The sequence below is a fragment of the Vipera ursinii genome, assembly GCF_947247035.1.
Source record: "Vipera ursinii genome assembly, chromosome: Z".
Lineage (NCBI taxonomy): Eukaryota > Metazoa > Chordata > Lepidosauria > Squamata > Viperidae > Vipera > Vipera ursinii.
The window spans coordinates 33,149,379-33,221,467 of NC_139517.1; the positions used below are offsets into that span (position 1 = coordinate 33,149,379).

At 39.3% G+C, this 72,089-nt stretch overlaps 1 protein-coding gene across 2 annotated transcripts; it reads right to left on the minus strand.

Moving 5' to 3' along the window:
* Nucleotides 1-20,424: 20,424 nt before the first annotated feature.
* Nucleotides 20,425-44,943, minus strand: SP2 (Sp2 transcription factor). Of its 2 annotated transcripts, none has more exons than XM_083378611.1 (7): nucleotides 44,896-44,943; nucleotides 40,054-40,129; nucleotides 28,751-29,719; nucleotides 28,074-28,398; nucleotides 26,807-26,981; nucleotides 24,962-25,155; nucleotides 20,425-22,714 (listed from the first exon to the last, which is right to left on the minus strand). In XM_083378611.1, exons 2-7 carry the CDS (start codon nucleotides 40,114-40,116, stop codon nucleotides 22,614-22,616), a joined length of 1,827 nt encoding a protein of 608 aa, XP_083234737.1. In that variant the 5' UTR covers nucleotides 40,117-40,129; nucleotides 44,896-44,943; the 3' UTR covers nucleotides 20,425-22,613. The 2 variants fall into 2 exon arrangements, with proteins under 2 accessions (XP_083234737.1, XP_083234738.1); XM_083378612.1 differs by lacking the exon at nucleotides 44,896-44,943 and adding an exon at nucleotides 43,392-44,129.
* Nucleotides 44,944-72,089: the final 27,146 nt, after the last annotated feature.

Sequence of the window (72,089 nt, forward strand, 5' to 3'; positions counted from 1 at the left end):
TGGGGTCTCCCATTCATCCCCATCTACTGGCTGCAGTACTCCCTGTTCTACAAGTTTATCTAACTCAGCGTCTATCTTGTGTTTAAGAGCAAATGGCACTCTATGGGGTTTAATCCTGACCGGCATTACAGTAGGATCTAGTTTAAATGTTATTGGTGGGCCCGTGTACGTCCCCAGAGCTGAGTCAAACACATCTGCAAATTTCTTGCATACTGCCACTAGACTCGCGACTTGCGTCCGGTTGATCCTGGTTACTTGGATGCCTAGTGCATCAAACCAGTCGAGCCCGATCAGGCTCGTTCGCTGACCCCCTACTACAACAATGTCCAGGTGCCCAGAAAACCCCTTAAATTTAACGGCTAGTGTGGCCTCGCCCTTGACTGCGACTCTGGCATTCTGAAAATCAGTTAGTATAATGTCAGATGGCTTCAGCTTGGCCCATCTCTTGCTGCGATTGCAGATGAAATTAAATGTTTCAAGTGAAATAATGGATACGGCTGAGCCCATGTCTAACTCCATCTTGCAGGGGACCCCTTGCAGCTCCACCTGAAGTCTAAACTTTGGCTTAATAGGGCAGTGAGCTCCCGTACGGCAAATGCTTCTGTGGCTGGAGCAAAACCCTATGCTATACTGTCCCGGGGCCCCGGTACCTCTCCTAGTCGGGATGTCCGACTGGCAATTTGATGGCCGGTCCCTCTGGCGACCTTTGTAGATGGACACGATGTGGCCAGTCTTTCTGCAGGCCTGGCACGTGGCTGTCCGGAACCTACAGTCCATGCGTTGGTGGATCTGCCTTGTAAGTCGCCCCTTGTTGCTTGTTGCTATGACGCTGTTGGTCATTGTGTCTTTGTAGCTTGTCAACTTCTGTGTTGTCTTCTGGGTCTTCTGTGTGTTCAGAGTCCTTGTGGTGGACTGCTTCCTCGTGCTGTGCTGTTTTGGCGGGCTGCATGGCTCATACGGCCCCGCTGGTGGCTTTGTCTGCCATGATCTCTTTCAACATGTCTGGAAACGACAGAGTCTCTTTGGCAAAGAGTTTTTGCTGTAACTCTCGATTCCGGAGACTGCAGACAAGCTGGTCTTGTAGCCTCTCCTCGACGTCAGAGAACTGGCAAACGCATGCGGCCTGCCTCAATGCTGCGATCAATTCAGACGCTGTTTCACCTGGTTGCTGAACTTTCTGTTCGAATACATGGCACCAAGCGATTACTGATAGCTTGGGCTGGAAGTGGTCTCCGAGCCTTTTCTTCAAGTCCGTGAACATTACGGACACCAACGGCATTGGCGCGACCAAGTTCTCCGCGATGTCGAACATCTGCACACACACAGGAGCGTAGCGGTCTTCAGGCCATCCTCGGCAACTTGATACACACGTAGATAGTTCTCGACCCTGGATAGATACAAAGACCATCTTTCTGGGTGAGCTATGTCAAATTCTTCCAGCTTTCCAACCTTTGCCATTTCTGCTGGTCTTCGTGACCATAGGGGGGAATTGCTTTTCCCTCCAGGCGAGTTCGGCCTCTCCCCTAGTGACTCTTCAGCTCAGTTGGAGGAGCAGGATCCCATCCTCGTCGCCAGTGTTAGATACTGGGTTCATTGCATTGATTGACGAGGTGAGGCAAGTGAGTTCAGCAAAGATCATTGTTTATTTGGTTGCAGGAACTGAACTGAGAAACAGGGCTGCGAATGCAGCAATTTATACCCTGGCCTCTAGGTGGCGGCCAATAGGTTTGAAGCAACCTATTGCCGCCCTAGAGGCAGCCAATGGCGGCGCTGGAGACGGGTTGTCTGAGGAGCTGGGAGCCGTTAGCCAGCTTCCTGCTTGAGCAACCTTCCAGCAATTAACCCCACGTGATATTCCAAAGCAAGACAAAACCCAATACATTACATTGAGCATTGCAAGACTCAGGTTGAAATGGAATTGTATACAATTGTGAAAATGTTATTGTTATTGCTAAAATGTTATTGAAATTTGAAACAGAACAAATGAAAAAATGGAGGAATGGTTGATGGAGATGATAAAACTTGCTGAGATGGCTAAACTGACTTCTTTGATTAGAGAAAAGGAACCTTTTATAGACATCTGTAAGATACAGGGAAAAATGAACTTATGATTTATGGTTTCAATGATTGTACAGGATAGATGATAGAAAAAATTGAGTTACCTTATAATTGTAACTGCTATAAAGAAAATCAGAAGCTGCTTTATATTTTCTTTCTTTCTTTGCCTTTGCACTTTTTTTTAATCTCCTTTCCCCCTCTCTTTTTCTTACTCTATATAGTTTTTAACTATTTCTTAAAAGCTTTAATAAATGTTTGCAACCAGGCAATGAACTTATTTAAAAAGAGAGGCAGCATAGCAATTGGCATTTGGAATAACAGACATTCTTTGCACGTGCTTAGAATGATGCTGAACAGATATACTTTAGTGTAAAAAGAGGTAATGTATCTTTGTATCACACATATGGACCGGGAGTGGAAGCAGAACTGCTAAATTTGAAAATACCTTTTTATCCAGGTACCAGTGAAGATATCAGCAGACTCTTTCTTGAAGAAAGGAAGAAAACAAATGAGAGCACGGGAAAGAAAGAAGCAAAATTACAAATTTGGGTGTGTACGCTGGATTTTATATTAGCATTTGAATTCTAGTTGTTTATGTACTCTGTGATAACTGAGAGCAGCCCACCCTTGAGCCAAACTACTCCAGTAATATTTAAAATTTTGCACTTGGATAGGGGAGATTCAGGTTTGTATTTTCCACTTAATAATGTTTTGGGTTTTGATGGGTTTGGGTTTTATTACTGTTTTACCGTATTTTAACTTATTGTTGTAATGCACTGGGCACTTTGTTTAATCTTTTCTTAATTTTTGTACTTTTATATTTTAGTATTTATTGCCCTGTTCACCGCCCTGAGTCCTTCGGGAGAAGGGCGGTATACAAATAAAATTATTAATTATTATTATTATTATTATTAATAATAATAATAATAATAATAATAATAATAATAATAATAATAATAATAAGTTTGTTCCATCTCAGCTCAGCCTACTTCAGAAGAAGTTGTGGGGATAAAATGGAATTGTAAATAATATAGCCAGAGGGCTACCGTATCATTTCTCCCCCTCATCACCACCTTTTTTTTTTTTGTTGTTTCAACAGCCTTCATCTCAAACCAATACTTTCTTTAAGTATAGAACCAGGCCCCTTTGCCCTGCAGTTGAGAAAGATTTTGGCTGTGTTTGTGTAATATTTATACAGTGTGTGTTAAATGAATCTCCTTTTGGGGGTTTGCATGACACTTTTAATTCTAAAGTAATCGTGCAGGCTAAGTCATTACATAACATTTTGAGCTAAAATATGGTTACCTAGTTTGTGGCTCAGTGTGTTGGATGAACAGAGCCTGAATCAGTATTTCTCAACTTCAATGTCTTTAAGATCTGTGGACTTCATGGTAGCAACTTAAAGGTAGCAAAATTGAGAAATACTGGTCTAAATAAAGCAGCTGTTTAGTTTAGGGACCCATGATATAGGCAGGAGACATTGATCTCTAAGAAAGCGATATATTCTTTGGATTTGGAGGAAGAACTGAGCTTTCCAGCACTTGCCTTCTCAAGCAACGTTTGCTTCATGGCTTAAGGGGAATGCACTGTCTAATGCTAGGAGGCATTAGCTGCCCTATTTCTCACTTTTCTATATTTTGTTCTAGGCTGGAAAAGCTGCAGATTCCCATTCAAAGTAAGAATGCCAAGGCTATCCAGAAGAAGTGTGAAGCAATAGTCTCCAGGAACCCTCCCCTGGGGTTGGGAGTTAGTGACTTTCCATAGACGACCATAGCTCCTCTATCAAAGGACCAAAGGGGTTCTTTTCTGCTCAGAAAATAAGGACTTATCTGTGAAGGACTAGGAACATATGGATATGTCCTGGACTTGCTGCAAAGATGAACTCTCAGAACCTCAACGTCCAAAAGTGGAAGAAAGAAGGCCACTTCCCAAAGAAAACCGTTTAGAAGTCCCAGGTACAAACATCATTTTCCTCCCTGCTCTTGAAGTAGAATGCTAGCTAAACCATGATATGTTTGAACATGGCTTATAGAACATGCCATAGTTAGCTACTTTAACTCCAGTGAATGGGTTCACACTGTACTCTAAGCCACAAGCAAGTAAACTACATTATATCTGGGCTTGTAATGTGAAGCCAGCCACTGTACTTATTGGATTTTCAGTTGAGTCACTTCCCTTCTTAAAATAATCCTGAAAGATTATTATTACTTGAACATTTTCATGGAATTCCTGATATCTGCTAGGGTATCTATTACTTAAGGGACACAGTGGCTCAGTGGGTTAGGATGCTGAGCTTGTCGATCAGAAGTTCGGCAGTTTGGCGGGTCGAATCCCAAGTGCCGTGTAGCAGGGTGAGCACCTGTTACTTGTCCCAGCTTCTGCCAACCTAGCAGTTCGAAAGCACGTAAAAATGCAAGTAGAAAAATAGGGACCACTACGGTGGGAAGGTAACAGTGTTCCGTGCGCCTTTGGCATCTAGTCATGCCGGCCACATAACCATGAAGATGTCCTCGGACAAGCGCTGGCTCTTCAGCTTTGAAACGGAGATGAGCACTGGCCCCTAGAGTCGGAAACGACTAGCACACGTGTGGGGAACCTTTACCTCTACCTTTATCTATTACTTGCTCAACTGTAGGATTTTTCTTTATTGACACCAAATGCTGTGATTACAAAGATGTATGGATTTTTTGCATTCTTGTACTATAATCCTGATATATCCCACCTGAAGGCATTTCATGAGCTTGAATTATGCCATAGGATTCCTCAGAGAATGGTTTGTAAATAAAATTATGTTGTTTCATAATTTTCATAAATTTCTTATAATTCATGTCCCCCCTCAAAATGGAATCCAAAAGATTGTTGTTTTTTTAATGGTGGGAAGAGATGATGAATAAACTTTCTGGCCTATCCAGTGGGAAAATGTCAGATGACCACCTGTCCAATTGAAGGGTTTATGGTTGAGGCCAAATCTAAATAAAAAGGAATCACATTGCAATTTTTGTTTTGCACCTATGTTTCTCCACATGATTCAGCTAGGAGAAAAACTGGGCAACATCAAATAAGTATAATGCAGTAGAAAAGTTGGATAGTACATTGCTTAGGAAGCTCACTATTTTTGCCTATATATACAATGTAAAACTTTAATTCACATATCTACTATTGTACTGATATATCACAGAGATCCACTATAGTCCACTGAAAGCACATGCCAGCTGTGGGTAGGACAAGAATAAAAGCTGGGTAGAATCAGTCCTATTTTCCAAATCCTTTTCTTTCCACTTTATGGTATGCAAGGAGAGGTCCCTTTTGCCAGAGGCCTGTTTCAGGCTACGTTTTATAGGTTGCCCATCACTTTTTTATAAGACTTATTTACTTATTTCACAAATGCTATCTCTGTGTGCACAATGGCTTGGTCATATATAGTTTGATATGGCCAGTAGAAAGTAGGACAGGTGAGCTATTCAACTATCCTTGCTATTTTGGACAGTTGCCTACATATTTCGACATGAGGAAGACGATGACCAAGAACAGCCAGGATCATCAGGTCAAGGTTTGTGCCCCAAATCAACAAAACAGTTACTGTTTAAAATTTTGTATATTAAAATATCCTACCTCTACCAACAAAATACCTATTCCAGCACCATTGATAATAATACAAGAATAAGAATTTCCCTTGGAACTATTCTGAAAGCAAAGGTCTATAGGCAGTGTTCCATTCTGCCATGCAACAAAGAAGCTCCAGTCAACTAGAATGGTGAAGACCAGACTGGTGGCAGCATTGCATGAAGATAGGCCTATGGTTGAATGAACACATACTTTTCATTGAATAAAACCAGGATGCAAACCCTGATATCTGCAGGTTGAAAAAGGATTAAATCAAAGGTAATGAAAAAAATTCTGGTTATTGGTTTATGCAGTTAATATATATGAGCCAAAATAAGGTGCTGTAATTTTCTCTTGAACTTTATGTTTCTCTTGAGCTTTTAATACACACTTTATTGTTGTTGTTATTTTGTAATAGTTCAAATATCAAAACTAGAACATAAATTGCAGGAAAGCAGATTTCAGGCAATTATTAGGGTAAAAAAACTATGTACAAGTTCTTTAGAAACAACAAATGGAGTGACTGAACTTTATGGGGAGTATTTAAGCGGATGGTGAATCATCCTTTGCTTTGGATATTATATAATACATTCAGAGAGGAGGTTTAACATGCTTTCTTCCTGTCCATGAGGTGATATAAAGTCTAAATTTATTTTTCTGCATAGCGAATCTATACTTGCCTTAGAAATGTGGCTGGGAATGGTACTATCCTAACATTTATTAAAAGATAAATTATGATGACAATGACAGTGATAATGATAATATATTTTTATTTATAATCAAAGACCAAATAATAAGAGTAATGTAAATTCAAAAATAAGACGAAAGATTGAACTAAAAATGGGAAAGATAAAGGAACATGCAAGAATATAAGTAGTTAGTAAAGGGAAATAGTTTAACTTTAAAAATTTAAATTGTTTAATATTACGATGGCATAAGATGGCATGTGGTAACAATGGCATGTGAATTAGACAGCATCATCACCAGATGGATTAGTAACTGGCTGACCGGCTGTACTCAGTGTGTAGTCCTCAATGGAACTGCATCTACATGGAGGGAAGTGTGTAGTGGAGTGTCCCAAGGCTCTGTTCTGGGCCCAGTGCTCTTCAACATCTTCATCAATGATCTGGATGAGGGTATAGATGGGGAACTCATCAAATTTGCAGATGATACCAAGCTGGCAGGAATAGCCAACACTCCAGAAGACAGGCTTAATATATAGAAGGATCTTGACAGACTTGAACATTGGGCGCTATCTAACAAAATGAAAATCAATGGTGAAAAAAGTGAGGTTCTATATTTAGGCAAGAAAAACCAAAAGCACAGATGCAACATAGGTGCTACATTGCTCAGTAGTAGTAGCAGCTGTGAGAGGGATCTCGGAGTCCTAGTGGACAATCACTTAAATATGAGCCAGTAGTTTGCTGAGCTGCCAAAAAAGGCAACACAGTGCTAGGCTGAATTAACAGAGGGATAGAATCAAGATCACATGAAGTACTAATACCACTTTATAACGCCTTGGTAAGGCCACACTTGGAATACTACATCCAGTTTTGGTCATCACGATGTAAAAAAGATGTTGAGACTAGAAAAAGTACAGAGAAGATCAACAAAGATGATTAAGAGACTGGAGGCTAAAACATATAAAGAACAGTTGCTGGAATTGGGTATGTGTAGTTTAATGAAGAGAAGGATGAGGGGGGACATGATAGCAGTGTTCCAATATCTCAGGGGCTGCCACAAAGAAGAGGGAATCAAGCTATTCTCCAAAGCACCTGAATGCAGGATAAGAAGCAATGGATGGAAACTAACCAAAGAGAGAAGCAACCTAAAACTAAGGAAAAATTTCCTGACAGTTAGAACAATTAATGAGTGGAACAACCTGCCTCCAGAAATTGTGAATGTTCCAACACTGGACATTTTAAAGAAGAGATTGGAGAACCATTTGTCTGAAATGGTATATGGTTTCCTGCTTGAGCAGGGGGTTGGACTAGAAGACCTCCAAGGTCCCTTCCAATGTTATTATTGTTGTTGTTGCTGTCATTGTCATTATCATTATAATAAAGATATGTAATGTATGATAGCAGAAAAAACTCTAAACTGTCAATCTGCTAATAACAAAGGCAATTGCACAAAATTTAGTTGCCTTTCTATATACTTTCCTAAATGTGTTGGCCAAGAGATGGCAAGTTTTGTCATCATTGGTTCAATCATAGCAGTTTGTCATTCAGATTTAATAATTCAATTGTCAAGCTAAGTAAAAAGGCCATTTCTGGGAATGTCATCTAAGGACTCAATATTCTGCCATATCTGATCATGCATTGGGTAGAAACATTCTTTCCAGGAAAAGTGTGTCATTCTCTTTCAGCCCTACTCTCACCAAGGGGCTGTTGTTGTAAGAAAATAGGAGAAAGGTGTGTTGGATAGGTTCACTGTCTTGAATTATTTGTAAAAATTCTGGAGATGTAATACAAATAAATAAGATATTGATTAGGTAGTTGCTGGCGGTAAATGGCCTTCTACCTGTCCATCCCCATAATACAGGAAAGCAGGGCATGATGAGATGCTGCATTTTCGTTGATATGCCAGCCATTAGAGAAAAACGTCAGTCAATTGCTCTTTTTAATGCTGCCTCAGGGAATGGTGAGGCAAGCTCTGGCCGTTCGTAGAGTGGCAGGTTCAACCTTGCTTGGAAATCATAAAGACTTGTTTTACAGAGGTGCTGCACTGCCAGTTTTCTCTGATATCAGTAGTCCAGATCAGTGCCTGTATGGTTAGGAAAAGTGATGAATGAGAATATCTACCACTTTCTCTAGCTTTTTGGTATTATTAGACAAAATAGGAGACTGGGACAACCCTAACCACTTTGAAAAATCCCAGTCTAACAATAGTAGTACCAAAGAAGTGCTTGAAAAGGTCCTTCTCTGTGGCTTTTTAAATGTTATTGTTGGTGCTGCTTTTATCACAATGTTATGTCAGTCCAGTCCATTCAGTCTAACAATGAATGCCATGCAGGCCCCCATAGCAGCTGATTATCAGTCAACAGGGGTTGGGTAGATCTGGCTCTACCACGGCATCTTGTCAGCCACTGCTGTAATGTCCCATGTTGTGGGAATAGGAACATTTATATTGGGGAAAGATGGAAAACACTTACTTCCACTTTAGATTTAAAACACATCTGGGGATGGCGTATTATGCAGTTGTGCCCTTAAGGAATGGTTAACAAAACTGAAGTTAAGAGCATGTAGATGTCTCCATAGATGCTAGATTCCAGCACTGAGCAAGAAATTGAATCCCCACTTGATTTCTGTGCCAATATACCTAGAGGTTTCCTATGGGATCTTTACAATATGCATTGCTCTACAATCAGCATTTCATTTTTGTTGTTGTTATGAATTAGGAATATTATGCTTCAGAAACACTGAATTCAGCACTGAATTCAGGCAGCAACAAAATGTAGCCAACTAATTCATTGTAGCTGAATTCATACAATATATTTACCTATAAGCCATGATGTACAAGCCCAATGCCTAGATTTACATATCAGTTTAAGCCAACAACCCCCCCCAATTACATTGTATTGTAATAGATGAACTAAGCCAGCGAATGTGAATCGAGCTTAGGTCTCTTAAAAATTCTTTGAAGGGTTCTCTTGCAACACAAGAAAACATATACGAAGTATCTCTTCCTAACCTTAGTAGCTCTCCTGTTCTCTCCATTAAGGAAGTGCATGCAAGTTTATACTAAGTATCAGGAGAAGCTTCGGAAACAACCATATAGCCTGGAAGAAAAGAATTGGCTGCTTGAATAATTTGGGAAGAGATTCTTTGTTTGATTTCTACATATAGTGAAATACCTTTTTAGAAGGTACTAAGGAACAGCCTTGTAGTCCTTGTAGGGACGCGGTGGCTCAGTGAGTTAGGACGCTGAACTTGTCGATCGGAAGGTCGGCAGTTTGGCGGGTCGAATCCCGAGTGCCGCGTAGCAGAGTGAGCGCCTGCTACTCGTCCCAGCTTCTGCCCACCTAGCAGTTTGAAAGCACGTAAAAATGCAAGTAGAAAAATAGGGACCACTACGGTGGGAAGGTAACAGCGTTCCGTGCTAGTCATGCCGGCCACATGACCACGGAGACGTCCTCGGACAAGCGCTGGCTCTTCGGCTATGAAACGGAGATGAGCACCGGCCCCTAGAGTCGGAAACGACTAGCACGCATGTGCGGGGGAACCTTTACCTTTACCTTTAAGGAACAGCCTTACTATATTCCAAGTTCTCTAATAATGTACACAAGAGGGTGTTTTTTTTTTTGCAAGGAAAGCATTTGAAAAGAAGCCTTGCACTGACCCAAACTAAGCAGTCCTCTTGAACTGATAAAAGAGCCAAGTCTAGAAGGATGAGTAGGACTACTTCAAAGGTTTGTCCTGTTTGTCTGTATATAAATGGTCCTTGGTTAGTAATGGTAATAACGAGCAGCAACTCTGTTGCCAAGCCAATCAGTTGTAAAGTGCAATATCACATGACCACACTGCCTGACAACAGCAGTTCCAGTTCCAGTTGTTAAGTGAATCCCATACACTCATTAAGTGTGACATATTTTTATGACTTGTGACTTCTGCCTGCTTCCCCATTTAGTTTGCTTGTTGGAAATTGGCAGTGAAGTGGGGATTGTATGGTGGTATGAGAGATCCTGCTATTGTCATAACTGTCAGCTAGTTGAAAAGCACCTGAATCGCAATCACATAACTGCCACAACTTCAAGAACTAGCCATAATTCTCATTCAGCACTGTGGTAACTTGAAAGAGTCACTGAATAAATGGTTGTTAACTGAGGACTATCTGTCTGTATATACTTTAACAACCATTTTTCTTCATCGATGGCCTCAGCAGTAGCATTGTCCGTGTAGGAGAATGGCAGTGCAGAAAAATGCCACTAACAATGGTATCAAAAACCTTTAGCAGATTCAGCAAGATTGAGTGAGGGTAACTCCATTCCAATTGCAATAGATTTCATCAAAGAATATAATCACTGTTGAGTCTGGTCCTGAACTCAGACCTAAATCCTCATTGATAGAGGTCTAAATAATCCATTTCTTCTAGGAGAAATTAATTACTGTGCTATTAATTTTTTTCCCTTGGAAGATGATGGTATTGAATACCCACTCGCCTCAACCAACAATGATTTTGGAGCAAAAGAGATGGGGACACAAACCAATCCACGCTATTTCAGTAGATCTCCAATGAAGGTTACATTGGATGAAATCCAAGTAGGGCTGCAGAACATCCAAATAACCTTGGATTGCACAAGTAAGCAAAAATATTTTTAATATGATTTGATCAAGAAGTTAAGGGCATTGTCGGAGAAGGTTTGGGGAAAATTAATTACATTTTTGTTCTATATTGACCTTTTTTGTCTCTACATATGGACAACTGTGAAATCAGCTAGCATGCTGTAGTTAATATGCTAAGACAGTATTGTGGTACAGATAGCCATTAACTTACAGCTGTTCATTTAGTGATCTTTAAAAGTTCAATCAAAGGGATAAAAAAGTAACTTATGATTGGTGCTCACACATATGACCATCACAGTATCCCCCTGGTCACATGATCAAAATATGGGTGCTTGACAAATGGGCAAAATATAAATTAATTAAACAAATAAATGTATTTAACAATAGTTGCAGCATCCCAGGGTCATGTAATTGCCATTTGTGACCTTCCCAACTGACCTCTGACAAGTAAAGTGAATGGGGAAAGCTAGATTTGCTTAACAACCTCATGACTCAATTAACAATTCCAATGATTTGCTTTACAACTATGGCAAAAAAGATTGTAAGACAGCTCAACTGTCTTGTTTAGCAATACATTCTTGTCCTGATTGTGATCATAGGTTGAGGACTACTGTAACTTAAAGACTTAATATATTTATTATTATTATTAATTCAAGTTTATTGCCCACCCATCTCTAGTGGACTCTGAAGTTGGGAGATCAATGAATTTAAATATAGTAGAGTATGAATTCTGGAGGCTAAAACATATAGGGAACAGTTGCTGGAATTGGGTATGTGTAGTTTAATGAAGAGAAGAGTGAGGGGTGACATGATAGCAGTGTTCCAATATCTCAGGGGCTGCCACAAAGAAGAGGGAGTCAAGCTATTCTCCAAAGCACCTGAAAGCAGGACAAGAAGCAACGGATGGAAACTAGTCAAGGAGAGAAGCAACCTAGAACTAAGGAGAAACTTCCTGACAGTTAGAACAATTAACCAGTGGAACAACCTGCCTCCAGAGGTGGTGAATGCTCCAACACTGGAGGTTTTTAAGAAGAGACTGGACAGCCATTTGCCTGAAATGGTATAAGGTTTCCTGCCTGAGCAGGGGGTTGGACTAGATGACCTCCAAGGTCCCTTCCAACTTTATTATTATTAATATTATTATTATTATTATTATTATTATTATTATTATTATTATTATTATTATTGTTGTTGTTGTTGTTGTTGTTTGTTGTTGTTGTTGTTGTTGTTATTATTATTATTATTATTATTATTATTATTATTATTATTATTATTATTATTATCTGGTCTAGAGTCTTTATAAGATGTGTTGAGCAGGAAAATGAGCTGACTTTAAAGCAATGTTGAACAAAGAATTTCAAAATGGAACAAGTTTGAAACCCAGCTTTCAAGAAATTCTTCCACTAAGTCTGATCTGAGATAATTAAACTTGTTCCACTTGATGTATTAATTCACCAATAATGTATTTGTAATAACTTTAACACTGTTTTATTAACAATTGTAATTGTAATTTTGCAGATATATTGACTTCTGTATGATTATCACAGCTTGTATAAGTACATTTCATTTCTCTCTTACCTTCTTGTAAACCTTCAGCTCACAGACATCTATGTCTTATCAATCTAGAATGCTTCTGATAAAGTGGATTCTAGCATAAACTATAAAAAATTGTTAAAACTTCAAATCTTTTCATCTGATCACTGCAATAAAAAAGCTGTGAATGTTCCAACAGTGGAAGTTTTTAATAAGAGACTGGACAGCCACTTGTCTGAAATGGTATAGGGTTTCCTCCCTGAGCAGGGGAGTGGACTAGATGACCTCAAAGGACCCTTCCAACTTTATGATTATTAAATATTAAAAAATCACCAGGAACAGGAGTTGGCAGAAGTAAAATCATCAGTCACATGAAGTTTTGCTTAACAACTGCTTCACTTAATGAACTAGTGGGAAGTCAAGTCATAAATCCATTGGGAGCATGTGATTTTCTGTTACGCTTTTAGCAGTGGAGTTTTTGTCCCAATTGTGATTGCTAAGTGAGGACTACTTGTATTACTACACTGTGCATACAATTTTTTGATACACCCAGACCAGGGGTCGGCAACCTGAAAAAGGAAAAGAGCCACTGGGAACCGGTTCCATCACACATAAAAAAAGTGGGAGCCACGTGTGTGCGTCCATGCACGCGCATGCGCAAAAAACATTTTGCCCATGCGCAAAACGTTTTTTCTTGCACATGCGCGGACGCGTGCGGTTGCCATTTTTTTTATGTGTGATGGAACCAGTTCCCGGTTGCGCGACGGCGACAGCCCATTTGCAGAGCTACCGCCTTCGGCAGCCTGCAAACGTGCCGTGACAGCTTTCCCAAAGAGCAGCGCCGCTGCCTGTTCGCACGGAGGTGCGTGCGCACCTCTCCAAAGGTTTGGGGAGGTGCGCGCGCACCTATGGTTGTTCGGAGAGGTGTGTGCGCACCTCTCGGAATGGGCAGTGGTGCCGCTTGTTGGGAAAGCTGCCGCGGCCCGTCTGCAGAGCTGCCGCTTTCGGCAGCCTGCAAACGTGCCGCGGCAGCTTTCCCAAAGAGCGGCACCGCTGCCCGTTCGCGCGGAGGTGCGTGCGCACCTCTCCAAAGGTTTGGGGAGGTGCGCGCGCACCTCCGCCCATTCGGACAGGTGCACCTCTCCAAAGGTTTGGGGAGGTGCGCGCGCACCTCCGCCCATTCGGACAGGTGCACCTTTCCAAAGGTTTGGGGAGGTGCGCGTGCACCTCCGCCCATTCGGAGAGGTACACCTCTCCAAAGGTTTGGGGAGGTGCGCGCGCACCTCCGCCCATTCGGAGAGGTGCGCGCACACCTCTCCAAACGGGCGGTGCCACTCTCCATTTGGAGAGGTGCGCGTTTACACTGCCTGTTCGAAGAGGTGGGCGCGCACCGGGTGGCTGGGAGCCGCGGATTGCCAACCCGTGACCCAGACCACGGGCAGCTTCTGAGGAAAAGAAGCACTATAAATTTGTTATATGTAGCTATACACAACAATCTGATCTACTAACAATCAAAGAAAATTGGTACTAGATAAGTCTCAACTGAATTCACAGGAGTCTGGAACTTAGGTCTGTTTTGGGAGCATAGTATGAGCGTAGACTCCAAACAGATGATGCATTTTACCCTACCACCTTCAGGCTCCTCCTGGTCATCTATAGAAAAAGCACCACATTACTCAGGTTGATTTATTTCTGGGATAACAAATATAAAATTGCACTATAATTTTATGCTGAATAAATTGGCTGAATGAGTGCCTCTTTGAAAATACTAAAAAACCTCTATCTTTTTTTTACAGTGAAAGACTTGGAGCAGCGTATATCCCGCTTGGAGCGGATAGTTTTAAAAATGAGCAATGCATGGGTTCATCACAGATCCTGTCAGTTAAAAGGTCTGGAATATGATGATAAACAGGAAAAATAATTTTAATATTGTATTTCTTACAATTGAATTGGTTTTGTAATGGCTTTGTGTGCTTGTAAGTTAACATCCTTTCCTGCCCCTAATAAATTTTGTGTATTTAGCAATTCATGAGTTTATATTTTTCTGTTAAAAACATAGCATTCAGTAAAAAAAACCTTCATAATATTTTAATTTGAAAATTAAATTATTAATTTAATAAACTATACTTCATTATTTGTCAAAATGACTTTTAATTGGTTTTGAATGAAGGTTGCATACGTGTAGCCTGTTTTACCAGCTACCTCATTTAGTGACTGTTCATATTTGCAACAGTGTATACAAAGATAGCTTGGTTACCAATCTTCACATTTACAATAAGTTGCAGTATTCTGCGGTTGCATGATTGCTGTTCCTGTGCTTTGCAACCAGCATGCATTTACAACTATTGTAGTGTCCCACAGTCACATGATCTCCATTTGTTTGTTTTGCAACTGGGTTGTAACAAGCTGAGTTAAATAGAGTTGGCAGAAGTAAAATCATAAATCGCATGAAGTTTTGCTCAGCTGCTTTAGTAAATGAACAAGTGGGAAGCAAAGTCCACTGGGATCATGTTATTTTTTTTTTTTGTTATACTTTCAGCAATGGAGTGTCTGTTCCCAATTGTGGTCACTAAGTGAGGACTTATTACTACATTGTATTATTACATTGTACTACTACATTGTGCATGCAGACCAGGGTCAACCTCTAAGGAAAATAAGTAGGAGACTTAGTGGACCGTCACTTAAATATCAGCCAGCAGGGTGCGGCAGCAGCCAAAAAAGCTAATGCAATCTTTATTGTATAAACAGAGGCATAGAATCAAAATCACATCAATATTAGTACTACTTTATAAAATCTTAGAATACTGCATTCAGTTTATATCATCACATTTCAAAAAAGTTGTTGAGACCTTGGAAAAAGTACAGAGGCCTGGAGACTATAACATGAAGAATGGTTGCAGGAAGTAGATACTGTGTAGCTAGTCTGCAGAAAAGAAGGACTGGGGTGAAAATGATAGCAATATTCCAGTATTTGAGGGACTCCCACAAAGAAGAGGGGTCAACTTATTTTCCAAAGCACCAGAAGACAAGACAAGAAACAATGATTGGAAATTAATCAAGCCTGGAATTAAGGAGAAACTTCCTAACAGTCAAAACAATTAACCAGGGGAACAGAAGTTGCCTTCAGAAGTTGTAGGCGCATCATCACTGGAGGTTTTTAAGGAGGGACTGGAGAGTCACTTGTCTGAAATGGTATAGGGTCTTCTGCTTGAGCAGGGGCTGGACTAGAAGACCTCTAAGGTCCCTTCAAGCTCTATTCTGATTGATTGAAGTACTAAATTGAAGTACTAAATTGAAGTACTAAATTCCCATCTCCCAGTACGCTCACACAGAGAAGGCCTCCTCAGGGTACCGTCAGCTAGGCAATGTCGGCTGGCGACCCCCAGGGGGAGGGCCTTCTCTGTGGGAGTGCCAGTCCTATGGAATCAGCTCCCCCCTGAGCTTCGGATGGCCCAAAATCTCCAGTCCTTTCACCACGGCCTCAAAACACTCCTTTTCCACCTGGCTGACCTGGACTGACAGGCATTTTAATTATATTTACAATTTTTAATTTATTTTTAATTTTTAATTTTAATTTATTGCACAGATGATTTTAATTTTATTTTTATCTTAATTTCTGTACTTATTATATGTTTTGTTGTTAGCCGCCCTGAGTCCTTCGGGAGATAGGGCGGGATATAAATCAAATAAATAAATAAATAAATAAATAGATAGATAGATAGATAGATAGATAGATAGATAGATAGATAGATAGATAGATAGATAAATAAATAAATAAATAAATAAATAAATAAATAAATAAATAAATAAATAAAATGTACGTCTGATATCTGTAACAAGGGTTCTATCTGCAAATGAACCAAATATCATTTTCTATTGGGTTGCTTATTTCTGATGACCTAAGAGGCTTGCTTGTTTGCTTCCTCCTTCCCTCCCTCTATACTGTTCTATTTCCAGAAATTGAGCAGCTTTCCAGTGAAAACCTTATCCCACAGGATGAGTTACTGGACAATGCATCTTGATGCATAATACCAAGGATGCTGCCATCTCATCAGCTACTCAGAAGATACCTCAGAATTTTGCTCTTCTTGATGTGAGTATAAATAGACAGGATTAAATTCATTTCTGGATAAATTTGCCATTGACTAGCAACTATCTCAGTAAGCATATTGATGCCATCCACCAAGCTAGTGATGGAGACTCAAGGTTACCAGCTCATTTTTTGCAGGATTCAGAATTACATCTGAGATGTAGATGCTGAAAACTCTGGCATAGTTTTCTGGTATTTTGAGACAAGAAACATTCAGAAAGTCCCAAAATAAGCTTAACGTATTTTTTAAAAATAAAACAATGAAATACTCTCCTTATTCCGGAAAAGAAGCAAGTACAGCACTCTACTTTTCAGATGTTATCATACTACATTAAGCCCGACGTATAGCAAGCATTCAGCTCACAGCTGATTCTATCATTAGATAGGGAGCTGGCTGCTAGAGGCAGACAATGCCAAATATCCTGAATATGCAGAGATATTTTAGTTATTTAATTTGTTACTGTATTTTTACTGACAGCAATAGGAGAAAAAAGATACATTTTTCTGCGTTGTGCAAAATCATATTTAGGTTGTCTCTGTGTAAAGTACTATGAATCTTGCCTAGGGCAAGTGCGAAATTTCATTCGGTCCTCTGGCTTAGACAGCAAATCATCTTAATCTCGTCCTGATTTCTGCCACCTTTCCCCCTCATGGATTTTACAAGCCTTAGCTGGTAAAGTCATTTCCATCACCTGCTGGATTAGACTTATGAAATACTCTTGTTTACATTGCTGGTCAGAACTTCAGCTTATTGCTTCTTTCTTTTCCTGCCTTTCTTCTGGGTCCTCCTTGACCCTGTATATAATCTGGATGTGTATGTCCCTTGTCTTTGTCAATTCTTTGAATCTGCAGAGGGCAATTTTTGGGGAAATTTTAGAGCTACAGAATCCAGAAGTATTAAATGTCATTTCATTTATATCTTATTGCATTCTTTGGAGAATGTGTTGTATGAGGACTTGAAACCCAAATACCTTGATCCCAGAATCACTATATGTTCTGTACCAGCCTGCTACCGGCCATGCAGAAAAGGCAGGGACAACCCCTTTACAAACGGCAAGAGGCTGGAATTAAGCCTGCCAAATTTATTAACATAAAACAGCAAAACAAGACACCAACCATGAAACAGGAGCTATGAAACAGGAACTAATCAAACGGTTGCCTTCAGCAAACCAGCCCTCCCACGCATTCCCCTTTTATACAGTTCAGGGCGTGGCTTCTCTCTGCCTCCTTCCGAGGTGCCCCATTGCCTTCCTCTGTTTACTCCTGATTGACTGCCTCCTGCGTCGGGCATCCTTGAACAGGGCCAGCTGTGGGTCATCTTCATCCACGCTGTCAGGCTCACACAGCTGGGTCTCCGTCGTGACCAGGTGAGAGGGGCCTGGCTGAGGGCTCTCATCAGCAAGATCTTCAACCCCCTCAGCAAGCTCTTCAACACCCCCCTCCTCCTCTGAGTCGTCCGACCCAACTGCCGAACCCACAGGCTGACCCTGAATCACAACACTATACAGATACTTCTTGTTTAATAACAAAGATTGGGACTAGCAATTCTGTCACTAAGTAACATGATGGTAAAATGCGATGTCTGTGATCATGCCAACTTACAATGGTATTTGCAGATGTTCTGGTTGCTGCCATTAAGTGAATTCCGTACAGTCATTGAGCATGACATCACATGATCACCTGCCATCTTCTCCATAGACTTTGCTTTTCAGAAGGCAGCAATGAAAATTGCAGATGGTGATCACATGATTGTGAAGTGCTGATACCATTGTAATTGTGAGTTGGGTGCCAAGTACTCATTGCTCTGGTGAGCAATGGCTTCTGTAAAAACCCATCCATTGTGCCAGAAATCCCTTGCTATTCCTTTTGCCCAGGGGATTAGCCACAACTGGCTTCACATAACTAGACTCACCTGAAAGTGATTGGATAATTTATTGTTCTGCAACTGTGGGATCCCAACCATTATTTTAGCATGCTACTAAACTACCTCACCACATTAAATTGGAATGTGAATTATTTGCTTCAACAAAGCAATTGCTTTTTGATGACATGGATGGATTTAGACAATAAGCTAAACTCAAGGATTTCATTTGTGTCCCTTTATGATTTTGTATCTGTGGTCTTGATTATTATGTTCTTTCCTTAGAGACATTCTTGTGATGACATTGCTGACTATCTTTGGAGATGAGGCAGGCTGTCAAGTCTTTAAAGTCAATAACAGTAACATGAAATTTGAAATAAATGGAAAAAAGGGGAACAAATGGGTTGGAAATGCGGTTTGCTCTACCATGCTGAACTCTCACAGTGCAGGAGCTAAAGCCAGGCTGAAGCAAGTAAAAAACAATTCATTAACAGTATTATGATGAATTTAGATCATAGTATTAAGAGTTTAAAAGGGACGCAGTGGCTCAGTGGGTTAGGATGCTGAGCTTGTCGATCATATAGTCGGCAGTTTGGCGGGTGGAATCCTGAGTGCCGTGTAGCAGAGTGAGCTGCTATTACTCGTCCCAGCTTCTGCCAACCTAGCAGTTTGAAAGCACGTAAAAATGCAAGTAGAAAAATAGGGACCACTACGGTGGGAAGGTACCAGCATTCTGTGCGCCTTTGGCGTCTAGTCATGCTGGCCACATGACCACGGAGACGTCCTTGGACAAGCGCTGGCTCTTCGGCTTTGAAACGGAGATGAGCACCAGCCCCTAGAGTCGGAAATGACTAGCACGCATGTGCGGGGGAACCTTTACCTGTACCTTTATTAAGTTTGTATCATATAATTCGCAAGCTTGCAATGGAATATTGCAGGTGTTACTTTGGTAATTAGGGTTCAATTAGTAGTAGTAAAAATATTTATCCTTTTATCTGTCCAGGATCCTTTAACTTGATCAAATGAGTTTACATTTTCTAGTTATATTAATGAGTGCTGATGAGTCATGTGTTCCATGTTAGCTAGACAGAAGTTTATGAGCAGTACATTCTGAGGAGAGCAAGTGTAATGCCGTGGTTAAGACTGTGTGTGTGAGGATGATCTGTGACATCTTTCTCCAATGAATTGCCAGAATTGATCCAGCTGACTATCTCATTCCTCTCTCACAATTCCATGTGTATCTGCTCAAGATCTATATTGTTCTTTGGTCAAGGATATACAATAGCTATGCTTGAAGTTCCAAATCAGACCGTGTTATGTACAGAAATCCCAGATTCACTTTTTTAAATGTGCAGGTGCTGGGGAAGATCCTGTGGAGCCACTGCCACTCACAGTCGATAATATATTGGGTTTGAGGAATAATCTGATCGGTATACTTTCCTTACACCTGAGGTAAACCTGGACTTAAGAATATCTACAATAGGAAAGCTTTCCTTGAAACGAGAGACAGGAAAGTCCGTATTCTCTTGAACACAGGGTCCTTTCATAATAATAGATCAGGTGAGAAAACTAATCTTTGTGGTCAGAAGGCTTATACATGTAAGTGATTTAAGAATGGCAAAATCCCTCACTCAAGGGATTTTCTCAACATCTCACCCAACCCCTTCTAAAATTTGATCAATCCACAAAAGGTACTCTTTCTCATCAGATCAAATGATAATGGACCCAGAAACAGAGCTTATCTGCCCTGTCCCTATGCAATATACTGGCCTCTGAAATTTGTGTGGGCTCCATATTCATAATTTTATGCAGCATTGCTCCTTTATAAAATATTTGAGAAATATCTCCAATATGTCTCTAGCTCTTGCTATGTTCTTTACCTTTTTCTTATTTTGGTATTATTGTGATATTTATGTGATACTTTTATTTGGATGTTAGCCACCTTGAGTGTTAGAGCTGAATAAGATAGGTTAACAAGTACATTCTTCAGCCCTCTTTTCCTATAAATTAATACAGCCACCAAACACTATACCTTTTACCATTTCAGGACTTCAGCTTTTAATATTAGCTTGCTTATACATAACATTAATTTCAAAACTGGAATATAACGATATGGATTTATTTTTCTTTCTTGCCTGCCTGCCTGCCTGCCTGCTACTTAAATCATTGTCTTTCCCCCCAGGATGGGAAAAAAGTAAAATGTGTGAGCATTTCATTAGGGGAAAACTTTTTGCTACAAATCCTTGATAAAGGCTTTACTTTATAGAACAAGGCAGCTTTCTCTGCATTCCACTATGATTCACTGCCACTATGGATTAAGCATGACAGAAGCATAATGATCACCATTATAAAACCTAACAGCATTGCACGCTGCTGTGTAATGAATGTAACAGGTCAAAGATCATTTTCATTTACAAAGTTTGCAAGTGTATTTTTGGAAGTTGTTACTTCTTTATGAAGGGAGTGGGTGGGTAATGAAAGAGACATATTAAAATCAAAACATTCTGACCAACTTTTTATATCTGCATGACAAAACATTCTGAGCATTAAAAATGCCTTTGAGCAGTCCTTAAGGAGTAAAAATATTTCTCTTTTACATTTTTATTGTCAACAAGCCACCTAAACAACCCATTTTTCCATTCTTTCCTCTTAAGAAAAATAATCTTTTGTTCCCAAATGGCGGCTCAGTGTGAAATTTTAACATTTCAGTCATCAAGAAATGCATGGTTCTTCCTCAACCTGGCACTCCCTTTTAGGCAGGCTACATGCAGCTCTGCCAAGTTACACCATTAATTGAAAACAAGAAACATACTTCAAACAGTTAACAACTAAAAAATAAAATGGATTTTCGTTTTAATTTAAAAGGTCAAAAATAACAAATTGTATATTTTTGAAACAAACAAACACTTAAGCGCAATAGATAGTTTATGATACAATATACACTATAGTACACAAAAAGAGCTGCATCATATATTAAAAAAAGAGGCAGGGGGAATCCAGTGAAGTAAAATAAAATAAAAAAAATGAAATGAAAAAGGGGGAAAACTTAGAATATTCTGTTTTTGAAAAGGATTTTTTTCATTTCACCTGCCAAATTATGTCTAATAGAGCTTGACAGTGCAAATCTGCACTGGACTTTTAATTTTATTTATGTAACCAAGCAATGCAGAATTGCAAACAGGTTGCCCTAGATTTTCCATATGGCTCATAGTTTTTGCCTGCGCTTTTTATTATCTGCATCAGAGCCTGTGGTACAGCTCTGCTTCATATATACATGGGAAATCCTCTTTGTGTATGGACATCTTCCATTTCCTTCAACAAAGTGCTGCTGCTGCTACACATATCCTAGAAATCCCCGTTACATACACAGGCCATATCTAGTTTGTAGACCAAGATCAGATCACAGACTCTGCATTTTGATAGGAACTTTAGGCTTTGCCTGCACTTTTGGGCAGGGCAAAGGTTTTATTTTTTTTAATAAAGAAATTATTAAATTAAAAAATGCTCACAATACATAATTTGAACCTGGGGTAAAATATAAGGCAACATTCTCCATAGAAAAAACATGAAGCTTCCTAAGGAGGATTTTTATATGTATATAGATATAGATATTTATATTTTTAAATATAAAGTAGGAATGTGCTAGGGGGACTGAGTCCCATTTTGGATGGTTTCCCTGCCTCTCATTCAAAAGCTTCACAAGCACATGGGAGTGAGTTGGACGAGGAGCCCAATTACAAGTGGGGTACAGTTTCACTGGTGCTACTCTTAAACCCATAAGGAGTTCCTTTGGTGCAGCAGAGGAGGGCACTGGCTCTGCAAGCTCCTGAGGAAGGTGCATAAATGGGTTTTGCCTTGCTTTTCCAAGTCTGCCACTGGGCTTGTGCCGATTTTAGCATATCTGGAAATGGCATTGCTCCCCCATCTCAGGTTCAAGCCTTGAAGTCTGATGCATTCATCAAGAAGATCCAAAGGAGAGTGCCAGTGTGAAGGCAGTTTGGTTGAAGGAGCAGCAGCCATTCCATTTTTCCTTGGGCAGATGTGGCTGGGAAAGCTGTCACATAGTCAGGACAATTATTTGGGTATTTTTTTGTGTCCTTTGCAGAGACCATCTTTCATGATGAGGGGTGAAAAACTGCTCACCACCACAACGTTTCCTTATTTTTCCTGCTTGCATCCCAACCTACAAGTTCTTGGTGACCAAGTGGGTTTTATAATGCTTTGTCAGATGATCGCTCCTAATGAAGCGCTTTTGGCACTGGGCACACTCAAAACGTTTGTCACCTGGCCAGAGAAATGAACAAGAACAGCAGTGAGCACACATGACAATGGCCCTACAATAAACATATTACAAAAAGCTAATGCACATATGGTTTACAGAGATTGCTTTGGAAAAAAAATTGGTGCATGATAAAACTAAATCCAGAACTAAAATTAAGTTTCGTATAGTGATTAAGGCTAAAACTTGGAGACAGTGTGTCCTGGTCTCACCCTACGCACAAAACCAGTGGGTAACCTTAGGCCAGTCTCACTTTCTCAGCCGTATTAAGAAGGCAATGGCAAACACTTCTGAAAAACCTTGCCAAGTCCCCCATTGCAGGGAGTGTCCAGGCAGTCTCTGAGAATTGGACATGATTGAACAAAATCCCTCCCCCACAAAATCTAAACATAAACATGTAAAATGCATGGCAAGTATGACGATCTCGTTCATGTCCTGCCTGAAGGCATCTGATAAATCACTTTTCAAAGCAGAATGCTAAGCATTAATCTGATTCAGTATTGGGACAATTTATGACTCAGACTGAAATATGTTAAGGTTAAGACAGTATTTTATGAACAACGGAGATGGAATGATGGCCACTGCAATCAAAGAAAGCTGAATATGTCAGTACATAATGGACAGATCATGAGACACAGAGGAGAATGCTAAAGTCAGTCTAGGCTACAGGATATGAACTTTAGCTGTGAGCCTAGCAATGCTCTATTCTGAACCATTTAAAGCTTTAGAGTGGACTTCTAGGGTAGCCCATGTGGAACACAACACAATAGTTAAGTCATGAAGTACCTAGGGCATGGGTGACTGTCAGAAGGGATTCCTGATCCAAAAGTGTATGCAATGGGTGTCTCAGATGGAATTATGCAAAACTCTTATGTAGCACTGCAGGAACTGGATACCATTTATAAATGGGAAAGTGCAAACCCATCCAAGATTAAAGATGGAATATTCCACAACTATCGCCTTGTAGGGGACATGAGTGGCACAATAATTTAATAATACACTCAACAAAAGGAAAGGGAACATTGAACTATGTGGCACTCCACAAAGGAGAAGCCTAGGGAACAACCTCTCCCCAGCAGCACACCAACTGGAAAATGGCTTAAAGGAAGGAGAACCACAGTGAAACAGTGCTACCAACTTTTAAAGCTAGTCTAGATGCTGCCATGATCAATGGTAGCGAAAGTCACTACAGAGATCAACAGTGGATGCACTATCTCCATCCCTGCTCTATCCCATATCATCTACAAGTGTGACCAAAGTTACCCGGGTACTAAATTCTTGCCTAAAGCCCAACTAAAATGGATCTAGATAAGCTGCTTCCTCCAGGATCTTCTGCAATTGCTGTCCAACTACCATCTCAACAACTGTCCTTACAAAGGGGAGGCTAGAGACAACAACTATTTTAAACTGCTGAATCCAAGGTTGGGCATTTGAGGGAGGCAAACCGCTGCCCAATTCAAGGCTGAAGGTACCATCTTCCAGTCTCAAAAAGTTGTCATCACAGTTAACCACAAGTCACCTCCCTGGCCTCTTTAACAAGGAAAAACCTGGTTAAAATTCTCCTGTACATGGGTCTTCAAGAAATATCTCATACTGATGTGTGTGTATGCGGTGAGTTTTACGCACTAGAAGTATAGTAGCTTCTAGTGTGCTTTGAAGTAGAATTCAAGATACTGATTATCACCTCCAAAGCCCTTCATATATAGACTACAATATTTGCAAGACTGCCTCTGATTATTTCTATCCATCAAACTAGTACAATGGAAAAGGCATGCTCCAGATCCTGTTTTTTACAAAATGTCATCAAATGAGACCAGGGAGCAGGCATCTTTGCTGCAACACCTGCTCCAAGGAACATGACACCTCCCAATATCCAAGTCTGCTAGTATTTCTTAAAAGCATGGCTATTTTCCCAGGTTGGAGATCAAAAGGTTAAGGGCCCATGGGATGAATGAAATTGCTATTTTCTTGATTTTATATATATTATTATGACTAGGTTTTTTATTGCGCTTTCAATTCTGTTACCCACCCAGAATCACTGTTTTAGAGGGGGGATGGCTATATTTATGACTTACATAAATCAACTTAAATTGTGTCTTTCTTTTTTTGAAATCAAGTCTTTATTACAAAGATAACTGAGTTAAGATGAAATGCCCTTTAAGTGTTTAATATTTACATTTTCCCCCCTATCATATGAGTAGAACTACAGCTGGGATACAACGGAAGGGAGGCAGACAAATGACTTGACAGACCTGTATGCGTCCGGGCATGCCGCTGCAGTTCATCACTGCGTGTGAATCTTTTTCCACAAAAGACCCAGTTGCAGACAAAAGGCCTCTCGCCTGTGTGTAGACGTACATGGGCCCGCAGAAGGGAAGTCTTGCGGAAGGTTTTTCCACATTCAGGCACGTGGCAGATGTGCCTCTTCTTCCCTTGATCCCCCAACCTACAAAAAAAGAAAAACAGAAAAAGGGTGTTCTTAATCTAGATTAATAAAGATATGGATATATTTGCTGGATTTTATTGTGGTGGCATCTCAGGGATCAGATCAATTATTGTACCCTGCAATAATGTCTCAAGAAGCAGAACTATTGAAAACATCAAACAAATTTCATACTGATTACCCCATATACTTCTGCAGAAGCAGTAGCTTCTGCGAAAGGATCCAACATTGATTCACAAGTACTATTTATAAAAATACATTGGCTATTCTGGAATTTACCAAGAATCCACTTCAGTGTTCCAAGCAAAGACGCAAGACTGAATAAATCAACCCCAATCCATTAACCTTTCAGTTATTCCAGATCTGCTGCCTAATTTAAGCAAGGAAGATATAACCTTTTCAGTTCTGAGGTCACATCAATTGTTAAGTTTTACACACATGCATATGGATGCAAGTTTACACCACTTCAAACATTACCCACAGACAGAATTTCAGAAGGCAGGTTCATTCCCTTCAATTCAACCTGCTCAAGATAGCTACCAAGTGCAATGTGAAAGAAACTATTTATTTTCTGCCACTAAACTGATCCTTTTTAATAAGTTGATCTGCTTGGTTGTGAAAAGAGCAGACAAAATTCCAATTCTTTCTGTTCAATATTAAAAACAGATCCATTATTAAGCCTACCCATTAAGATAAATATCTCTGTACTCTCCCCCAGCAAGAACTCAATACTATTTTAGTTTTCTCAAGAGATGAGCAACTTGGGAACAATCCTGTCTCTTCTTCATGCAGTTATTTTTTTCAAGATAAAAAAAATGCAGAAAGTATTATAGGAGACAACATACACATATTCAATTATTGGTGCTATATTTCTAAAAGACTGAAGACACTACATGATGTCAAACAATCTCTGGACAAGAAAATAAGAACACCCTTTCCTCTGAACAGCTTTCCCTAGATCATATTTTAACAACTAGATAACCAAATACTATTATTATAGAATCTCTTTCATACTTAATGATTTGTGTCGTTTGATGGAAAATCCATCTTTTCATCACCTACACTTCAACCACTGTACCTTTTTATAGCTAAAGAGCGAATGCATCAGAAACCATTCTTATGATGCTTTATCTTGGTATTTTAGAATTCTGATTTCACAAGGTTCAAAATCTTACTAGGAATAGCTGTAGATAAAGAAGGTTCTCAGATGTACTAGAAAGCAGTGACAATAAGGGCAGGAGATGAAGTTAGGGTGGCTCATAGTCATTTGAACTCTTCCATATAGAGGCAATATACTTTTGAATGTCCGAAGACTATTAGTAGTCTTAATACTCTTATGTGTTTCAATATTTACATATATTCACCCGCTTCCCAAATAAAAATATCTGTAATCTTTTTAAAATAGATTCAAAGAAACTTCCTTACTCTCAAATAAAAAGCAAGCAAGCCTTCTACTAAATAAATTGGATTGCTCAGTAGGGGTTATGTTATCCGTCTTTAACTGTTTAAAAATACTGATTTTGTTATTATAAGGCACTACTATTTACTGATACCAAGAGAGGAAGCTTATGAATTAAATAATATAAAGCAGGAAGTGATGTTGGCAGCCTTTGGGCTTTAATGCTCCTTTTTGCTCCCAATCCCCATGCATTACCTTTTCTCCCCATCCTTGCAATTCGGGCAGGTGCAAGCCATCCGCCGTCTCTTTTCCCCAGGCTGCAGGTCCCCCAAGAGTGCTTGTTCCATTTGCAATTGAATTTGGGTAGGGTTCAGGCCACTGATGGTTAGATTATTGCCTGAAACATTCTGTACCGTTAACTGCTGTTGGCCTGCAGAAAGAAGGATGAAGAAACTATGGCTTGGGAATTTCCACTGCTAAAATATGGAGACTCAATTATTTCAGTAAGCCTCCATGCAAACTCAGACTAAAATACCATGTAATATGAGTTCCATTTTCCCTTCTTGCCTTTTTGGATGTCAGAACTCAATTGAAGGTTCCAACATTTCATTCCTGCCTGGATCCAGATGCCCAACTTTCCCCTCATCTTACATACATTTATATTATTTCTAATTTTGTGTCTCTTTACATTACTATCCCACTCTGATACACATTTTCACAGTTTGCTATCTTATGAAGGGGTTTTCATACTTTTCCCACCCTCAAGAAGATAGAAAGCGTGGAATCCTTTACTGCCATCTCCCCAGCAACCAACAATGTACGGAATAGAAATAATGCAATGCTTATGGTTACAAATTACAATTACTATAAAAGTAAGGAAGCTATTTCCTAGTTATGATAGCATAGTGATATAAATCTGCCTTTTATTTTGTCATGCCCCCTATTATTAGAATGAAGCAAGAACAAAAGTCTTTGGGGAGTGCAAAAGTAAAATGATCACAAAATGCTTCACACTTTTCTTCAAGTATGTCCATTCCTAAAGACCTGGTTCTTTCCCCAAGAATTGGGCCAGGATGGAATTTGAACTGGGGTGTTATTTAGTAGCACCTTTGGGGAAAGAGTACTTCAGGGTATTTTTTAAAATTGTTATGAGAATCTAGAATCATTATGAAGGGGTGTGTGCGCGCGCACACACACACTCCTTAATCCAACTAAAAATACGAATCCCAGGCATATTTAAATCAGAACAAGAAATCCGAACACTGGGATAAGGTAGAAAACTAAGAGTTTTATTAAAAATCAAGCTTTCGTTGGCTATCAACGTCGTCAGGATGAAATCATTGGAGTGGGGAGACTGCATTTATATCATCAGCTGATTTTACACACAAACACACACACCCCTACTTATACATTATTTTTCCTTGTTACTGATAACATTCCAAGCTATTTTAAAAAATGGTATGATTATTATATCCAAATTGAAATATTGCACATCACAGGTTTGTTACATTATATTTCCCACCTCCGGTATTGGTGATGGTAACAGGAACACCTTGAACCTGCACACCATTGATGCTGATAGTCTGCATTGCCTGGGCAGCTGCAGCGAGTTGGGCAGCGTTGAGGCTGATGATGCCTCCAGCAGGGGCAATCTTTGGCAGAGCCCGCTCTTTACGAGCCCCCCCTGTCTTTTTGGTACTTCCCCCTGAGTGGGAGCTGCGGGATACAGGGCTGCTGCAGGCTGTGGCTGAGGAGACTGCAGGGGCAGGGGTCATAGTTAGGCCCCCTCCTGGGGTGTCTTGTAGTAGTATTGTCTGTAGCTCACCAGAAGGTGTCTTAAAATAGACCTACAAAAATGACACAAAAATGAATCACAGAATCTGACCTCCAAATAGAGCTTCCCAACCTTCTCCTTCCCCAAAGTTTTGATTACAAATCACTGTACCAGAATAAATGCATGCCAAATTGTTTATACCTCTTGAATGCTTTTATAGGAAACTGACACTTAAATAACATTTATAGGGGAAAAAGTAACTGGACAAGTAATGTTTTTTCTATTACAAGAACCCCTAGCTTGTTTGCCCCCAAGAATTCTAGTAATTAGGTATTACTTGATCGCTCCAAATTGAGTGATAGTTTGAATTAATGAAAATATTTAAAAAAAACAGAAAAAAGGGGGGAGAACTTTCAATGAAATACCTGAGTGGGAACTGGCTCCGTTGTCTGGATCTGGAAGTTTTGTTGGGACTTTTGGGGAACTGTGGGGAGTGTGGCTGAGGCTGCCTGGACTACCCGTAGGGCTTGCTGGGGTATCTGAACTACCTGTTGCTCTTGTTTGGGCTGAACTACTTGCACCTGTTGGACCACAGCTGGCTGCCCAGACCCAGGACTCTGCACAATCAACAGATTGTTCCCTGCCTGGATGATGTTGTCAGCTGTAGTCTCTATTAAGACTGTTTCCACTTGCTCTGCCATAGCCATTGCAGTTGTCTGAGCTTGTGATACCATTTTCTTTCGGGATTTTCTGCTTGGCTTAGAGGGGCTGTCGGGCACAACTTGAGTTTGAGAACTAGTCTCCCCAGCAGTTACAAGATTGCTCACTGGAAGAGTAAGTGTAACATTGCCACTGGTGCCAGTCAACTTGACAACACTACTTGTGTTGTGGAGACTGGATGCTGATGACTTATGAGCTGGAGCTGGCTTTATTGGCACAGGCTTATGAGCTGAAGAAGAGGACGACGATGATGAAGAGGAAGAAGAAGGGGTGATATTGCTGGGAATAATCTGTATTTGATTGCCCACATTTTGCTGCACCTGAATCGTCTGTCCTGATGCTGTTTGGATCTGTGGTACCGTCTGATACTGGATACTGGCAGAAGAGCGGGTTCCTTTGCTGATTACAGTTGGGTTCTGGATTGTAAATACTAGCTGTCCACCAGGATATGATGTCCCCAATTGAGAACCTTGAATTTGAAAGAGATTTCCTTTTGATGATAAGATTCCAATGTTCTTATTAGAACTTAATGGGAGTGGAGCAGGTTTAATAGGAACCAATTTTCGAGGGGCAGGCTGAGGAGGAGCAGGAGAAGTAACTGCTGCTTCTACAGCTGGAGGACCAATTTTGCTACATGTGGCTGCAAGTAGAGCTAATGGAGATGGCTGAGAATCCTAAAGGAATGGAAGAGAAAAGGCTTGTGTCAAAGACAATGGACACAAATAGTTTGTTCCAGATATAATACAACACAGTTGAAGAATTAGAAAACCCAGATTTTTATAATACAAAGCTTGGACTTTGCATTAAAATAGCACAACATCATATTCTTAAATCAACAAGTATCAATAGAATTGGATCCAGACTAAATGAGAAGTGCTATAGGCTCATCAAGTGCTAAAGAACTAAAACTTGACTAATTTATTCCACTGAATTTGAGTTCAGCAAACATTTCAGCTAACGTGTATTCAATATATGAATTATAAATGTATATGATTGTTTGAGAGACCCAAAATATTCTGTATATAACACCATAAGGGAGAAATGAAGCATTCCCAAATATTTTAGAAACTAACATTGTTTACTCTCATTTTCTTATTCATTCTGCATTTAATACTTTTACATTTTCAGCAACCAACACCTCAAACTGAATATCCATGATAAACATTTTATAAACAGAAATTAGTAATCTGTATTAGACGCATATACAGTAAGAACTTATATTGGTATCATACAATATAATGGTCATTCACTGACTTTGAATGGACCTTGGGTGCCAAGAGAACAGAATTATTTAGAAGAGAGTTCTAAATAATTCTGTTAATTAGTTCCCTCAAGGAACTAATGATTTGAACCTGCTTTTTATCAAAAAGGGGAAAAAAACCATTCATTTACATGAAGTAACATTGTCCACCTCCTTAGTTGCAAGGGCTTTTTTTTTTTACACTTATAATATAGGAAACAGCCCTTTTCTAACTTGAGAGTAGATCAAACCTTTTTATTGAGACCCGGTCTTCTGCATGCTGCTGTATTTTACTGTTACACTATGACCTCTCATAATGCTCTGCAAATTTCATTCCATTCTGCCATAAAGAAAAAGTTACAGCCAAGTAGGTATAAGGAAGGAGAATTATGCCACAAAATATTGCAGGAGTCTGTTAAGTTTCACATTGGAAGTATATACATGATGCTTAGTGGAAAAATGAAATAAGGGCTGCGGATCGTTGACCAGAGGTTGTTGTTTTTTTTAACAAATCCTTTATCAGAAGAAAGCATCTATATTTTCTTTTACATAATTGTGTTCTGTTTGTGTATGCAGTTTTCTGCTTTTCCTTTTCATTGCACCTATGCTTGCAGGCCATACATGCTCTACTCTGGGTCACAGGATCAGAAGGAATAAGAACTTAGAACCGAGTAATCAGCAGTGTCCTTAGTTGCTGCCCAACTGCCTCTCCAGCAAGGTTAAGGGGGTAGAAACTTCCTCTCTGGAGCCCCAAGCCAGATATGGCTCATTTTTTAAATTTGATCCTTCTTTTATGGTTTCTCCTATCACATCAATTTTAGTTTCTTTCTGTTTAATTTTTACAGACTTTTTGGACAGACAGACCATCTGTTCAATCCAGAAGAACAGGTAAAGGTAAAGGTTCCCCCGCACACGCGTGCTAGTCGTCTCCGACTCTAGGGGCCGGTGCTCATCTCCGTTTCAAAGCCGAAGAGCCCGCGCTTGTCCGAGGATGTCTCCGTGGTCATGTGGCCGGCATGACTAGACGCCAAAGGCGCATGGAACGCTGTTACCTTCCCACCGTAGTGGTCCCTATTTTTCTACTTGCATTTTTATGTGCTTTCGAACTGCTAGGTCGGCAGAAGCTGGGACGAGTAACAGGCGCTCACTCTGTTACGCGGCACTCGGGATTCGACCTGCCAAACTGCCGACCTTCTGATCGACAAGCTCAGCTTCCTAACCCACTGGAATGCCTAATGGAGGTCCCGCTCTACTAGGAGATAGGATGAAAGGACACTGAGCTCAGTATTCTTAGTAATTGCTTTCATTTGATGACCTTCCAGAGAATAATTAAAACCTGATTTTTCTGAATGATTTTTGCTGATTAAGCAGAGATCTGTACTATCATTATCTGTTACCATGCAATGTTTGGTTGGTTTAAATTTGGTTTGATTTTATATATGCTTAGAGCCTCTGGAATGAGGAAATTTAATAGGTAGGTAGGTAGGTAGACAGACAGAGGATTGACAGAATCATAAGTCACTTTATATAATTTCTATCCAACGTTTCAGTAGGCTGGAAAGAAAAAATGTATAGAAAAGACGGCTAGAAAAAAAGATTATGAAAGAAGCATTACTACAATATGTATACCCAGGAAAATATAGTTGTTAAGAATGCAGTCAAAGAAAATAAACTCTGGTTAAGATTAAGAGGCACAGGAAATATAGAGCAATTCTGAAAGGAATTGAAGAGGGCTAAACATGCATAAAGTGGAATCAATGAGAGAATGCTCTAGTATGCATTTAGAGATATCCATGGCGCTGACACTGATATATTTATTATTTATTATTTGGATTTATATACCGCCCCTCTCCCGAAGGACTCAGGGAGGTGTACAGGGCAATTAAAACACTATATACAACACATAATATACAAAAATTAAAATAAATTAAACCAAGTAGCCCTAAACAATAAAACCCATTCTAAAATGTAAAATTTAAAATCTAAAATCCCAGTCCCTCAGTCCAGGCCGGCAAGTTCAAATAGCCAAGTCTTCAGGTTGTGGCGGAAAGAGCGAAGGTCGGGAGCCATCCGAAGCTCAACAGGGAGCTGATTCCAGAGGGCAGGCGCGCCCACAGAGAATGCTCTCCCCCTGGGGGCCGCCGGTTGACATTCCCTGACCGACGGCACCCTGAGGAGGCCCTCTCTGTGGGAGCGCACAGGACGATGGGAAGTTAACGCTGGTAAAAGGTACTCCCGTAAATAATCCAGACCCATGCCATTTAGGGCTTTATAGGTCATCACCAGCACCTTGAATCTCACCCGGAAGACAACTGGAAGCCAATGCAGCTCGTGGAGCAGAGGTATTACATGGGAGTATTGGGAGACCCCCATCACAACTCACGCGGCCGCATTCTGCATCACCTGGAGCCTCCGAGTGGTATTCAAGGGCATCCCCATGTAGAGAGCGTTGCAATAGTCTATCCGAGGTCACGAGCGCATGAGTGACTGTGCGTAGGGCATCTCGGTCCAAATAGGGTCACAACTGGCGCACCAGGCGAACCTGGGCAAAAGCCCCCCTGGTCACAGCTCCTATATGATCTTCTAAACTGAGCTGTGAGTCAAGGAGGACACCCAAGTTGCGAGCCCTATCTATGGGGGGTAACACCTCACCCCCTATAGATAAAGATGGAATAGAGTGGACAACCCGACATACCGTCATGGAGGCCATAAACTCCCAAGCCAACCCCGACGAACCTTCTAGGGATGGCAGGTTAAAGTCCCCCAGAACCATAAGTCTGGGGAACTCAACCGCCAACCCAGAGAGGGTGTCGAGGAGCTTGGGCAGGGCTGCTGCTACACAGGTAGGCGAAAGATACGCCAGCAACAAGCCCAACTGAGCCCCAGGGCCAAATCTCAGGAGAAGCGACTCACAGCCGAATATCTGAGTAACGGTAGCCTCCTGCGGACACAAGGTCTCCCTTACAACCACCGCAACACCCCCACCCCTTCCCTGAGCCCAAGGCTGGTGAAGCACATGGAAACCTGGTGGGCAAAGTTCAGTCAGAGGGACACCACCCTCTGGGCCCAACCAGGTCTCAGTAATGCAAGCCAGATCAGCACGCTCCTCTTCAACCAACTCTCGGATAAGGGGAGCCTTATTAACTACCGATCTGGCATTAAAGTACACCAGCCTGAGCTCAGGGGTCTGCTCATCCCCACTCCCGGGAATACGGGGTAAATCTGGGGGGTCGGAGCGCGCCACCTCTTGAAGATAGCGGGGGCGCGCTCCCGAATATTGATGCGGCCCCCGGTACAACCACCTGTTGCCATTCCCAATCGTCGTGGGGATCTGCAACCCCACCCCCCATTCCGGAGACCCGGAGGCACCCAACCCAATCCCAATCCCACTGCGACCTGTCACAAGCCTGGACTGAACCTATCAAGGAGTGAAGTTGCAACAAATGCTATAAATGTTAGTGTTTCCCCACCCACCCACTCACCGATGAAAGAGATGCCATAAATGTTGTGCTTATAATCAAATCTAAGGTTGCAATTATTTAAGTACTAGCTATGCAAGTGTGTGTGTATGTATGCGTGTGTGAAGAGTGAGAGACTGAGACTCCATCTGTGCCTGATGATTGGAATAATGCCTTATTATTCCCTCTATAAAGGGAAAGGGAACACCAGTAAATGCAGAAACTATCTGTTAAGTGCGCCCGGAAAGGTGTTTGATAGAATTAGTGCAGGTTCGCATCCCACCAGGCTCAAGGTTGACTCAGCCTTCCATCCTTCCTAGGTAGGTAAAATGAGGACCCAGATTGTTGGGGGCAATAAGCTGACTTTGTAATAATGCCGCCTGGGGGGGGGGGGGCGAAAGCCCTAATAAGCAGGCATATACATAGAATGAAGGCTATTGCTAAGCACATTGATTTGTGCCTTAAATTGTAAGCCGCCCTGAGTCTTCGGAGAAGGGCGGGATATAAATGGGATTAAAAAAATATAATTAAAATAATGCAAGAGGTGATAATGAACAAAATTTGGGAAGTAAAACATTTTTTATGTTAGGTAGGAGTATTCTGACCTGATTACTGCTGTTTAGTAGGTAATTGTAAAATATGTCAAAGTAAGACAGTTTATTGTGCATTCACTAATTCAGAGAAGGTATATAATAAAGTCAATATGCAGGATGGATAGAATGTTTTGCACAAATACAGAGCTGAAAGTTGTTTGCTGAGTGCAGTGAGAGGGTATATTATCTAACTAATGTATGCATGAGAATAAGTGGAATACATAGCAAATGGTTCAACCCTATATAAGAGAATAAATGATGTTCTATTGGTTGTTCAATGTGTTTATGAATAAATGGATAAGGAATGCTTTAGCAAATATTACCTAGATGGTATACTGCAGAGTACAAAATAGATCTGAACATTACTATAACGAAGACCAAGGCAACTGTATTTGACAGAGAAAATGGAATTATTAATAGTTAATTATATGCAAATGCCAAAAAAGCTGGAGTAAATTGATGAATTTATCTAGTATAGTAGAATAATTACAAAAGATTAGAAAATGGACAGTGAAATTGTTAGGACGTACAAATAAATGTTAGTAGGAAGGTAATCTATCATCAGGTAATCATCAGGAGAACTTGTAGAAAGAAGAAATATAGCTGTGTCTAGGACTTTGTTTCTGCTCAGCTTGGTTTATGAAAGTGAGAGGCTGGATATGTCAGGATAAAAAGTAACCAAAATTCAGGGCAAATACGGAAAATAATGCATATTATTGTGAAACAAAATAGGGTCAGAAATTATTGAGTGATGAATGAATAAGGACTCAGTGACAAGTACAAAAAATACATTCTGGTAGCTTGCTCCTAGAGAAAACAAATTAGAACTGATTTACATGGCAAATATATGAAATAAATATATTTATATTTATTCAATATAAATATAATGACTCATAAAAGAGGAACCATGAGAAGCCTGGTCTGGTTGAAGTTGATAAGTCCTTGAAAAAGTGAGAATTTTAAAGAACAAAAGCCAATGAATAAAGTCATGTGGGAACATGATGGATTTCCAAGGGCAGAAAGAATATAGTGAATGGTAGTGGCATAAACTAAATTTAATCATATTTTGTTCTTTTTTCTTACCTCATGACTTAAATCTCCTTTCCTTGCTTTGTATAATAATGCCTACCATGATGGAAACAGATGAAAGAGTATGCATGTAAGGAAAAAAATATGCCAACCCCCCCCAACAAAACATTCTTCATTATGATGAAGTTATTTCTTAACGCATCTATATTTCAAAATGCAGAATTTAGAGTCCTACTAAATCTCTAAGAAAGTAGACTTCAAAAATATTTTCAAAAACAAACTAAAATCTAAACCTTTGGGATGATACAATGATGATATAGCGCATCCTAGATGTTTCTGCCTAAGGGATGGAAGCTATATTTAATGAAAAGTATCCTTGATTTTGTTTTGTGAAAGGGAGACTGTTACCTTAAGATAACTGAAAGTTGTTACATAGAAAAATCACTCCAAAAACACAAGCAATTTTCATTTCTTCATTTGATCATCTTACTATCTTTCTATTCCAAAAGGAAGATAGAAGAGGACACAACCCTTATCAAGCAGAAATGTACATACTTCCACTGTCAACCAGGAAGAGGAAGGATATACCTAAACATTGCATGGTGTTTAATGAAACTTGGATTAGATAGCATTCCAAGGTTCTTCATGGAACCCAGAGTTTCTTAGATGCTTGGCAAAGGCTGAAGGCGGGATCTCCCCTTCTTTTTTATTGTCCAGTACGTGTTTCAGTTGTGTTTTCTGCTTCTCTTCTCTGGTAGCCAGTAGCATATAAAAGTATTTTTATTTTCTACCAGATTTTGTAGCCAACATGCTTTCTAATATAGTTGACCCTCTGGAAGATTCATAAATGAGTTATTGTCCTAGTAAAATGAAATTCAAAATAAATAATATATTTTATTAATGAACTTTCCAGTTAAAATAACTTTCTTTTATGGGGAAAAACAAAGAACATTTGCTTGAAAACAAATGTAGCTACGTACTTTAAGGAGTTGCATTAAAGATGCAGTCTTTAAAGCAGTTGTGTGCCTTTTCAAGTTCACATGGAAGTCAAAGAAGACACAGCTACCTCAAAGAAATACCGAATTCATGCTACAAGACATTTGGAAGTGTATCTTCTAGATCATTTTCAAAGCATGCACACTACTACCAGTTATTTCTCTGTAAATTTCATTTATATAGTGATTAGTAACCATAAATTTTTTCCTATGTTGTTCTCCAGCAAATATATAAATCATCTATATGATTTGTTGTTTCAGTAAGTTTTTTTTAATTTTAAAACAAGTTTTATTGGTTTTCCTATTTAAAGACTATATATTTAGAAAGCATCATTGCACCTGGGTAATCATCAATTGAATAACAGAGTTTTCAATACCTAGTTTGGGTTACATTGTCATAACATCCTTCTCTATTTCCCTTAACATTCACTACAAAGTGTTTTAACGAATTTCTAAGAATAGCATAGTCAATTAAAGAAGAAATTTATCAGTCCAGTTTCAATGAAATATATCCATGTCCTGTTATTAAATTTTATCTAATTTTGATATTAATTATAGTATTCAAATTTAACCTTTAACATCCCAAATGGTATTCACAACCCAAATTTCCCTTATTTTATTACACCAAAGATTGTAGCGTCTAACATACACAGAATAGTTAAGTAGCTAAACTCTACCTAATAAACATTGTCTATTTCATATCCTAATACATCACAAGTTACCAATAGGACAGCCTATATTTATCAATCTACTTTTCCTTCTACATAACTAAAATTTTAACATCAAACGTAGGATCCATAAGCCAAATTCCCATAATGTATGAATTATAATGTTTAAAATAAGCCTAATAAGTAAAAACATTCTAATTCTATCTCACAAACATTTTCTATTTCAGATCCTAGTAAGTCACTAATTACTACCAAAATGGCCTATAATGATTCTCTAGGCACTCATTTTTTAAATCTAACTCTAGGTTTCTTTTTTTGCCAATCAGGTTTCCAGACAAAAGCCTTTATATTGCCAAATAGGTCTTCCTTCACTTTCATGCATGTTATTTGCACCAGAGGAGGCCATCCAACCATCAATAATGCACAAAAGTTAAACCATTTATACTCATATTGTTGCCCTATTGATTCCACTCTCTTTATTTGTTCTAATAATATCTCTGTCTGTAATTCGGTATGGATTTTTCTTCCATCCGGGTTCGTCTGTTTTGAGTAGAGAATCTTATCCAGTTTTATAGTTAATAGTTGGCTGTCCAGGGTTTCCACAGGCTGTCTTTGTTGATCTTCGGCATCCTCCATATTGGCATCATTATCTTGTGCATAGTATACTTCTGGAATTGTAGGCTCTTTAGAGAAGGTCCAAAGTTGAATATTAAGTTTTTTCATAGTTTGTTGTTGGTCTTTAGGGTTGTCTGTCTTAGTAATAATTCCTTGTACTTTTAAGATTGTAGGTTCTTTGAGTGGAGTCAAATTTTGGATATTATTTTTTTCAGTATTTTGTTGTTGTTGCTTATACTGTATTCCTCTCTCTCAATAGTGTTTTCTTCCAATTTTGTTATATTCTGAAATGTGAATTCTTTGATTGGAGTCTGGGTTTCAGTTTGTGAGTTAGAGTTTGGCACCTAAATTTTTCAGTCTGGAGATAGACATCTCAGTGACTTTATATATTGTTTCGAGTATAAGCTTATAATCAAGCGAGGTTTGTGGCTGATCACTCTCCATTTTGTAGTAGTTATAGATAGTCCATAGTGGAGGCTAATTTTCAAACAAAAGTCAGTAAGTGTCCACCTCCACAGGTCTAAGCTAAATTCATCTCCAGCTGTTTCAGGTTTTTATCTTAATGCCAAGGTCAAAACAAGTTTGCTTGCCAATAATATTCACTGTATCAGGCTTGGCCACTAGATGTCCCCAGAGTACTTAAAATCCTTTTCAGACAGAGTAAATTTTGTCAATTTTGGGTCTTTTTGTTTCTTTTTTGTCCCTTTTTAAATCAAATCGGTAGAATAGTCCATTTCTGTGAGTTTAGGAATTTTGGGCCAAAAATAGAAAGACAGTAAGTCCAATTAATTAGTATTATTTAGTTCAAGGCTTTTTTCCCCTCTCCCGATGTAGAGGGTAGGGAAAGAAAAGATCCCTTCCCTATCTCCTCACAGGGAGAAGCAAATTCAAGAAGATTTTAGCAGGAAAAGATGCACAATTAGGAAAGGAAGAAGGCAATTCTCACCCAGTTTTCAAGTGCTTTGTTGTAATTTTGGCTTTGGCAGGAAATGGCTGAAACGATGGGCCATGGGAGTGGCCAATCCTTTCTTCGTTGGTTCGGAGAGTTGCTCCAAGCTGACGGGAGGGCTGCTGCCCTTTTACTGCTGACTGGAGAGTCCTCTCCCCTGCTTGTCACCCCTCCAGGGCGACTTTCGACCCCTTTACAGGGATCACCCGATGAAGAAATCCAGACGTGGGGAGTGTTCCCCTCACGTGTCTGGCCGTGCCAGAATCCAGAACCAGAAGCCCGAATTATACATCTTTTATTGGTCCTAAATTAAATACTTGGGTTGAGGGTAATTCCAGTTGAATCTTTGGACATGTCAATAATAGTTTTGTTGAATGTGAAAGAGAAATGGTTTGCCACTGTCTTCTTTCAGGAAGTTTTTTCAACTTTCTAGTTTAATCTACAGCCCTAGGAAAGTCTGATGGACTTCATTTATGTATTAATCAAGTCTAAACATTTTTTTTTAGTAGATGCTGTCACTTGTGAATAACACACGGTAAAAACTTCAATTGTTCTCTCCCTTTTTTCACTTTTGCCATATGTACTTTGACTTGCTCTGCCAAATTATATATATTTTTATGTGCAAGAAATCTTTAAAATTCAAAAAATTGCTTAGTCCACCAAACAAATTATTTCTAGACAAAGTTTTTAACTGATTGGCAAATATCACAAAATGTTGTTCCAAATATGAATGTTTACATATGTATATGAGATTAGTCTAATGCCTAATAATCCACACTGAACTATAAACACAGGAACCTAAAACACAGACTATAGCATTCAAAGCATCTAACGCAGTATTATAATATAAAGTTAAGTTCAAGAACAGCAATGGAACTTGAAGTATAATAGCATTACTTGCAATAATTCTGAATTTTTAGGCAAACTAAATGCTCTGTCTTTGGACTAATATTCTAGACCAGGGGTGTCAAACTCAATTTCATTGAGGGCCGCATCAGCATTGCGGTTGCCCTCAGGGGGCCGGGTGGGTGTGGCCTGGGTGGGTGTGGCCTACTGGGTTGGCATGGCTAGAGTGCGTATGGCCTACTGGGTGGGCGTGGCCAGCTCTACATCGTTCGCATCAAGGGGGTGCCTATGGGGGCCTGGGCAGGAGTGGGACAGATCTGAGGGTCTCTGGCAGAAGGAGGGTCTCTGGGCCAGGGCCAAGGCGGCCGTTCCCTCACTGTTTCCAGGATGGCTTCGCGGGCCGCATGAAACCACTTCACGGGCCAGATCCGGCCCCCGGGCCTTGTGTTTGACATGTCTGTTCTAGACCAATAAATGAAATTGTGATATCTTAGTAGAATTCTTCTCTATACTAAACACCTTCATCAGACAGTTTTCCACATTTGCATGATTCTAGGCCAAACATTTACATTTTTTTAAAAAAATACAACAATGCTATCAACAGAAACAACCCACCTGAGCTGCTGTAGCAGCAGGCTGTAAGTAATCACTGGGACTAACTGCAGCAGTGGCAGCCATACTGTCTCTAAATCTGGAAAAAAAAAGGTTTGGTTAATCAATTAATTAATCTAAATTGTTTTTCAATACTGATAGTAAGATTTATATTGTGTGCAAGATAGATATATCGTCTGACTGTCATAATATACTATTTTCAGTTAAAATTATTCACAGCATAAAACTGAACAGAATTGTACCCACAACTAAAGTATTTATTTAAATGAATTATAATCCATCTTAAGCATTTCTTGCTAGTTGAGCTGACAGATATCAGAACAATAAAAAGAAAGTTAGATTATGTTCAGTATGGATTAGAAAGTTAATGTAAAAACTATTAGAATGGGGGGAAATGCAACATATTTTAGAGAATTTGACAATGATGTCATCAATAATTTGCAGGACTATTTTTGGGCATATTTATCACATCTGGGGAAAAATATGCTGTGACCTTCTGCTATCTCACCATAATAGGAATAATCAGCCAAATAACTGCAAGGTTGAAAGCCAGACAGAATTTAAGCAAACATTTTATAAACTATGAGCATCAATATAAAACTATATGCATAGTTTTATGCTCCTTACACATTTGTTGTATGCAAGGAGCTAAAAAATGGTAATATTGGCTTTGACACATCCTACAAATACCTATTCTAAAATCCTAAGCAGCAATTTTATTCTAATTATGACAACCTATTCATAGAATTCTTTATATGGGAGGTATTCCAAAAGCAAATTTCTAAATTTTACTGTTGTGGAGATAAATTTGAAAACATAGAGATTATTAACAAAATGAAGGAACCAGGGAAAGAAAGATGGTAACAGAATGACCAGCATGGGAAAGAAACAACAAAAAATAACTTTTAGCCTTCTAAGCACTGTTTTGTGCATGCTGCATTGTCATATGACTAAAATTCTAAAGAGAAAAGGTCATTCGGAGCATGTATGTGAACTAGTGTTATAACTGTCAGAGCCTCCTCAAACCAAACATATATTTTAAAGCCTAGAAAAAGGTACAGTTTCAAAATTTACTATCAGGTATAATACAAGTGTCCCTGTGCATTTGGAATTACCTCTTCCTCTGCACTCTAATAACACCATACTTGTCCATGTCAGGTATTAGCCTACCCATTTCGTTCTTCAAAAAAGTAGCTCAATTGCCAAAGAATGATATGTTGATCAAATTAGCCCAGCCACAAGTATGAGGCTCAATATGGATCCCAAGTAGACTATAAAAATAATATAGCTCACCGATGTTTCCTAAATCCACAAGAGAAGCATGTTTATAGGAAATACAACCAAAATTACAATTAGTTCCTTTAGCACAGACATCCTAGATGGCAAATCTAGATGAACACATTTTTTTGCAGTTCATCAACAATTGCTACCCTCTCAATGGAAGCAAGTGTAAAAGCTTGCTTCATTCTACTATGCTTCATTCTATCAACTACATAAGATTAGGCAAAATGAAATAAGGTTTTGAAAGAGGATGAGAAAGAGAAAAATATGTGTTGTGCAATTAGCTCACATGGTGTAACAAGATGGTGGGTTTGTTGTCACTGTGAGTTGTGGTGGTGGGGGGCACGAAGGGAGGTTCAGCCAATCTCAATGTATACATGGTTGTACTTTTGACAATAAAGGTTCATTCATTCATCCCACTCTGATCATTACTATTAACAGACAATTAGGTTTCTAGATGTATTTATTGTAAATCATAAGATTTGTATGGCTGTTCATCTTAAACAACTCTGGGCATCTTGCAACAGCAATAATGTTCATGTGACATAAATTGAAATGATGGTTCATAGGCTTTCAAAAGGACGAGAATAAGAAAATTATATGACTTACTTGTTTTGGTAGGATTTTCTAAGTTCTAACCTACATTCATAGTGCATGATGGCTTTCAGAGTTTATAACATGATGTGCTGGAAGCCCACAGCAGAAGCTCTAATACAGGTAGTCCTTGAGTTATCACAACAATAGAGCCCCAAATTTCTGTTGCTACGTGAGTTTTGCCCTACTTTATTACCTTTCTTGCCACAGTTAAGTGAATTTACAGCAGTTATTAAATTATAATTGTTAAATGAATCTGGTTTCCCCAGTGACACTGCTTGTCAGAATGTCGCAAAAGGTGATCACGTCACCCTGGGACACTAAAACCGTCATAAAGGTGAATCAGTTGCCATGTGTCTCAATTTTGATCATGTGGCCACAGGAATTGCTGTAATGGTTGTGTGAAAAAATGATCGTCACTTCTTTTAGTCCAGTTGTAAATTCAGTCATTAAATGAACTGTTGTAAGTCGAGGAGTACCTTTATAGCAAATTCTTATTTGCAAGATTTAGGTTAAATATCAGTCAATCAATGAGGAAGGATTCAACATCTTAAAAGCAAGTTTTGACTCAAAGAGAAAAAAAAACTCAGCCACAAGTAACCAAGTATTTTTAATATCATTTTTAAAACTTAAATTATTTTATTTATATTGTATGCTAAAATCCCTATTTTTTAATTCAAGGAATCATCATGACTGAGATCCTTGAATCCTGGAGAGCAGTATTACTGGCTGTTGAACTCATCTTCCTTAAAAAGAGAATAAACACAAGCTTTGGGTTCGTAGTCAGCAGAGTATCCATTCTTTTTCTTTACATTTAACTTTCTATTAGCCCCACACCATTTACTATCACTGGTAAATCTTATTCTTTTTCCACAATTTTTCTCTCAATTTTTCAGTCTTTTATGTGGTTTGGGATCTATAGCCAATTTGGAATAGTAGTTAATATGTTGGGTAGAAATCAGGAAACTTAGTTCTAAGCTTCCCTTAGGCCAGTTGGATTACTTTGGGTCAAGCATTCTTAGAGGGCTGTGTCACTTTAGGCCAATCACTCTCAGCCCAACTCACAATAAGTTCACAAAAATATTTATAAAAGCTACATGTGTTTAATGTTGAATCTCTGTATATATTGTGCACACTTTCTTATTTTCCTTTCTTTTTTGACTTCTCTGTAATTCCTTTTTTATTGTCTTTGCAATTATTTTGTATGCAACATCTTATTTTTGAAATAATTCAGAAAATTTAAGAAAAAAACATTTTAAAGGTTGGATCAAATATATTAAAATTTAGGATTTATTTAAAAGTTAGTATCCATTACACATTATATCAGAATTGTATCCAATAACTGCAATAATAATCACAGTACAATAAATAAATGTATGCCTTGTTGCTAGATTGTTAAGACTTTTTAACTGGCTGCATTAGTACTGATCTTTGAAGAGTAAACAAAGCCTTCTGATTCAACATACCAAGCATTAGCCCCATGATCTGTGCTACATCTTCCGGGGGAAAAGGTCTCCTTCTGATTGTTCTTTAGGATCCTATGGACAATTTCTTCCTCAATTCCATTGGTTAGGTCTGCAGAAAACACTGCCCTAAACTACAGTTGGGTAATTTGGGTTTCAATGTGTTGGGTGAGCCACCTCACTGTATTATAAACAAAGTTAAAGCAGAATAATCATAAAATAGGAATGGGATTTTATATACGCATGTTTTAAATATCTGAAGCATGCATGCAATAGCAGTTGGGATTTTACACATTCACAGCAGTATATAGTATATGAATCGATTTTGTTCAATGCATTCAAAGTCAACTAAACTGAGGTCGGTTACATCAAGGGGGTTTTATGACTAGTTTAGACTTCTATGTGCTTATAAGCTAATCACACTGAAGCCTAAACTGAATTAATTCAATAAATCATTGTGCAAATACAGTATGGCTATTGAAGCAAGCAATCTAAAACACAGCAAGATTGTGTTATCATCAGTCCCCTGCACCCTCCACCAATTATATTTTATTCTCAGTACATCTGAATATACTACTGATACTTGAGCAAACTTGCCTGTTCCTTAAGTCCAAGGTTTGAAATGCTAAGCTTGACTTAACCTGATAGCCTTGTTAATTTTCTCCATCACTTACAGTCATCTGCTACATCCTACTCTTTCTCCCTCTGTCCCGTACCTTTGTACTAGACATCTGCCCCATGATTAGAGGCAGCATTATCTCAGTCCATTTTTTCCCGTCTTTGGAATCCCCACATCCATCTTTCCCTTTCCTGGTTCCAAGTACCCACCATTCTGATTCTGCATGGCCCTTAGGCTTGTCTCAGTGCCCTATAACCACTTATTCTTACTGTCTGCGTTAGGTGACCATCTCAACTCTTTTCATGCACACATTCTCTACTATTACTTGACTGGACTGTCATTGTCCATCCTCCAACTCTTTTAATTCTCCATTCTTATACCATTTTCTTAATCTACATAAGTTCATAACCCTATCGAAATAGCCTGACATCAGGGGAAAAAAATAAGTAAACATGTATTTGAAGCAACAATATTACACAAAGGTCCACTTGTTTTCTTTCAGGTTATTGTTAAAAAGTACAGATATACCGCCATTAGGAAAAAAAAACCAATACCGAGCAACAACGCCAAACTATCAATATATCCCGTCGTTTCCCGCCTCCCGCTCTCTGAACCCAAGAATAATGAATGGACACTCTCATTCTCCCCCCGTCACCCATGCCTGTTTTTCTTATGGGTCCCCGGAGGCGGGCTCTCATCTTAGCCCCGCCCCCTTCCGGTCCCAGTTGCTTCAGCCCTCTTCGCGCGCTCGGGGCCCCCCCTCCCAACAAAGGCCCCCTACTCGCTTTACAGATCCCACCTCTTCCTCCATTTATCACCCCACTTGATCTCTTGATTTCTCCTCCCATTTCTCCCCGAGCACGAGCTCGCTTCCCCGAGCTCACTCGCCTGCTAGCAAGGAATCGGCAGCGGTCCGAACCCCCCTCAAGACGCCATTTTCCTCCTCAGCAGACCGGGCACCGCCCTGTAATCCCCGCCTATTCCACCGAAATATGACCAATCGCCGTTCAAGTATTACACTGTTTGATCAATCAAAATACACGTTGTTCGCTCAGATAACCGCCTCCAAATGATTGGCATCTGTTCTTACCAATCTTTCCTGTCTGCCGAAACGTCCAGGTTTAGCCAATGTAAAAGAACGGGTTTGACAATGATGGACGTCAATGGAAAGTCCAATCGCTTGGACGGAATCACAAATTGACTTGAATTCTCACCAATCGGTGTACAGGGTACTGTCACGCTTATAATTGATTGATAGACAAGGACCTGGGAGAAGAAGAGGAAAAACAAACAGAAATACAGAGCTTAATAAAAGGGGTGGGGTTCTTTCGCAGAGAAGTGTCATTGGCCAAGCAGAAAATAATTAACCTAGAAGCCAATAGCAAACACAAAACTCATATACGCCATGGTGAGGGGGGAGAGGGGATTTGTTATTGCTGGTGTTTGGATTTAGATTTGCACCTGTGCTGCAAATTCCGGAAATCCGCTGGGAGGCAGCCACGGGCAAGACTTTCCCCTTTTTGTTGTCTTCGTTCTCCATGTTACGCAGCCCGGATAGGTTAGCCCAGGGGTGGGCAACCTTGGCTCTTTTATGACTCGTGGACTTCAACTCCCAGAATTCCTGAGCCAGCATGGCTGGCTTAGGAATTCTGGGAGTTGAAGTCCACGAGTCATAAAAGAGCCAAGGTTGCCTACCCCTGGGTTAGCCCTAGTTCTACGATGCGGGGTGAAAACCAACATGTGCGCTGTTTAGGGAATCTTATTAGGTGGCGTGATGTGGTCAGAAAGCGTTAACAGAGTGCGCCGAAGATCCTTGCAAGGTAACAAGGCAGGCTCAGTGTGCAAGCTTTTAACGTGTGAAATCGACATGTTGCCTAATTTGCCCGTGGAACCTTGCTTTTTTTTTCTTAACAAAGCAAAACATTATTTGACAAACATGCAAAATGTAGAACTAATTGGCAGTGATGACTTTGTTTAATTTGGAGATAGCCATGGGGAGCACCGTCTAATAAACACTAAGCTATTGCCACCGTTTCCAATCAATAAAGGTTCAACAGGTTGTCACAAGCATAATGACCATAATAGGGAAGTAGAAAATCCCTGTTATTTATATTCTATATCTGCAACCTGCTGCGTTAATGGCAATGAATAGTTTACCAAATGTATGAAGGTCCCTTTTAAAAATAATTCATATTAAAACAAAACATAACCTTACAGTGAAGACAGTAAGCATTGCAAGAACTGAGGAAATACATTTTGAGGCCCAAATTTAAGGTTATGCCTTGCCTCAGTTCCATAGGAAATTTATCCCATAAAATGAATCCCAAAATCAAGAAAGCTACATTGGATGCCAACAGTTTTAGTTATGAGCCTCATTAAAAAATACTTCATTGATGAGATAAGATGTAAAGACTATATACAAATAAGTCTTCTCATAAGCATACATTTGTAAAACTTTAAGCATCACAGTTTAAGCATCACTGTGACTATGTAGAAAAACTCTGGAGGAGAATTTTTCAAAATGGGGTAGAGACCTCAGGGAGGTATCAATCACCATTGATCCATATTGCCACATTCTGAGATGGCTCCAATTTCTGGATTTTCTTCAAGGACCATCCTACAATACCTATATTGGTCTTGTACATTTACTTTTATCCTCCATGTAAGAATGCATTTTTTTTACTTGCCAATAATGATTAAAAGAACCTACTTGCTATTGACATCAATACTTGTATTATATAAATTGGCTAGCAGAAAACGGTTCCATCCCTACAGTTTTCTTGGCAAGGCTTTTCAGAAGTGATTGATCATTGTCTCTTTCCTAGAGCTGAAAGTGACTGGTCCATGATCACCCAGCTGGCTTTGTGTTGGAGACAGAACTAGAACTCACAGCCTTCCAATTTCTAGCCTGATGTCTTAACCAAATGCAGATTCATAAAAAGAAGCTACAATTGGACAAGCAAGGAAACTGAATTTTATTGCTCTGAATCAGTATCTGTGTCACAGATTACATTTGTAAGTTATTTTGTTAATTACAAGCATTATACTTCCAATTACATTTTGGATGTAGAATGTTCAAACCAGTCAATTACTTCAACCATAATGGGATTTGAAGTCCAACACATTTGGACGGAATCAGAAGAAGAAAGCTGTTCTCAACAGCCAAATTAATTCAGGAGACAAGCTGCTATTTTACATTATTCCCTTGCAGCCCACCTTAAAAATCAGAATATTACAAGAAGGTATTCCCCAATGCAAAGGTCATCAAAATGAATAGAGTTACATCTTTCTTTTCCATAGCTTTCATTCATTTAAAAAGGTTATGTATAGGATAACTTGGAAATTCCCTGGTCTTTGTTTTGGGTTGTTCTTTTTAAATTAAATTAGAGAAGAGCAACTAAGATGATCAGGGGCCTGGAGACTAAAGCATATGAAGAACGGCTACGAGATGTCGCTAGTCTAAAGAAAAGAATAAACAGAGGAGACATGATAGCAGTATTCCAGTATCTGAGGGGGTGCCACAAGGCAGAGGGGGCCAGGTTGTTCACCAAAGCACTAGAGCAGGGGTGTCAAACTCAATTTCATTGAGGGCCGCATCAGCATGGCGGTTGCCCTCAGGGGGCCGGGTGGGTGTGGCCAGGGTGGGTGTGGCCTACTGGGTGGGCATGGCCAGCTCTACATGGTTCGCATCAAGGGTGCCTATGGGGGCCTGGGCAGGAGTGGGACAGATCTGAGGGTCTCTGGCAGAAGGAGGGTCTCTGGGCCGGGGCCAAGGCAGAGGGGGCCATTCCCTCACTGTTTCCAGGATGGCTTCGCGGGCCACATGAGACCACTTTGTGGGCAGGATCCGGCCCCCGGGCCTTGTGTTTGACATGTCTGCACTAGAGGGAAGGATGAGAAACAATGGTTGGAAACTGATCAAAGAGAGAAGCAATCTAGAATTAAGGAGAAACTTCCGGACAGTGAGGAAAATCAACCAGTGGAACAGCTTACCCCCAGAAATCGAAGGTGCTTCATCACTGGAGATTTTTAAGAAGAGACTAGACATTCACCTGCCTGAGATGCTATAGGTTCTCCTGCTTCAGCATGGGGCTGGACTACAAGACCTCCAAGGTCCCTTCCTATTGTGTTCTAAATACCTTTATTTCAAAAGTCCCATATAATTATTTTTTTAACTTAGAGTATATACATTTAGTTACTGATATTTTGAGGAAAATATGTGTGAGATTGAAGTTGTCACATGTACTAATTTATAGAAGTTACCGGAGCTCATTGCATTGGAAAGGCCTATGAGAACTTTCCTGAGTACAAATTGTTTTTAGTGACCTAGATTGACATCCCTATCTATTCTATGTAACAAATGTTTTATAACTCTAGGAGGCGACAAATACTTGAAGAATAAGCAAATAGTCTTTAAAAACTGTGTAGATTCTCTGACACTTACCAATGGTATATTACTTAAATTACTGTTAGTGGATTGAGACCATGAAATTGAGCTTAGTTAGCATTTGACTATCAAAGCTAGACCTACGTTTTGGAGTGCAGCCTGTAGAATGAATGCTACAGAATGAAAACTGACTTGGGTTGAAGGAATCTATTTTCCATAGGGAGGGACAATGCTTCCTAGCTATAGCAAAGTTAATCCTATTTGAAGGCTGCATTTTTGCCATTTCTATGATTCAGCCAACTGTACGTTAAGGATGGAGATCTTGTGACTTTGAAAATATTACTGTACTGTTATTCCTACTGTGACAGGATCATCTTGGTGAGGAATATTGGAAATTCTTTCAGAAATATCTGGATGACAACAGTTATCTATGTATATGTCCATGTGTATGCATATGTATTTGGAACAAACAGAAAAACAATGATAATTGTGTGTGTCCCTTCAGGATACATAGTCACTCTTCTGAAACTGAAGTCCATTTGGAAAATAAGTATTAAGGCTGGGTAGTGCATGGATTCAAAGGCAAAAGTTCAGAATATGCAAAGGCATAATGTAGCAACTACTTACAATTCATTAAACCAACTCATATAGCAGCTGTACACTTTCTAGAAAAAATTCAGGTGCTTTAAGAAGTTACTGACATTGCAGAACATATCACAACATGTGCCAAAGTATAGAAGAGCAGGTAAAGCTGGGGGGCGGAGTTAAACATGTCAGCAGCTCAGCATTGTTATATTGCTAAAAATGGTCCAAATCCAACCCTTTTGAATTCTGTTGACCCTTATCTGGCACCAGTTTAGTACTGAATGTTAATTGACTAGATTCTTATGTATCATCTTCAGCAACCAATATGGTCCTGAGCTTTCTTTTGTCAATTGGGCCTGCAATACTTGCTGATATTGTCGATCCATCTAGTTTTAGTTCTCTTGTGGATGCTTTTTATCAAGTGGGATCCATTCTATGACTGCCTTAGCCCACCTGCCATCAATTCTTCTTGGTATGTGACCAGCCCATTTCCATTTCCATTCTTTTCAAGTTCAAGTTTCAAGTTTTATTTAATTTGTATACCGCCCTTCTCCTTGGTAGGGACTCAGGGCGGTTCACAGGGCATATATAAAAAAGACAATACAAAAATTAAAAAAGATTAAACCCATGCCCAGTTAAAAACAGTAATACAAATCTAAAACGACAAATTAAAACCCATAATCCCCCGTCAGGCCAGACCAGCCATTTCAAATAGGTGGGTCTTCAGGCCACGACGGAAAGTTCGGAGGTCTGATGCCGTCCGGAGCTCCACCGGCAGTTGGTTCCATAATGCCGGAGCGCCCACAGAGAAGGCCCTCCCCCTGGGGGCCACCAGTCGGCATTCCTTGACTGGCGGCACCCTGAGGAGGCCCTCTCTGTGGGAACGCACAGGGCGGAGGGGAGTTGATGCCGGCAGCAGGTGGTCCCTGAGGTATCCCTGAGGTATTTTACTCTCTTGATGATATTGTATACTTTTTTTTAAAAAAAAATATATTTTATTGATTTTCCACTTTTACATATAAGTATTTAGAAGGCAATGTGGTAATTGGGTTAACAATAGTTCAGTAATACAATCTTTGGTAGGTATTTCAGGTTACATCAAAAATTTCTTCTCGGTTCCCTTAACATTTGCTATTTCATATTTAAATTAACAAATTTCTAATTGTATCAAAACTTAGTATAAACTTCATTATCGTAATTATAAATACACTTTTTTTACTTATACATATGTTAATAAATCACACTGAACAATCAATGTCCTATTATTAAATTTTACCTAATTTTAATTTTTAATTACATATTTCCAGTTTAATCTTTAATATCCATAGTATTTAACTTTCAGGTAACCCAAATTTCCTTTATCTCATTTCATGAAAATTATAATATCTAAAATACACATATTAGTTACTTAACTATATTCTTATTCTATTCCATAAACATTTTCTACCTCCCACCCTAATACATCACCACCTTGATTATATTTTCTGGGCTAGTCAATAATTTGAACCTATTTCTAATAGTTAGTTTACATTTCTCTTGTACATCTAGATCTTCAATATTAAGCAGATTAATCCCTTATTTTTTGTTGTTTTCCAACTATTTTAAATCTAGTAATCAAATTTCCCTTTGTCTCAAAATCTCCCTTTAACCCACTAGCTGACAGTTTAGAGTCCTCTCTGGTAGATCAAAAGGCCCCAGTTTTTCAACCTAATTCTAGCTTTCTTCTTTTGCCAACCAGGCTTCCATACCAGTGTTTTTAGATTATCAAATAGATCTCCCTTCATTCTTGTATGTATTATTTGAATTAAGGGAGACCATTTTATTGCCAACTTTCTGAAAAATATTGCCCATTTATAATCATTAGGCTGTTGCCCTGATATCCCAGATTCCCGTGTTTGTTCTGAAATAGTTGTCTTCAATTCAATCTGGTCTCTTTTTTTCTTAAATTTCTTCTGGTTTGCATAGGAGGTGATTTCCAGTTTTGGAATTATTGTTTTGTTGTCTGGATTTTCAGTAGGCTGTGGTTGTTATTCTGTAAAATCCTCTGTCTTGGTATCCGCTTGTTCCACTCCTATTATTTTTTGAGTTAATCGTTTTCTAGCTGCAGTTAGGATTTTGCTTTCTGGAGGTAAGCTGGCACCTTTGTCTTTCAAGTTAGCTTTAAGTTTTCCAGTGTGTGCCAAGATGATTTCAAGTATAAGTTTTAGCATATCCGAGATGTTTTGTTGATCCTCCTCCATTTCTGACATAGTTAGAGACAATTTTTCTAGTGAAGGCTATTTATTAAACGAAAGTCAGTAAATGTTCACCTCCACCATTCCTACCAATTGCATTATCCAGCTGCTCTCTCAAAATTAAGTCTCTCATAGATAATACCAAGGTCAGATCTGGGCAGTAAACAAGTCTCTTTGACAGAGTTAATAAAACTGCTGTATCAAGCCTCACCACAAGATGTCTTCAATAGCATTTAGAGTCTTTTTCAGATCCCGGGCTAGATTCTTATCCAGTTTAAGTTCTTTTTACAGATAAAGTAAGATAGCAGATTCCAGTGAGAGTAGGAACTTTTTGGGTCCCCAAATTCCAAACAGAAAAGAGATATTCAACTGTGGTAAGTTAATCTTTTCAAAGCTTTATTTCCCCTAAGTAGGCAGGAGCCCCCGTTTTAGAGGGTGGGGTAATGGAGTTCCCTTCCCTCTCTCCTCAGAAGGGGATAGATTTTCAAAATGCTTTTAACAGGAAGGGTACTTAGGGTAGAGAGAAGGTAAAATCTCACCCAATTTTCTACGTTGCTTTCAAGGTGCTTGGTAGTGAGTTTGGCCTCGGCTGTCAGCGGCTTAATGATGGGCCATAAATGGCCGATCTTTTCCCCAACGGTTCAAAGAGCTGCTCCGGATGAAACGGAAGGGCTGCTGCCCTTCCGCGATCACGCAGGGGTCCTCTTCATGCTCGTCACCCCTCCAAGGTGACTTCCAACCCTCTTCAGGGTCCCCCAGCGGGAGAAAACCAGACAGTGGAGGGAGCGATCTCCCCACATGTCTGCCAGCGCCATGATTGCAAACCGGAAGCTGATGTATACTTTTGTTTGTTCTCTAATCCATGTACAGGTCTTTCTGTCATATCTTGTAATACCAAGCATACAGTATATCTTTCTATTGCTCTTTGCCAGTTGCATCACTCTTAGCTTTTGTATCGATTATGAGGTTAGTGTCCATGTTTCACTGGCATATGTTAGAGTAGGTAGCACACACTGGCCGAAAACTTTTCTCTTCAGGCATAGGGAGAGGTTGTTCTTGAAAATTAAGCTTAGCTTACCAAATGCCTACCAGCTACGTGTAACACAGTTCAATTTCATTTATTGTATCACCTTTATTGCATCACTGATCTATTGGCCAAGGTATATGTAGTGTTCTACAATGTCTAGTTCTTCTCCAGATATAATTTTTTTCTTTCTTTGGTGAATTTATTAAATATAACCTGGCTCTTTTTCAGGTTTATTTTTAAGCCAAATGGTTCTCCTGCTTTGTGCAATTCTTTGTAGCTCTTCTGGGTCTTGTGAGAAGTGAACAACATCATCTGCAAATCTTAAGTGATTTAAATAGGCGCCATTGATTTTTATTCCATTTTTTGCCCTGTATAGTTTGCGAAATACTTCTTCAAGGCAGGCTGAGAAAAGGAAGGTGATATTGTATCGCCTTGTCAAACACTTCATTCTATGTGGATTTCCACTTTAAGATTACTAAGGCAAATCGTTGCAATTGTTTTTTCATACACTGATAGTAATAAGTTTATGTAAGCAGTGTCTATGCCTTGGTTGAGCAATATCTTAATTATTGCTTGCTGAAATACTGAGTCAGATACATTTTGTACTCAGTGAAAGCCATGCACAGATGCATGGTGTACTTGTGCCTTTCAATGAATTGCTGAACAACCTGGAGTGATCCATTGTGCTGTAGCTACTTCTGAATCCTGCCTGCTTCTTTGGCTGTGCGTCATTTAATGTTCTCAATATTCTTTTTGCTATTATCTTGGTGAAAACTTTGTAGATGACTGAAAGAAGGATTATTGGGGAATAATAGTATTTAAATCATCTTGAGCCCTTTTCTTGTATATAAGAATCACTTCAGCATTTTTCCATGCATTCGGATATTTTTTCTTCTCTGGGGCATCTCAAGTATAATTTTGCTAGTTTCTTGTGTAAACTTTGATCACCAGCTTTCAGCATTTCAACCATAACAATCATTTCTTGAAGCTTTGTCATTTTTCATTGATTTTATGTCACTTGATACTTCTTCTACTAGGATATCTGGCATTAACTCTTTTGTGGGTGTTGTTACTTTTGAGTGATCTTGATCTTTGTATAGTTCTGAATAGAATTTTCCAATTATTTCTAACATTTCCTGTATTGTTCTACACCAGGGGTGTCAAACTCAATTTCATTGAGGGCCGCATCAGCACTGTGGTTGCCCTCAGGGGGCCAGGTGGGTATGGCCAGGGTGGGCGTGGCCTACCGGGTGGGCGTGGCTAGAGTGCATATGGCCTACTGGGTGGGCATGGCCAGCTCTACATCATTCGCATCAAGGGTGCCTATGGGGGCCTGGGCAGCAGTGGGACAGATCTGAGGGTCTCTGGCAGGAGGAGGGTCTCTGGGCCAGGGCCAAGACAGTGGGGGCCGTTCCCTCACTGTTTCCAGGATGGCTTTGCGGGCCGCATGAAACCACTTCGCAGGCCGGATCTGGGCCCCGGGCCTTGTGTTTGACATGTCTGTTCTACACACAAAGCCATCTTTATGTTTTAATGCAAAAACCTTTTATAAGCTTGCATTTTACACTATTAATCTCTTTGTTTTCTTCAATTGCCTTTTTCACAAGCTTCATGTTAAACTGACATTTTTCTTCTTGGATACATTTTATTATGGTCTTGCAAAGTTCAACGTACTCAAGTTTATTAGTGAAACTTTCAGTGTTCTTCAATGAAGAATATTATCTGTTATTTTTTCATTAAATCAATAATTTTATCAGAGATGTTTCACTGTACAAAGTGTTTTTCCGGTGGTGCTATAGATGTAGCAGATTGAAGGATGTTTTTGACTATTTGTTCATTTTGGTACATAACGTTCATCTCCTCCAAATTCTTGCAATAGAGCAAAGTTATTTGATAGATTAATCTCAAAATCGCTGTTCTCCTCTAACAGTTTGTCACTCTTTAGTTTTGTTTTTCATGAAGTCTTTATCATTTTCATATATTCTTTTCATCAGTCTATCTTCATTTTAACTCATACCATTCTATGATCACCTCCAATGTTAAAATAACTGGTGACAATACAATTGTAGAATATGGTTTTATCACTTGACATGATGTAGTCAATTTCACTTGTGTATCTAGATCAGGGGTGTCAAACTGCTGGCCCGCGGGCTGGATGCGTTGTGACAAAACCGTGCCCACCCCATTGCCGGCAATGGAGAAAAAGCTCCGATACGTCGCGCGATGTCACGTGACGTCGCGACTTTGACATGCCTGATCTAGATGGACTCTTCCATATCCCCTTTCTGCTAGTTTTTTGTTGTAAAATGAATTCATGATATAAAGTTCCCGTCCTTCAGCAAAATCTACTAGTCTGTCGCCTCTATTATCTCGTTCACCACGTCATACAGGCAGACATTTTTTTCTCCAGGTACTGTTCTTCCTATTCTTGCATGAAAGTCACCCATTAGTATTTTGTATTGACATTTTTCTTTGTCTTGAAGGTAGGCCACATCATCAAAAAACTCTTCGACCTCATCATCACTATAGCTTATTATTGATGCATAAGCTTGGATGATTTGAAGCTTGTATTGTTTGTTCAATTGAATGATGCATTGGGCTACTCTGTCTGATGTACTTTAATACAGTCTTTGAGCTTTTGGTTGATGAGAAAATCACTTCTGCCACATCGTCCATCTTCGGTACCTCTAGTGTGGAATAAATGCCCAGTCAAATTCAAATAAATGTTCACCTTTTTGTCATGTTTTACATAATCCAATGATATCCCAGTGCATAGTGTTGAATTCAATCAGCAGTTCTTCTAGTTCTTCTAGTCGAGTGTCTGTTTTCACTGTTTGAATGTTGACCCTTCCTATGTCCAAGTCCAAAGGCAGCTTGATTTAACCTGGTGATTCTTAGCACCCTCTGCCTTCCGGCAGATCTTCCCACTGCCGTGGGTAGTAGCACTAAGGGCCTCTGGGGAATGAGACTGGTTTTGAGGTTATATTGGCATGTGGAAGGAATCAACCATAATCTGCCACCCAGGTCCACTGCGGGTTGGCAGATGTGATTGGTGTTAGTCTGAGGTATCTATCATGGCCTGCTCACCTTGGGATATCCTGGACATACCCACACAAACACCTTCACCTCATCAAGGCCCCAATATAGAAGGAGTCTTATGTATAGGCTTGAGCAATAAATCTTTTGAACTGCAACTAAATGAATGTCTTCATATCCAAAGTATTATGCAACTCTACTGGCAGTGCTACTGGCAACAGGCCTTGTGTCTGTTCCTGTATTACTCAGATCTAAGAGGTACATAATCTCTGTAAATGGTAGCTACATGTCAGTGGTTGTATTCCCATATTATGCTAAATCCTGGTATGCTTAATTTATTGAATCAGTTATAAATAGTTAGGGTGGCATGAAGTGGATCAGATTCACCATAATCCCCAGATCTGATTTAAAAAGAGTATCATCACCAGCCTTCTAGAATGGAGTTAATTATAAATGGAATAGTCATTCTTCTACCCAATCTGTAAGAAAAGCCACTTTGAACCATTATTTAACCAATGAGTTTCAAAGTATCATTAAATGCACATTATTAGAAGGCCAGATTATAGTACATCAGTATGTCTATCCAAAGCAAAAAGCAGGAACAAAAACAAGATTATGTTATAGTCTAAGTTTAAAAACTGGGTTATTTTTCTTTTTTTAAAAAAAATAAGAACATTTCTGCTCAAAACTTTAAAGAACTCAGAAAGATATCCAGCTCTTTTGTGTATTAATTAGAGAGCAGAGAATTGTCCACAAAGGAGATCAACTGACATAAAGTAGGAGAAGAAAACCAAGGGAAATACTTATTTTAAATGTATAACCTGCCTTTCCCTCCAAAATGATACTGATCTGCCTTTGACTGACAAGGCACCCTATGTGAATAAGATGAAATGGATATAACTGATTATGGTGAAGAATTCAATTTCTTTTCACATTGTTGATCTATAAGTTTTTTATATTAACAACCTATCATTTTTATATTACTTTCATTTTGCACTATACAAGTGATTTTAAAACCATATGCCTATCCATAGAAATGCAAGTATCTGGTTGCATTTATGTTGTATTGCATTACAGATTTTTTGCTACTTTTTTTCTTTCACAGGGCTGCAGTTTTTATTGTTTTTATTGCTCAGCCTCCTTTCCTCATCTATAGGTCATTTCCAAGCACTGCCAGCCACTGCCACTCAGGGTCAGCATTGTCTCCTGTCAGTACCAATATAGCTGGCAAACCCAAAGAAATGAGAACTAAACGGATATCAGAAAAGTATCATTAATAGTATTACCCTATATTATATTTATATTTATTTGATTTATATACTGCCCTTCTCCCGAAGGACTCAGGGCGGTGTACAGGGCAATAAATATCAAAAATACAAGGTACAAAAGTTAAAAGAAAATTAAATAATTATGCCCAATGCAATACATAATTAAAATCAATATTAAAACCCCAAACCCATCAGACCAGGCCGGCTTGTTCGAATAAATAAGTTTTCAGATCACAGCGGAAGGAGCGAAGGTCGGGAGCCATCCGGAGCTCAACCGGTAAGCGGTTCCAAAGGTTTGGCGCGCCCACAGATGTGGTTGAAGTGCTGGCTTAGAAACCAGAAGCCTGTGAGTTGTAGTCCCACCTTAAGCATGAAAGTTGGCTGGGTGACTTTGGACCAGTCACCAGGAGATGGTGAATTCTAGTCCCAGCTAACGCAGGGAAGCAGCTGGTTGACCATGGGCCAATCACTCTCTCGCAGCCCAGCCCACCTCTCAGGGTGAAAGTTGTGGGGCAAATAGGAGGAGGAAAGATTGGTGAACTATTGGGCTAGACTAGAAGACCTCCAAAGTCCCTTCCAGTCTTATAATTCCATGATTCTACTTGATCTGTTCACCACCTTCAGTTTATTTATAGTCAGGGCTCAAACTGTAATCTTGTAAATTATGCAAGTAAATTCCCAGGCAGATCTAGAGCAAGCCAATTAAGGAATCTTTTAAAAATGCTTCCTCCCATGATTCCACATCTGGGCTTTGCGGGCCTTTTCTAACACCAACTGAACTCCTTACATTACCTGCTTTCAACTCTTTCCCTCACACTGCTGTTGCCTTGTATGCTTCTTGGGGACAGAGCTCAATATCCCGTGCCTATTCTCTATGTCCAACAACTTAATGGATGGGTCATAGACATTTAAAGGGGCAGGGCTGAAACCGCACCTACCCCATTGCCGGCAATGGGGAAAAAAGTCACGATACGTCGCATGACATCATGTGATGTCACGAGTTTGACATGCCTGATATAGGATATCACTTGGATATTGATTTTGTTCTCTCATTGCTTACTGAAGAGAGAATTAGTTGGCTAGTCTAGAGCACCTGGAAAGTGCAAGTAGGACAATTGTTGTTACACAAATGTTTCAGATGAAGCAAAAGGGAGTGCTATGATGCTTCTTGCAACTCCTCTTCCCAGTGATCTCCAGAAGGGGACAAGGAAAATTTGATTGTTAGAAACAATTATGACATAAGCCCCACCCCTTTTCTATGCATGTTGCAATGTTGTCTTCATGCCCCAAAGGGACCACTGCCTCCTGGGAAACATGAAAGGTATATGAATTCTTCACTTCATGCTCTCACTGTCTTCTACCTCACATTACCTTAAGAACAATTGGTGATTATTATTATTTTTGTTATAAGTTGGTAGTATCCAACAATCATTTTTCTTGTCTCACATTAATTCAGGAAAATGCTACTCACTGCCTCATGGTTGCATAACAATAGGGCCTCAGCAGTTCGGACTCTGCAATTTATTCTAGCATAACTTTATTCTATCTATATATAAGGAGTGGATGATAGCATGTCAATGCGATCCTCTTTTATACTATGCTCTTTGAATACTGAGAAAATGTTTCAGCCAGGGTGGCTAATTTCATCTATACATTTCTCAAAGGAAATGTTTCCAAATCACCTACCTACCCCAGGAATTTTCTATCCCATGAAACTGTAATAATTTCCTATCCCAGTAGGTGGCAATAACTGCTAGCTTTGAAAGATTCGCCTTTCTGCATGAAGAGGATGGACAGACTTAACATTTCAGGTTTATTCTATTTATTCATTCATTCAATTGATACAGCCATCCCTCTCTCATATGTGACTGGGCAGCTCATAACAATTAAAACAACAGCAAAACAAAAATCCAAACAATATACAAATAAGACAACGAAAACATAAAACTATTAAAAACCATATTGAAATCATAATTAGTGACAGAGGTACAGTACATTTGAACTATCAATATAACTATTGAACAGATTCTATATCACAGCTGGATAGCTAAGCATGATGGCAAAACTACATCTTCAAAGACTTCCAAAAGGCCATTAGGGTCAAGGTCAATCAAATTTTCAAGTGGATCAAGTTTCAAAGAAAGGACACTCTTTTGGGGCCCTATCAGATGATATGCTCAGACCCATAACATGATTCTTCTTCTGGACCTAGTGGGCAGGTAGATGTAATTGGGGAGAGATGGTTCTTCAAATAACCTGGCCCTATGACATGAAGAGTTTTTTGGGTCATCATCAACACCTTGAATTGAATTTGAAAGCAGATTGATGAATGCAACTAATGGAGGACAGGTGTATTGTGTACTGATCGAGAAGATTGCAGTAGGAGTGGAAGGCATGATGCAACTTAGAAAATTGCACTTGGCTGAAATACTCTATAGGGCAGACATGTCAAACTCGCAACATCACATGACATCGTTCAACGTATCGGGATGGTTTTGTCATTGCTGGCAGTGGGTTGAGCGCGACTTCCACATGACAAATCTGACCCGTGGGCCGGCAGTTTGACACTCCTGCTATAGGAGTTTTGGCTTTTTGTAGGCTAATTCTTTTCCAGAATAAATAAGAAAGGTGCAACCCATCATTGGAAGCTTAAAATTATATTGTTATCCTTCCAAGATTCCTCCATTGTTTATTCGTATGTCTATATAAATGTTTAGATTGATTTAAAAAAACATTTAGAAAACTTTAGAACAGACATGTCAAACACAAGGCCCGGGGCCCAGATCCGGCCCGCGAAGTGGTTTCATGTGGCCCGCGAAGCCATCCTGGAAACAGTGAGGGAACGGCCCCCACTGCCTTGGCCCTTGCCCAGAGACCCTCCTTCTGCCAGAGACCCTCAGATCTGCCCCACTCCTGCCCAGGCCCCCATAGGCACCCTTGATGCGAACGATGTAGAGCTGGCCACGCCCACCCAGTAGGCCATACCCACTCTAGCCACGCCCACCCAGTAGGCCACGCCCACCCAGGCCATACCCACCCGGCCCCCTAAGGGCAACCGCAATGCTGATGCGGCCCTCAATGAAATTGAGTTTGACACCCCTGCTTTAGAATATTGATTAGTTATGAGGTTTTGCAGTTCAAAGTTTGCATTTTTAGAAAGCTTTCTACTTTTGGGTTTTTAACCAAGTACTCTATAAGTAGAGAAAAATGCTTTTTATTATTTTTGTATTTATATTCCATCTTTTCTTAGTTCTAATACCATAGGTATACGTAGGGGTTTCCTTCATTTTATTCTTACAGCAACAAATCCTGTAAGGCAGGTTTGGCTACTTATTCTTTCTCAACTCAAATCATTCCATGTTGGTTCAGTGGTCACATGTAATTATCAACTGGCCCTTTCTTTATATATTTCCGGTGTAAGTTCAACTCTTCAACCCCACATAGCATAGATAAATTCTGAAAGTCATAGCAAAACTATGCGCCCCCAACTTTCTTTCCAGAAGACAGATGCATTTCTAGCCTGTGATGCAAAAAATGATGAAAGCAGCAGGCCAGCAAGAGTGCAGTGGTGTCACATTTGGCCTGAGATGAGAGAGCAATGGACTGTAGGTGAAAAGAAGCAGAGAAGTGGGAGAAAAAAAATGCTAGGATAGCATTCCAACAGAGATAGAGAGTTTGGTAATGGAGGAGGGGGCAAGATCCTTAAAAAGCTTTTTAGAAGTACTCTAAACAAGCAATCTTAGACATTTTAGATCTTTGGGAATTTCCAATTTGAAAAATAGTAGGTGTTTGAATTGAATACTAGCAAGTCTCATTCAAACAGAAAATTTGCTTGCTGTTTATTTACTTGTTTAAGTATTCGTCTTTTATCCTACCATTATTTTTAACCTAATCAAAGTAGTATATATTGCTAATGCTCCTGTGTCCTGTTGCCACACAACATCTCTATGGGGTGGGTTGAGTTGAGAGACATTGACATATCCCAGCTGGCTTCCAGTGCCTAAGGAAATAATATAGTTTTCTTGGAAGCTGAGCATGGTTTTTGGCCAACTATCAATGAATTTGAAACAAAAGATTTATTAAGAAATGCTTAAGGTACGAGAACCTTGCTTCTATCTAAGCTGCATTTTACTGAGAAAGACAAGGGAGGTGGGAATTTCCCTGTTGTCTCTTGAACTCAGAAACACATTTTACTAAAATGGGCCACATGAAAGATAGACATAGAGATAGCATAAAGACTTTTTTTCTTTATTTACCACAAGTGCAATTTATGATACTATAAAAGGGTAAGGTAAAGGTTCCCCCGCACATGCGTGCTAATCGTTTCCGACTCTAGGGGCCGGTGCTCATCTCCGTTTCAAAGCTGAAGAGCCAGCGCTTGTCTGAGGACGTCTCCGTGGTCATGTGGCCAGCATGACTAGAGGCCAAAGGTGTACGGAACGCTGTTACCTTCCCACCGTAGTGGTCCCTATTTTTCTACTTGCATTTTTACGTGCTTTCAAACTGCTAGGTTGGCAGAAGCTGGGATGAGTAACAGGCACTCACTCTGTTACGCGGCACTCGGGATTCGACCCGCCAAACTGCCGACCTTCTGATCAACAAGCTCAGCGTCCTAACCCACTGAGCCACCGCGTCCCTTGAGCCACCGCGTCCCTTATAAAAGGGTACTCCCAAACAAAACCCTGGTGTTACCAAAATAAAAATATCAAAATTGTGTGTAGGCCATTTCTGTAGAAGCTTCAGGTGGCCCTTGAGATCTCCCTCAAGGAAGTCAGAGGAAGCCAAGGTAGCCAGTTTCGTTGCTGAGTGCCTTTGTTCCCACATAGAAGCAAAAGGATGATGGCAACTTGCTTAATGAAGTTCAAATTTTGCCAAAACACTCCAAATTGCTTTTTAAAAGGAAATCTCAGTAGAGAGAAAAAAATAACAGCAAAGTGAAGACAGAGCATGTTCAGCAAACATAAGTTGAGCTAGAAAAGGAATTTGATCAGAAGAGAAAATAGAATGGAGGAAGGAATGAGAAAGTGGTTGATTGGACTACAAAAGAGGTGGGATTGCATCGCATTATGTTTGTGCCAGTCCTAAGTATTTAAGATGTTATATTTTATCTGTCAATTTGTATAGGTATGTTCTTATTATATATTTTATATCTTAAATCAAATAAACCCCATTTGATCAGAGCATATTTGTGTCCATGCCTTTGGTGTCTGCCAGTCTCCCTATTCACTCTGATTTTATTTTTAGAAATGAGAAGCTACATGTTATTAAGCAATGCACTAACCTCTGAGGTCTATCTTTATTTATAAAAATGCCTCTGGATCTTATATAGGTCTCATATTATTTTAGGAAATAATAGGGTTACTGTAGCTCAGTGCTTTAAGTCATCTCATTTGCCTAAAAAAAAGAACAAAGATAAGCTAGGATGGCAGGGAGCATTTTGAGAAGGAGGTAGGGGTCAATGGTTGGCTACTCCAGTATTTAGCCATCAAAAGTTGATTCAGGAGATTATTTATACAGAAATAAATCTTGTGAGTTGGATATGTTTTTCTCACTTCACTTCTGGTATGGAATGAGTTGTGTTGGGGTGAAAAATCGAGACCTTAACATTCAGGGCAGTTGCAAGCATGGCTTTATTGATAACCCTGCCTTCTCATAATACCTCAATTGCAGTGCTAGTAAGAATCTTTGATCTTCCTTCAAATAAAAGGGAAGGTAGAGTGCCTTCCCTTTTTATAGACTTCCCCTCCCCCATTCTCCTCACAAGTTCCAACTTGTCACAAAGTCATAGGGCTGGTACGTACATGGGTAGCAATGGAAAGATGACAAACACCTAATTTCACTAAGGCGGTGAGACCAGCCAGGCACAAGTGTTTCACTGTTTGCATGCATGACATTTTGTAGAATTGTCAAGGAAAATATACAATGTTGTGATGACAGGGAGTCTTACGCCTTTCTCTCATGTTGCTGAACTGCAAGTGCAAACCTTGTCTGCTGAAAGGTGTGGTTCAGCAACATCTAGACAGCAACAGATTCTTTTTTTTTGTTCTGTATATACACAGACGTTATATTTGTGTGATGTATTTGTCAAAGGTTAAATAATTGTTTATTGAATTAATCCAATTACTTGTTTCAGACAATACAATGAACCATAAACCACACCACTGAGACTAAATTGTGGTTGCTAGTTTATTAATCAACAAGTCATTAAAACAGCCAAAAACATCACAAAACTTTACATGTATGATGTTTATCTGGGGCCACAGCAGTGTTATATTATACTAAATAATGCTTTGTTTAATTGGAGTTTATTGAATAAACTAAAATGGGCTGGATTTATAAACCATGGTCTATAACTTACCATGTTTGATTTATAAAACAGCTTTCAAGGATGATAAGGCTACATCAAAAGCTTTAAAGATTCAGTTATGTCACTAATCAGAAGGTTGGTATTTCCAAAGTATTTGGAAATGGTCATGAAACTGAAGCAAGTGAGCAGACAGATTTTCCCAGCTGGAAAAATAACAGCCCTATTCAAAAACTCCAGAAAAAAAGCACTTGGAAAAGAAAAAGGGCCTTTAAAGTGGTCATACCTCCCAGCTCTTCTGAAAAATAGGGGAGGGGGTTCTTTATCTGACAGTTAATATTTGCAAAAAAGCTCCCATGAAAAAAACCTTTCCCCCTCCCCACCCACACCTGTCCCTAAAGGCCAGAACAGACAAATTCCTCAATATGTGCTTGTTACTATAAATTTGACCACACCTACAGGGCTGCCAGGCTTTGACCTCTCCCTTTCCAGAGGGTAGTAAATCAATAGTAAATCTTTTTAACTTCCTTGGGGCTATTCTGCAAAGCAGAGCTTAAGAGCGGGTCGCCCACAATGATTATGTCAGCACAGGCTAGTGTTGGATTGAACATTCTACCTCTCTTGATGGGGGAATTCTGGAAATGTATTGTGTGAAAGTTTATGGGTAATTACAACATAGGACTTTCCAAAAAATACTGTTCCTCTTTAACATGTAGCACGGAAATTAAATGGGCCTAGAAAGTTAAGGTTCATCTGATTTAAGAGTCTAATTGGAGTTGAACAGATATTTTTTTGTAAGCATATGAAGTAGGGTCCTTCTAATAAACAGAGGGACACCTATTGTACATCCTTCAGTGTTCTGAATTTTAATTGCCATTTTTATGAGGCAGCATCACTTCCGATCAAATACTTTTCCAGCTATCCACAGGTTTTCAGAAACTGGGAAATAGGCCCAAAATTGTGTCAAGTCATGATGAAGAACAGGAAAGTATCTACTGTTAAATTTATTGTGGAATGATTAAGCACTTGGCATGGATTATACCAAGCAGAAGTTGAAAAATGGCATTTAGAAGTAGGGCAAGAAAAAAAAAATAGTGGAGGTTGGTATGGTTTGAAGATGCCATTGTGCATTTATGTCCTCAATAAACAGAAGGACATCTTCATGTTAAGCAAGTTGCACATGTGAATAAGCATGTTAAGCAAGTAGAACATGTGAATGAGCCCAAAGAGACTTGATTTCATTTCTGGATTGTTTCATCTCTGATTTTATGCCATCAACAGTGCTGGGCAACTGAGCAAATTTATTTCTAGTTTAACTGCAGATCAAATGGCAAAGATTCAGCTTTTCAGGATTGGAGTTCTGTGGAGTACAATGGGGAGGTCATCTTTGCACAGATGGAAATGATGCTTCCTATCTCTTTAGCTCCCCCTCTATCCTGCAATTGTAAAACCACAATGTTTATTATAACATCATGGTACTTTCACTTCAGTAGAAGATAAGGGCGTATGACTTATGTTTGTTTCCTTTTCCTCCCCAAAATGCAGCACCGGAAGTATAGGAAGATAATTTATTTATTAAATCAATTCAATATAGTGATTCCATCTGTTCAAGAAACTCTAGGAAGTGAACATAACAAAGAATTTAACTAAAAAACCCAACCATAGTTGTATTTCATCTTCATAACAACACAAAACATACACATATATCCCCGCTGAAGCTCCCATGTTAATATTCTAATTTCATATAGAACAGGCATGTCAAACTGCTGGCCCACGGGCTGGATGCATCATACTGAAACCATGCCTACCCCATTGCTGATAATGGGGAAAAAAGTCACGATACATCGTGCGACATCACATGATGTCGTGAGTTTGACATGCCTGATATAGAATATCACTTGGATATTGATTTTGTTCTCTCTCATTGCTTACTGGAGAGAGAATTAATTGGCTAGTCTAGAGCACCTAAGGGACGCAGTGGCTCAGTGGGTTAGGACGCTGAGCTTGTTGATCAGAAGGTAGGCAGTTTGGCAGGTCGAATCCCGAGTGCCGCGTAACAGAGTGAGCGCCTGTTACTCGTCCCAGCTTCTGCCAACCTAGCAGTTCGAAAGCACGTAAAAATGCAAGTAGAAAAATAGGGACCACTACGGTGGGAAGGTAACAGCTTTCCGTGTGCCTTTGGCATCTAGTCATGCCGGCCACATGACCACGGAGACGTCCTCGGACAAGCGCTGGCTCTTCGGCTTTGAAACGAAGATGAGCACCGGCCCCTAGAGTTGGAAACAACTAGCATGCATGTGCGGGGGAACCTTTTTTAGAGCACCTGGAAAATGCAAGTTGGACAATTGTTAAGTTGTTACACAAATGTTTCAGATGATTGTTGAACTGATAATAATAAGTACCTGGAAATAGTCCTAGTCTAAAACTCATGGGGAATTACATGTTGCCTTATCCCTTATCTATTCAGGACTCAACCATATAACAGTGGTAGCATGCTTTCCTTACATTCTTATAATGCAGATGTAACCCACTTTTCAAAGTCTGGGAAAAAGAATGCTGATTTGCAAAATATTAGTAGATCAGAATATCTGATAGTCAGCAAAAGGATCAAAAATCCATTTCTAATAATGGTCAACCTCCAGCTGAAAAGTCCAACCAAAGCAAAACACCAGAGTCATTGTGTTCTCTAATGTATACTTTATTGAACAGATACAAACTGGCAGGGTTAAAGGAAAGCTAGCTCTGAGAAAATAATGGGAAGCAGTTGATTAAAAGAATGGAACCACCACCACCCCCCCACACAGGTTCTGGTCACATTGTACAATATATCATTCAGTAATTATGAGAAGAAAATTTAGTTTGTCAAAACAACTCTTCAACAGCTCCAGCTCTCACACTGATAAGGACACCTGTGGATTCAAAATTCTCCCCTCTCTCCTTCTTGCACTGTTGACTAGTTAGAAGCATGCAGCAGTCCTAAAGACCGTAGGGTTCATAGTTTGACAATAATATTATGAACAATCACACGTTAAAGTATACATTCATTTCCCAATATTCTGTAATCTAAACACTCTTTTCCTTTCCGCATATTTGGCTCAGTGAGAATCTAGCCTTTCGGAGTGTGAGAAACTACTAGAGACTTTAAAACAGTACTTTTATGTCAGCAGTTGGTTGATTCCCAGTCGTCCTTTTTTTCCTACTAACTGCTACTTACTTGTCCTTTGTCTTGAATTTGAAACAGTTTGAGAGCCATCATGGATCAATCCTGCTAGTGTCACTGTGAGTGATTCTCATAGCAGTCTGTTAAATAAAAATTGCTTGTTTCCCTTCCTTTTTTTTTCCTGCTTCCTGCAGTTTTTTCCCTTAAAACCATTTCCTCTCAAGCTATTGTTTGTTTTGTAAGGAGAACCTCTTCGAATAAGGTCAAACACCTGTTTATTCATCAGGGTCAGAGTAATCCAAGGTCTTTTTTATCTCATCTACTGTCTTCTGATTTGAGCCAGGTGTAATACTTTTGTTTCTGACAGCTTAGGATCTGTTCTATCACTACTCCGGCTAGTCTTGATACTTTGCCAGAGAGGTTTGCAGCAAACCACACATTTTGTGCAGCTCTGGACATACCAAGCTTTAGCAGCTTAATCCTGAGCCAGGGTTGAAAATCATTCACTTTTTTAAAGCTCCACCATAGGAATATCAACTTCTCATATTCCTAAGGGTAGAACTTGGGGAAAAATTATTAAGGTGATCTATCCAATCCCTTTGGCAAACACCGGGAAAATGTGTTTGGAGGCAGAGAACTCAGTGACTGGATGGGAGGGAAAAGGCCTGTAATTGGTCTATTGGAGTAAAGCAAATTTCTGACCTGAAAAAGCTCCTAGAATCTCTGCACAGAGGCTTTCAACTGTTGCAACACAGAGGATGCTACTTTCATGCGTGGTGGAACAGTCAGATTTCAACCTGCCTCAAGGGTAGAATAGAGATGAGATGAGAACTTTATTATCAGTACATGTCCTTGGCATTGGTCTTTCTGTCACAAGCAGGACAGCCAATTCTTCACAAAGGATTCACCAGGGAATATCTTCTCTTTAATTCATCTTCCACAGGAGGGTGGTTTTACCCTGCAAAGGCAACAAAATTAGCCAGTAGAAGATACTTTGTTTTCACGAAAGATCAATGGTTGTACAATTGTTTCAAGAAATTCCACTAGCATATAGTCAATCCCTTCTGCTAATTCATTTGGTGATTAAGCATAGATTAACTCATGAATCATCAAAAAGCTGAAATGTCAACTGTTTAGAACTGAAGCTAAGAATCAGCCTAGAAAATTTGAAAGTGGACTGCTTTTTTAAAAAAATGATATATTTCTTATCTCTGTGAGAATATTTTCAGGCTATGTTCTGTGATCACAAATTCTGGAAGTTTATTTGCTTTATTAGAATGAAAATACAATATCACCATGCATAAAAAAAGTGTGGAGGTAACATTGAATTCTACATTGTGCCTAATCCACTACTCTTGCAAAGCATTTTTGAAGCAAACTATGACTGTTTTCCTCATCTAGAATCTTTCCTTGGCACACATTTTTGAAAGAAGCTCAGAATACAGAATAATAAATCCACCCTTTTACTTTTTGTTGGCACATGGTATGTCTATCCTGGGCAATGCTTGTACATTTGGTTCAAATGAGAAGGGCTGGTCCTGTGAATCTGAGGCTGACTATAAATATTTTCAGAGTCTTAATTGCAGTAAATCATCAGATTATAAGAGGATTCAGTTGGCTCTCAGACCAGACAAGAGTCACTGCATCACTAAAATAATTGACCTGGAGATTATTGTATTGCCAGATAGGGACCTGAAATGGCACTCTTTGTTCAGTTGCATTTGTTCCCATAGAACTAGAAATGTTTGAGATAAGGAGGCATCATTCACTGGAGAGGTGAGAATATGGTCATAAATTTTAAAAGAATAAAGATACAGATTAATAAAAGTTGCAGTCCTTATATGTGAATCTATTTGAGAGAAATTTTAGTATCATCTAGTATGTTGCCTTGTATGTATATTTGAAATAAAAAATAAAATTGTTAACAGATTGAGCTCTTTTTTGTAGTAAACCAGCACAGGATTAAGTTCATATATGAAACCATTTTAATTAAATATATATTATTTTTTAAGAATACAAAGTGTTTATCAGCAATTCTTTTGTTTCTACCTATTGGTCAAAGTATGGGAAAGTAGCCTCTGTTCTTTCGATAATGTTCCTAGTTAGGGTAATGAAACAACTGCAAGAAAACAGCCAAGGACCCCACATAAAATCTTAGATTCATATCTCACATAATCTTTATATAATTTTATATACCATTAAACCATAGTTTATAAGTTTTTACAATTGATTGCAAGGAAGTCTGGGATAGAGGGGACATTTTAAATTATATTAAATTAAATTAAACTAAATTAAATTAATTTTAAATTTCAATTTTAATGTTATCTTAATTTTGTTGGCTTGTATTAATTTAATTGTATTTTATTCTCTCTTTTTGTATGTTTTTAACTTGCCCTGTGAACCGCCCTGAGTCCTTCGGGAATAGGGCGGTATATAAATTCAATTAATAAATAAATAATAAATAATAATGGCAGCTACTACCATGCAGAGTTGCACCCTTTTTGAAATGAATAATATTTTTGGATTACTTGGATTTTATTCTGCATAAATACTCCTGGAACTGTGAGGTGGTATATGAAAACAGAAATCTCTGTTTTACTTGTATCTTATGCAATATTCAGTTTTTCCACTAGTTCTCTGTTTTTCATGACCCAGAGGTATCTACAGGAGTAGATTAAAAAAGTCAAGATGATGTCACACATACAATGCATGTAAAAAAGGGACAAAGCATCAATTCCAGAGTTACAATCACCATCTTAACTTTTTAATACATGATTGGTTAATGTCAAAATGAAGCAAATATATTATGGTTTAGTGACAAGTTCAAAATGGATATTTGATAATATGTTGATTAATTTGCTACATTTAAAATTTATGTTAAAAATATTCTTTCCCGGAGGATTTTTCCTATTGTGGAAAAATATTATTAACTATATGATGTCATTCCATTATTATTTGAGCCATATTTTAAATTAATGCTTAATAAATATTAATGGAGCCAGTTTGTGAGTTGTTAAGGTACTGGCCTAGAAGCCAGGAGAGTGAATTCCAGTCCTGCTTTAGGCATGAAAGCTGACTAGGTGACTTTGGGCCAGTCATTGTCTCTCAACCCAACTCAAGTCTCAGGGTTGTTTTGGGGAAAATAGGAAGAGGAAGTATGTTTGCTGCCTTGAGTTATTTATAAAATCAATAAAGGCAAGATATAAATAAACACAAAATACGTAAATAATACAATCTAGAAAACTTCCATTCTGAGGTTAACAAATGTCTTCATTGTTGAAAAAGTTAAGTACCACCTTTGAATGAAACTATATAATATCATCCCCTTAAGAAGATGCAGTGGCAGCTTTCCAGGAAACAATTATGGGTTGTATGGGCTGAAGCCAATAAGAGAAACAGAGGTCCTCTGGATTGACAGAACCATTATGTAAATACCCAAAGTGACATATCTGAAATTGAGGTTGGGAAAAGAAAATCTAAATTCTTGTTGACGGGAAAAGAGTTGAAAAGAAAAGACGAAGTCTATAGGAGCTCTGATTTCTGCATTATACAGTAGGCTGTTCTGCTGCATATACATGGCCTCCATCTTGTCTACAATACATAACTTATGTATGTTCTGTTTGTGAGCTTTTGGTATAAGCAGGTTCCTGAATATAGGATTATATATCTGGGGAGTTGGGCATGAAATCAGACATGGCTAATTTAAAGAAAGGAAAAATGGCATGAAGTAAGTGTGCTTTAAGGCTACCAGGGAGAAAAAAACCAGAGTTTTAATGGAGAATATGACTTTTGGCAAATGGAGGTAGAGAAATAAAAATCTAGGGAATACACTTGTTGGAATTTAAGGATAAAGAATAAGGAAGAAAGAAAACTGGGCTGGGAGAGAAAGTGCCTGGGCTGGCCTAAAGTCACCCTGTCAGCTTCCATGCCTCAGGGAAGACTAAAGCTCAGTGATCTCTTGGTTTCTGGCCAAGCACCTTAGCCACCGTGTCAAACTGGTCCTCTTTATGCCAGATGGCATCTAAAGCAACCCCAAAGCACATCAACATCAGCTCTAGTCTTTTCCTTCTTTCCATTTGATAGTATTTTAAGGACCACCAGAAAAGAAAGAGTTTTTTTTAAAAAAAATCTTAATGAGGAAAATGCATTCCAGAGTTTTTAATTTTCTTACTTAAGTTCCCGGATATAAGTAGGCTTTGCAATTAACCCAACTTCTGAGAACACTCCCTGCATGTAATAAGGAGTAGTACAGTAAAAGTAGTCTACTTTTTATTTCTTTGTGCATCTGTTGTATTTATAAGCCTTTCTACAGGCTCTTAATAAATCACCATTGCTACATAAATAGAAGGTAACTGCTTCATTTCTAGATAAACAAGTTGTAGCCAGTTGAGAAGTAGCAGTTTCTGGCCATGCCCTCTCTTTTCATCCTCTAAGATGAGGACAAGGTTATTATACGTTGGGAAACTGAGGCATAAAGCTCACCAAAGACAACTCTGTGGCTGCATATGAAAGCAATGAGGAACAAAATGAGAAATTGCACCTGGATCATCTTCCAAGGCCTAAAGCTAACTTCTTTCTAACCACGAAGGTAAGAATGGGGTAAAGAGCAATTTCAAAATAATTCACTTAATATTCCAAGGAAATGATGACTTGGCACTGGATTAAAACTTTTCAGACCAAGCAGCTGCCGGCAGGGGACGCTTGTGGTTTCTGAACTTTCAGTTAAAATTGCTTATATGGTTTTTGGGGTTTCCTCTCCCACCCTCAAGGCTAGAAACTTACACAGGAAAAACCAAAAGAATGAAAGGCAGGAAGGCATTCTCAGGTTTCTCTTAGCTAGATTCCACTTAGATGAGAGGCTCAGTTTTTGCAGCTGTTTGTCTTAATAAAGCAAATGAGTCAGTACCTATATGGAATCAGCGGAACTAACTAGCAAGGGTTTTTAACCTACATTTCATATTTTCCTTTATCAATACGCCTCTCTTTCTGACAACAGAGGAACTATACCAATGTAAGCCAAAAGGAAGCAGGAAGCCCGTTACAGATAGTCCTTGCTTAATGATGGTCACTTAGCAATCGTTCAACGTTTATTTGGTAAATTTATTTGCTGCCCATCTTTGGAAATTATGATGGTCACACCAAAAGCTCCTTACTACCTGGTTCTGGAATTCTGATGGCTGCACACAAGCGCACTCATACACAACATGGTCATATGTCAATCACCACAAAAAAAGGACAGAAAATCCATTACTGTTGTAATTCAAATGTAATCAATAGTCAGAGTGTGATGCTGGAGATTACTTCATCTGGCAAGAGGTGAGGAACTATGGTCCCTTTATGACTTGTGGACTTCAACTCCCAGAATCCCTAAGCCTGCAAGGCTGGCTCAGGAATTCTGGGAGTTGAAGTTCACATGTCATAAAAGAGCCATAGTTCCCCACCCCTGATCTAGGCCATTTTTTTTTACATTTGGTGCCTTCCAGATGTGTTGAGGATACTGCCTTCAGAATTCTTCTCAGTGTAACCAGTTCTGATTAAAGATGTAATTGGAGGTTACAAATTAAGAAATATAAACCTGGGCTGAATTTTCTTGGAAACAATTTTTAAAAAAATACAACAGGATGAAATTTAATTTAATTTAATTTAGAACCCACTTTGTAAGATTGTTGTGATCATGCTAAACATAAAAGTCACTGTCTTCTAATCATTTTCTGAATCTGGAACCTCAGTTTTCAGAATGAAATCGAAGCTGGTCTTTTGCTTTGGCCTTTTGGAGTTTGACAGAAACAATTAGCAGTTGAATTAGGGGTTTAATTGTCTCATCAATATAGTATACCAGAGACAATTCCTGAATTTAAATAGCAAAGAATAACATAATTTGAGGGTTGAAATAAAAGATAAGCTATTAGCAGCCTAGTTGACCTAGCTCTATTTTATCAAAGCTCCTTTCAAAATTCACTGGATTTAGATTTGCTTGATTTTTATTAAATTATGGTTAGGGGTTTTTTTCAAGAACAGTTGCTTCAGGCAAAAGTTTGCAAGCAGGGCACCATGTTTCTGCTTACAGCCTTCTTTTGTGAG

Coding starts and splice junctions, on each gene's coding strand:
- SP2 (XM_083378611.1), bottom strand. CDS start 40,116: ATGGCTGCCACTGCTGCAGTTAGTCCCAGTGATTACTTACAGCCTGCT. Junction 29,720..40,053: donor CTGCTGCTACAGCAGCTCAG/GTGGGTTGTTTC, acceptor CCATTCCTTTAG/GATTCTCAGCCATCTCCATT. Junction 26,982..28,073: donor TACCATCACCAATACCGGAG/GTGGGAAATATA, acceptor TTCTTTCTGCAG/GCCAACAGCAGTTAACGGTA.